At 36.8% G+C, this 72,089-nt stretch overlaps 1 long non-coding RNA gene across 1 annotated transcript; it reads right to left on the bottom strand.

Moving 5' to 3' along the window:
• Positions 1-35,909: 35,909 nt before the first annotated feature.
• Positions 35,910-47,884, bottom strand: LOC143434314 (uncharacterized). Its single transcript, XR_013103724.1, has 4 exons — positions 47,745-47,884; positions 46,339-46,415; positions 42,991-43,023; positions 35,910-37,091 (listed from the first exon to the last, which is right to left on the bottom strand). It is a non-coding gene; the product is annotated as an uncharacterized LOC143434314 (long non-coding RNA).
• Positions 47,885-72,089: the final 24,205 nt, after the last annotated feature.

Genomic DNA, 72,089 nt, shown 5'->3' with positions numbered 1-72,089 from the left:
GACTATGATGAGCTTATAGATAAAAAAAAAAGATAGAAACTTCAATTGTTATCATTTTAGTTTGCTTTCAATAGCTATAATAAAACACTGGCAAAAAGCAAGATGGGGGGAGAGAAAGAATTTATTTTAACTTACAGGTTAGGTAGTCTATCATCAAAAAAAAAAAAAAAAAAGCTAAGGTAAAACACAGAGGTTGGAACTAAAGCAGAGACCAGAGGAATGGTGCCTACTGGTTTACTGGTTTGCTTACACTGGGTTACTCAGCTACCTTTCTTATACAGCCCATCTCACCTGTGGAGGAATAGAATTGCCCACAGTGGGAAACCAAAATAATTCCCCACAGATATCCCCACAGATCAGTCTGATGGAGTCAGTTCCTCAGTTGACCCTAGTCCCAGGTGACTCTAGATTATGTTCAGTTGACAAAATTAACAATTAAAAGCAACAATAAAAACATTCTATGGAAGGAAGATATGTATTTCAAAGGAATATGAAGGAAAAGGAGCCAGTCATAAGGAGCAAAATATTTATGAAGACACAGAAAACCTAACAGGAAAAAATATATATAAGGGAGTATTTCAAAGAGAGAGAGAGAGAGTTTCCAAGGAATATAAATTATAAAAGTTGAAGACTGACATGATCCGGAAAGTTCTGTCTTGGAGGTCATCTATGATCCATGAGAGAACAGAGTCTTCGATGTAGAAGTCACCATGTCAGGTCACAGCATGCCAATAAAGGGGAGAACGACCAGAATGACTAATGCATGATCTCTGTTCTCTCAAGGAGTGGCTGACTTTTTTAAAGCAGCAAAAAGAGTTGGAAGAAAAAGATAAGCATTTTTTTTTCATTTTTGTATTGGTTTTAAAGATGTCAAAAATACAAACACATCTTGAAGCTGCCAATTGAAAAGGAGAGGCTAACAGTATCGAGCAGCAGGCCCCATAGCTGAAGGCTGGTAAGCTCAAAGAATGGATAGCAGAAGATGGGTGAGAAACCAGAAGGAAATGTGGCAGAAATAATTGACGGTCAACCCAAGTTCTCTTTAAAGTAGAAGGTCATATTGCTCAGGGAGAGGCATGGGGATGAAGCTTGAATAAGAATGTTTGAAGGTCTATTTCAGGGACTGTGGTCAGTGGGTTGCCTTCAATAGGGAAAGAAGCCACCAGATCCAATTCTGCAGTTGTACCTCATATGGTGATTGCATTCCCTACAGTAAATGGTTGTTAAATGTGAGCTGATCTGTTGTTCAGAATTTGTACATAACTCCAGGTAACTTCCAGCTAGCTTGCAACTTTCCAGTATGGATTCTGGAACATCAGAAGTCTAATTAAAACCTTACATTTGTTATCACACTGGACAAATTTTATTATTAAGAAAACAGATGCATTCTTTAAAATTACATTCTGGGATGGTGGAAGACTCCGACTCAAGTTTTGTTTTGGTTTTTGTTTTTGTTTTGTTTCTGATTGTTTTTTTTTTGTTTCTTTAAGATATAATTAATAAAGATAAGAAAAGAACTCTTAATCTAAATTTTAGGCTAGAACAAGGAAGTAAGCTTCAGACATGAAAATGACCTTGGGCTAGGACAGGGAAGTAGGCTCAGTACTTTGGTCATCCTGATAAACCCTTAGAAACAGTGATCACAGGAGTGTTCATGTAATTGGGTTTAATGCCTTCTTCTTCTTTGACTGTGTTTATTGTATTGCTTGTTCCTTGACTATTTCCATCTATTGTATTGCTAGACCCTCAACCTAGAAATGACCTTAATACATGCATGTAATTAAAATGGTATAAAAGCATAAAGGAGCAGAGAGGATGGAATAGGGGGGTCTAGGGAGGGGAAATGGGGCAAGGGGATGATATCTGTATTGTAAATAAATAAAGTATCCAAGAAAAACATAAAGTATAAAAACAACAAAAAAAAAGACATCGACAATATGGTCACTTACATTGTCCCCGTGATTACGTCTCTCAATTAACAGATGTACCATTAGGAATCCTTGTGTCTATATTACCACGATAGGTGCTTTTATGCAACTGGGTCTAAATAATAAAACATAAAAAGCAAAAAAAAAAAAAGAGAGAGAGAAAGAATAGAACTCTTTTTTTTTTCGAGTCTGTAACATTTCTTCAACATAAACAAAAGGACTAATGGTGACTATGACCCCTTAATTAAAATACCACAGAGGGGAATCATCATCACCTTTAAACAGAGTTTTTTATAAACAATCCAGGTCAAAATATTTTCACTATGAGCGTCTGTATAATGTTTAATAGCGTGGGCTCCAGGACTCTCTCAGACCTGTCTGTTTCTCTAGACTCCTTATAGTGTAAAGCTTGCCTTAGCCTTAATTATTATTGAAATGATTTTTAAATGGTGAAAACATCAAAACTTTCTATTTCTTCCAAGTTCCTACTTGAGGAATGCTAGTGAAAAATTAATCTAAAGAGAATAAGCGTAACTTTCAGGGGGAAAAAATTATCCCATCATTTCCACCCAGCTCTTTGTTGGTTTGAGTGTCAGTTCCATTAGGATTACGAAGGAAAATGAAAGCATTGGGAGCCTAATGTAAACTGTGTGTACATGGACTAGCTTATCCCTTTGAGTCAATATCAGGCTCAGCTCAAAGGATGCAAGCAACACAGCATTCTAAAGTTTATGAGGAAATCATTCTTTAATTTGTTCAGAATTCAAATGAAAGCTGTGGTTTGAAGCCACTGAAGCAGAATGACATGTGAAGGTTAGAAGGGATTAATTTCATAAATTTCTTGAGTTGGTTGATAGGACCATCTGGCAGTTTGAGAGATAACCATTAAAGTCTCTACAAGAAAAGTTGTTCCTGCAAGAATATAATGACTGGATATTAGAGCAGCAGGGGAATGAAAACTATTGCATAGTTTATCGTTGCAAGCAAATGCTGGGACCTTAAGTCAGGTGGAGTTTATACTTATACCAAAACAAACAAACAAACAAGCTGATGTGTGCATCAGAGCTATGGGAGACTCTGGATGCAGCTTCACTTGATCCTTCTAGAAAGTGTCGAACGTCCTGGGGGAGGAAGTTGGCACCCAGAGAAGTTTGGTGAAGTAATGCATATTACAAAGTATAAGCCATATTCATGGAATTTCAACTCAGATGTTTCTTACTCAAGCACTCTATGCCAGCACAAACCATGACCTTCCACAGACATCTGTACAACATTGCAGGTAGGCTGAGAGTCAATGCAATTAACCACCCAGATGTTTTGGACAAGTGAGAGCTAGTGATTGGCCCACATCTTTACAATTATTTCTCTTAAATGTGTAGTACATCCCAATTAAGTGTCATTATCATTACTGTTTTATGGAAGAAGAAAATGTGTTGTACTTCAAAGTCATTTGATTTGCAGGCAGGGGAAATATTCTTTACGTTTGAAAGCATTCCTGAATCCTCTGAGGTACAAAATAAACCACATAGGCAAAACATGCAACTGTCTGGCAAAACATGCAAAATCCAGCTGCTCCAGTTGAAACTGTGAATGTGGACAAGAATTCTTACAAAGTTACCAGATCTTTCCCTCCTATCTAAAATCTGCTAACATGAAGTGTATTTAATATAGAACACTACTCAACCAGTCTTCTCAAGCCAAAATGCCCAGTATTTAAGTTTTTGCTACAGCATATTTAGAAAGAATTAACAGAATAACAAAAATACTGAATTCTAGAATTTATTTCTTTTGTAAATAATGTTTCACCTGCAAAATGTGGATTTATTAATATCTGTTATAAACTGTTTATAGCACAGGGCAGTTATAAGAAGAATTATTATGGGTATCCTAACTTGGTAATAATATTATCCATAACTTGGATAAATAATTATCCATGGTAATTATTTCTAATCCAATACTTTATTTAAAAGGCACAGTGGAAAAGCTCTGTGATGGCTTTGGTGAGTTCTGTAGCCATAATGGATTCTCTGTTCCTCTTTTAAAGCAATTCTACCTTTCCCCCAAGATATCAACCATGTTCCAGCGCATATGTGAACTGCCAGCAAAAATTGGGGAGATTAATTACCTTAGTGATATAGGATAACACAAATCTGTACCTACCTATGTAAGCTTATATTTTTCAAAATCTATATTAATGAAGGTTCTCAAATACTTCAACCCACCGTCCAAAGGTAGGGGAGAAAAGATGGTAAATAGGACAGGGGTTGTGGACCTGTTTAGACGTAGTTCTTTGGGGGCAATTTCAATCTCCGTTGTCAGAATATCATCAGTCAATTTCACTAGTGTCAGGATACCAAATACGAACCAGCAGCAGTGGCATGATCCAGAAGAAACAGCAAGTCCTCTGCTAAACCAGCATGAGTCAGCAGGAGTAAACAGAAGCAGCCAAGACACCAACAAAAGCAGGACGTCTCTTGCCTCAGCAAAATGCCACATCAGTCTGCATCACATGACACAACCAAAACTTTCTACTTCCACTTCTTACTTACATTACTCCTCTTTTTTCACACACTCTCCTTTATACACTCATCTCAGCATCTTACCTTGCCTACTCTAACATCTCATCCTCTTTCTCCTATAGCTCACTTACAGAAATATCTGCTTTTCTTTATCTACTCTTGTGAGTGACGCAAAATGGTGATGCCGTATGCTGTATGGTGTATGTGGAACTAAACGTAGGGAATTAGAATAGTTTCTACTTCTATTACTTTGGTAAAACATTAACCAAGATCAACACTGAGGGAAGAAAGTATTTATTTGCCTTATACATTATATTCCATCACCAAGGGAAGCCAAAAAGCAAGAAGTCAAGACAGGAGCTTAAAGCAGAAACCAACGGAAGCCCACTTCTCCTGGCTTCTTCAATCACATTATTTTCATTATTCATTCATTTATTATTCATTTTAGATTAAAATAGAATTGCATCACTTTCCTTCTTACCTTCCCACTCTCTAGCCTTGCGTTTTTATATACAGCACAGGACTATCTGTCCAATGATGACACTACCCACAATGGGCAGAACTCTCCCAAATCAATCAGCAATCAAGAAAGTACCTCTATAGCAATCCCCACCGACCAGTCTGATGGACCCAATTCCTCAGTTAGGATTCTCTCTTCACACCTATAGACAAGCTGAAAAAATGCAAATAAAATAGAAATCATACCCTACAAGCTAGGATTGTACAGGCTTAGTGATTCCACATAGGTCACCAAAGGAGCAAACAGGCTACAGGGACATCTGAACCACACCATTCTTTCCCAATGCCCTTGAGCCATCCACTTGAACTTCTCTTTAAGTCTACCAGGCTTTTCCTACACTCAAAATCCATGCCAGAATTCCTCATTTTCATCTCTACTCAACAAGAACCTTGTCCTGGCTAACACAGTTCTGTCATGGTTTATGCTATGGAGTTGAATGATCAGCTATTGAATGATTCTAATAATCCCTCCAAATTATTTCCACACTGTCTTTCCAAAGTTGCCACCACTTCATAATCCATTCCTCTGTTACACTCAGATTTTTGAAACCTCCAAACTGCACCTTGAACTCTAAACACATATTCTTTTTTCCCCCTGCTGTACTGACTACTTGAGTTTTCTCAAGCTATGTGCAATCTCAAAGAATAGCAAGAGTTGTGCTTTTCCCGGTAACTTTTTATCCAATGAATGTGACATAAAGAGAAACAGAGAGCTAGAGATGACACAGAGATGGTGATAAAAATTGATCCCAAAATATATGTATAATTTACATGATGGGGCATTGAGTGGAGACAAACAAATGGATACTTAAAGAAACACATGACCTCTGCCCAGGAATGTATTAAATGGAAGTAGAAAGAACTTTTATTTTTAACAGAACTTATAATATGACCTCTATAGAATCTATTTGACAATGCTACCCTTTGTTTTTGCATTTTCCAAAGAAAGTACATAAAAAAGAAACAAAGATAAGTAGATGTGACAATATTTAATGGAAAAATCACTTATTTTAAACATCTTCATCCAACTGCTGGAAGGCTTGATGTTTGCCGTTTCTCTATGCGGAATGAAGCAGTGTTATCAATGTATGCCTCTAAGGTAACTCAAATTTTAATACATGTTTCTTTTACATGGTTCTCATTTTCCTTTTCAAAGTTGCCTATAGAAGTTTTGATAACTGGTTTTATTCAGTGCTGAGATCACAGGAGCATTGCCCCATCATATTACTTCACGGTGTCTAATCTTGTTATGGATCCCCATAGTTAATATGACTGTAGACTTGGAACCACATGATCGAGCTGCAAATCATCCCTACCTACCCAGGATTAAATGCGCTTACCTCAAAAGTGGGTTTCTGATTAATCGGCCCAGTGTTTCCGGGTGTTATCAAAAGTCCCTTTTCATCAGATTTCCAAACATTTAAACACATTATATTCAGAAAGTTACAATCCTCACGTCAGATAGGCAACAGAATAAGAAACTACCACACTCTACAATTACAGTTCAATACTTTTGAAGTTTTTATGTTGGCTTCTCTTCCTCTTTGCATCTACATACTCCCTTATCCCCATATGTGTTTACAGCACAAATCTGTATCTGTGTAATGTCTTCCTCTACCTCACTATAAAACTGCATGTTAGTGAACAATCCCAGTGTGTGAAGGTGATCATTGTAAGATGGACCAGAGCTGAAAATATTCATGTTAAGTCTCGCATATGTAAAAAGAAAGCAGCTCCTTATTGTTTAAAAGAAAATCTAAATCACTTCTGGAGTGTAATTCACTTTATAATATCTTAATAAAACTGAAAGTCACGTATTGTTTCTGAACCTAATACAGGACAAAATTGAGGATTCTGGTTTGTTTGTTCCTTATTTAACCATAGGTATCATAAAGCTTTCACTTTTCATTATAACTTACTGCACCTAAAATAGGTAAAAACTAATATATTCTAAAACCAAGTGATGTTCAAACCCTTGGACCGGTATTCTTTTGCCTAGGAGAAGATGGGTTGCACATTGGGAAAGTGCAGAACACCACTATGGTGGACCTTCACAAATCTGTTGTTATGCTGCTAAACAAGGTGTGAGCGAATTTCCAGTGTAAAACATAGGCTTGGAATCTATGCTTTGTATAAAACAAATCAACTGTCATTATTTTTGTGAGTCACAGCATTTCAATATTTTCTAATTAGATGTAATTACTATTGTTACTCACAGTAGGATAGCATAGAAGCATTTCAAAATGAGGTCCCACATACATATAAGAAACCAAAAAAGACAAAACTGTATGCATTAATAATAAATAATACAGGTTTTCCCCTTAAAGAGGCACTTAGCTATACTTGGGGGGTGCTGTGACAAAATGCAATATGTTATTTTTTTTTGACAATATTCCTTTACAATAACTAGAACAAAGGCCAAGGCCAGAAATACTTTCTGTGTAGCAAGCAGGATTTTCATGTCAATGTTTGTGCATTTCAATGAAGGCAATTTAGCTGAAGAGAATACATTGTCTTTCACATATTACATTGAATAAATGCACCTTCTGACCAAACACTTATCATCCACTCTTTTTATCTTTATCTTGTGGCCAGCTGAGATCAGACCATCTAATAGGAAATTTTCAGGATTAAAAACGGTATTGTTTTGTTTGCAATTTGGCAACAGATAAAGAGCCTTTATAGAAACAAAAGTGAACACAAAATCTTCCAATTATTTATAGGTATAAGTTATAATTGCAAATAGCATATTATAAAATCTTCAGTGAGCATTTTTCCTATGTAGTTTTGCAAAACCCATTGTTACACAGACAACTGGTAAAGTTAAGCTCAAACCACACAGGTTGAATGAGTTATTTTAAGGTCATATAGTCTATTTTTCACCTAAGTTATTTTTGAAAAAAGCATCTGCTTTCTACTTAAGATGTCCATGTTGAGCAGATCAAATGACTAAGTGTTCCTTTTAATTCCTATTCACCTCACTCATGCAACAAATAGCAACAGCAAAAAGTAAAGGAAAATATACTTTTACTACTAAAATTATTGGCTTTTTAATGCTAAATTATATGCTAGTTCAATCTATAAGACATGAAATTGAAATTTTTCAAATACACTTGAAAATTCTAATTTATTGACAGCACAAGGGACTTCTGTAAATTTCCACTTCCAAGCTATGGCTGCCAAACTCAGATAAACTCTGGACAGGCAACAGAGATGAGCCAGATTACCAGAGTTTCCCTAATTGGCAGTTCATAACTTCCAGCTGCTCTCAGCAAAACCTAACACCCATTGAAATGTTGACATTTTTCTGCCTCATTAAAATCTTCTGCGATATTCTGTGTGAATATATTGTTCAATTAGCCATTATTTCTGAAGATATGTTAGGAGGTGATAAATAATTAGAACATTGAGTATAATTTCCCATGTCAAAGCCAACAAATTGGCACTGTAGCCATCTATATACGTAGAGGGTATTGGACCTGTTATCTTGGTAGGCAGGTGTCCTTCACAGGATAATATGCTTTATACCTTGAAATGTAATTTTATTGTTTTAAGATTCTAGTGAACTCATTTTGAATATTTGAATTACAAGTGCATTTTAAGACTATTCCATAATAAAATAGAAGAATCATCTTAAAACACCCCTTATGAAAATCTAGTCTATTAGATACAGTTTGCTATAATTGGGCATAAAATTTACAAAGAAAATATACAATTGAACCTTTGATAAGAAATAGTTCCCACCCATTCTGCAGAGAATGAGCTCAGACCTGTGGGTTTCCGCTATATGAAGTCACTGTATAGACTTTCACCAAAAAAAAAAAAAAAAAAAAAAAAAAAAAAAAAAAAAAAGTCTCCCTATGAAGTTACTTCTATATTTGGAGGTTACACCACTAATTTAAATTGAGAGTCTCCAAACAAGAAATGAGAATGCTATTCATATAATCACAACCTGTTTTTCTGCATTAAAACAAATATTTAACTACATGTCAAAATTAATAAAGTCAACATAAATTGCATTTTGCACAGAAGTGCCTGTTTTCATTTGCCATAAACCCACAGACCAACACATGGCACATACAATACAGAGGTGGAATATATTCAAATTATTTGGGGTTTGTATATGTTTACTATTGTGATTTACTGATGAGTAAAACCTTTCCATTCCTATAATGTAATAGAACAAATGTGCCATAGTGAACTCTACCTTTCCTAGTGTTTGAGGCCACTATAAGCATTCTCTACAGCCATGGCGGTGCACACACTCACTCCCATCCACATTCTTTCATTACATCACCATCCAATGTCATTTTCAAACTCATATGCAATTTGTTTCTTCTACATTTTTCACCAGGTTCTTGGGAGTTTATAATACAACCCTCCATGTGAGAATTTAATGTAGAACTCTGAAGACTCTGCAAACATAGGCATAGTTAACAAAACACAAAAGACATTATTAAAAATCTTAATAGCTAAGCGTGTCCTTCCATAAGCTCATGTAACTTAAATGTCAAATGATCTGTGTGGGGATGTCTAATCTTTTTTATTTTAGTAGCAATTTGAAATAAGGTGTAATTTTTTGTTTATTTCTGAGATTGGATTTTAATTACATTTGTCTCTTTTTCTCCCTCCAAACCCTCCCATATATAACTCTCTCTAACCTTTTGACATTGTGACATGACATTTTAATTTCCAAGTGTGTTAGGTCATTTTCTTAGCTATTCCATAACGCTTGCAGCCTATGAGATGCAGTTTGGACATCCATGCAAGTGGGTAGCCAGGACATTATTTTCCTCAAAATTGTATAATACAGTGTAACCAACATGCAATATATAAATTTTGCTCAATTTTTTATATAAAATTAAGCCATTCCAAACTGAAGAATACTTATCCTTACTCTATCCTAAGACCAATTAGTTTCCTATGCTCATATTTAGATGGGTACTTTTATTTACATATATATATGTGTGTGTGTGTGTGTGTGTGTGTGTGTGCCACAGCATGCATGTGGAAGTCAGTTCTCTCCTATATTCATGCAGGTTCTAGTAATTAAAGTCATGTTATAGGTTTGTCAGCACATACCTTTGCCCACTAAATCCATCTTGTGTGCCCTGAGATGTCTTTAAATAAGGTTAATTTTTATTCCCCATCTTCGTGATTTCTGGTCTTAAGTCAATTTGTGTGAGGGGTTTTGTGTGTATACACATATGCATGTATGTACATAATTATATTTTACATAAAAAATGTAAAATGAATCAGATACATAAATAAAACATTGGGTTATTGACATAATGTCAAATTTTCCTAAAAGGGCATTCCATGTGATTCATTTCTGCTATTAAGCAATGCATGACAGTAGTACAATACTACTAAAAGAAGTGTCAAGCTCTGGAGCTGGCTAGGTAAGTAATAGCACATAATGAGCAAGTGTTGGGGCATGAATTTAAATCCAAGAATCTGTATCCAAGGTTGGATGTGACGGTGTGTGCCTGTGTTTTGTGAGGGAGAGACAGGAGAATTGCTTAGTCACCAGCTTGCTTCAGGTACAGTGAGAAGCACTGTGTGAAGGAAATAAAGTAGAGAATCGGGACACCAAAAGTTGTTCTCTGGCTTCTGCACATGATTTTGGACACACCTGGCTGCACACATGTGTATCAGGAATCCAAAGGGTAGAAATTCTGAGCTATCCTTGTGAGAAAGCTCTCTCACCAGGCATCCTATGCTACAACCCTTGGCGCTACAACCCAACATGGAGGCCGATCTGCTTTTTATGTTTTGGAATGAGGTAACCATATCATGGGAGACCCTATGTATTCTATAAATATCTTATTTGGTGACATAAAAATGTATGTTATAGATTCAATAGCGTATAATTGATACATATAAGCTTGTGCTTATTCAAATGGCACAAATTTGAGGAGTGATGGTTCAGTACTAGAGCACCTACCTAGAATGTCCAACACCCGGATGTCTGTTCATAGCACTGCCTAAAAATAAGTGTGACTGCAATTTGGCGTGCTCTGGCAAATGCATATGCTCTGAAAGCATCAGGTAATCATGATGCTAACTATGTATGGTACCTTCAAGTCTCTCTGTTATTATCATGCATGTCTCCTACCTCTCCAAGAACCCCTCTCCAGGCAACCAATTGATCTCCTTTATGTTCTAAGAATTAGTTTCATTATCTAAAGTGTTATTAAGTGGATTCATACAGTTCACACTCTCTGTGAAAGGGATGCATGACTCCTTGCACCCAACATAATTATTCTTTAATTAAACTACTGGGTTGTACTTTTTAAACTTTATTCTTTTTATTGTTGCATTCACATTGCATCAAACATTTATTCCCTCGTGATGGGTGCTTGGGATGTTTCCAGTTTTAACTCATACAAATAAAGCTGCTGTGAACACACAAGTCCAACTTTGTATACAAAACTTCCCTCCTATCTCTAAGATAAATATTTAGGAACACAATGCTGAGGTCATTTTGTAAGTGTATGCTTTGCTTTTGAAGAAATAGCCAAAACTTTTCCAAAGTGGTTCAGCACTTTGCATTCTACCATGATATACTGATCATTTTTGTTTTAACATGATACAAACTGGAGTCATTTGGGAAAAAAAAGAACCTCAACTGAGAAAATGCCTCTGTAAGATTGGTCTGTGGTGTGTTTTCTTGCCTGATGATAGATGTGAGAGAGCCCAGTGCCATCTCTGGGCTGGTGGTCCTGGGTTCTATAAGAAAGCAGTCTGAGCAAGACAGGGGAAGTAAGATAATAAGCAGCACTCTTCTATGGCCTCTGCTTCAGCTCCCGCCTCCAGGTTCCTGCCTTAAGTTTCTACCCTCACCTCCTTCTGTGGTGGACTGTAAAGTGAAACAAACAAGTTGAAATAAACCATCTCCTCTCCCAGGTTGCTTTTGATTTTGCTACTTTACCACAGCAATAAAAAACCCCAACTCAGATACAGAAACATACAGAAGTATCACCTCCTCTGTGCCCGGGCCAGCATTTAAAATAGACTTTATTAATGACTCTACAGGATACTTCATTGTTTTCAAGTATATTTCCAAACTCAAAAAAAGAACTATTGATATTGAACAATTTTTAAAGTACTAGTATGGTATCCATCTGTATATCTTATTTGGTAAAGAATCTATTCAAATCTTTTGATTATTGTTAAATTTTATGGATTGTCTTCTGGGTCATAAGAGCTCTGCTTAAAGATAAGATACAAATGTGTTTTTAAAATGTATTTTTCCAGTATATATTCAACTTACTATAGGCTCCCTTCAGCTGAAACCTATGAGCTTCCCACACTAAAGCCTTTACTCTGACCTCTTCAACTGAAAGATTTTCCCAGTGTGCTTCTTTTAATTTTGCCTGGCATATTACTAAACAATGCAGTCATTGGCTGTAAACAATTATATCCCAGAGTCAAATTCTCAAGTAAAAACAAAGATAAGACTTTCCACCTTCATACATTTTATCATTTCCAGTGTTCTTCTATCTTCTGTGCAGATCCAGATGTGTATCTGGTACCTCTTTCCCTTTGCCCCAAGCACCTCCATTATTGTTTCTTGCAGAACAAGTCTGCTAGTGATAAATTCTTCCACCACTTCTTATTTCTGAAGGAAGTTTTATTTCATCTGCTTTTGTTACTGTTGTTGCTGGGTTTTTTTTTTCCCAAAATATGTTTTCAGGGGATGTCACACTCTAGATTGGACATGGTTTTGTTCTTTTTAGCAGTATAAAAAACCTCCACGTTTTACAGTTGCCATTGTTGATGAGAAAAGTCTGATCTCTCTCTTATATGTTTTTCCCTGTGTTTTAAAGATGTTTTCTCATTACCAACTATAAACAATTTCCCTCAGGTTTTTCATAGTACTGTTTTGTTTGTACGTGTGTGAGAAAGTGAATGTGTGTCATTTTCATCAAATCTGAAAAAAACCTAGTCTATTTTTTTTCAAAAATCACTTGTATATAAATGAAACTTTGGTTTGGAGCAACTTTTGGTCCACAGAGGCTTGCCCCTACTCCCGTAGAAAAATCAGCCTGCTCTGCTATGTGTAATACTTAAAACAGTTCCATACCGGAGCACACTGAACCCAGGGCATAGCCTGTATGGAACCTAGTCTGAGGAACTACCCAAAACTATGCTTCCCTAAAAAAATTGAAGACCTTATTCACACAAGCCCCATGTCCTCTAGGCCCACTGAGCAGGCCCTTCTGTGGAACTCACGTTTAGGCAGCTGCTTCAGGGCACCTCATTTATGTCAAGCTAGCTGCAACTCTAGTCCCTGATGAGAGGCACCTGTCACACACTGTTTCTCCCCAGTTAGTGCACAAAAGCACTGGATATTGCCTTCCAGGATCATATGCATGCAGTGCCTCTACTCAGGACAAAAAAGCCGTCTAACCAGTTGTTGTTAGGTCTGATATTGTTGCATCATACACAAACTTGAGGACTTATAGTCACCTATCCAAATAACACATGCTAATTGTCCAAAATTCAAACATGTATGCATCTTCAGAGTATTAAGAATTGTTCACATGTTAGAGGCTTCTAGTCTTATATAGATTACACATGGTTTAACAGTATGTGTGTGTATACCCAGACCACTATATCTTTTTTTTAACTTTGCTTTGTAACACTTAAAACAACTGCATATTGGAATATTCATGATTGATCATCAAAACATATGTAATGACTTCTCATTCAGTACCAGCTTTTTAAAAGTTTTAAGCCTCCCTGTACAAAACCTCTTTGTGAGCTTCCAGATATTTATTGATATAATGTATATTATTATTACTATTACTAAAAAAAGTGGGAAACTTCTGTTTTAAAAAAACAGTTTGATCATGAGTTATGGACACATTTTCTTGCTAGCTGTACCTACTAAATTGTCCATTAGTGTTTATACATAACTTATAACATTCATTCTAGACTTCAATATTATATTATTTTTAGAGTTTTATCACTCAGGGTGGATAAAATGTGATTCATTACTATGTGGATTTTTTAACTATTAAATTAAAAGATACACTTTAAATACTGGTTATTTAACCTTGTGATTCATTAGTTTCCTGGTTTTCCTTCCTTCTTTGAATATTAATGTTTTATACATCTATAACTCATTTATATTTTCAATACTAAAACAAGTGTCCATGTTATAAATATGCCCAAGTTCCTTAACTACTAAAACTCTGATTTATTCATTTTGAAATACCATTGATACTTCAGAAACCTAATTTTACTGGGAGAGCCACCCATGTCCTAATATTAAACACTTGCATTTTATATAACTTCATGTGTGCTACTAGGCTTCTGTGAGCCTCAAACTCATCTGGAATTTATAAAATAACACCTTACTGCCTGAATTGATATGTGAAACTGAATACAATTTAATGACAGACCCTTTCACAAAGCATTGCATACAGTAGGAGCACAATATATATTAGTTACTCCCCCCAGACCACCTACTCTGTAGTTATGCATTTTTAACTTCACGAGTATTTCTGGTTAACATCTCTGCACTGACTATAGTAAGTTTTCAGTGGAGATATTTTAAAGATGGCTTTAACTGAATGTAGCAATGCATGGATGTGATGTCAATTGTCTAATAGACTGAAATGAGAGAATTACATTACAAGTTCAAAGCCAACTGAAGCTACAAAGTAATTTTCAGAACAACCTGGCCTACAGAGAACTCAGTTCCACAACAGATGGGTAAATTAAACAAGATGAAATTTTGTCCACTTTCTGCTCTGCTATTGAATTCCCTCTTTATTGTTGATATGTTCTTGGTCAGTCACACTGCATAGAAATTAATGTTTAGATGCTGTCAACTGGTTTTGTGTGTGTACATGTGATGACCAATCTGTATACGTCTAAGAGTTCAAGAAAGCCACATTCTACCTTGCAGCCTTGAGTTAGAGGGTTACAAAGGCCTGCCTTACCAAACATTTCCTTCTTGGTCTGTCAGAAATGTCAAGTTTTCCTCTCACTCTTTCAGGAGCCTGTACAGGTCCTGCACATTTTAACTAGGCTGATACTGACTTTTGACTCAGAAGGGTAACATTACCAAAGGTTAGTCTATCAAGTTATACTACGAGTTTTATTACCGTTTAAAAAAATTCACAGTCTGAAGGGAGTGGGTCTTAAGACAGGCAAGATTTGATTGCCAGCCAAAAAGCTAAAATACATGGCATAATATTAAAATATTGGGGGAAGATATGCAGTCGAGGACAGGGGTAAAATTTTTGTCTTAACAACAATGGAAAACCTTGAACACAAACACGAAGTATCTATTTTGGTGTTTTCATCCATGACAAATGTCAAGTCCAAGTATTGTATACCTGAGGCAGTTGCTGCTGCATAGACACAGTGAAGCTGCTCTGTCTAGGATAGGACAGGATCTGGATTATCTCTGGGAGAGACATGACCTGGATTATCCTTTCAATGGGTTTCTACTATGCTCATATTGTTGTATAAAAACAAACAAGTCATTTTTCAAAAGTCATAGAACCAGCCAATTCTCAAATGGTTTCAGAATATATGTGCAAATACATAAGAAGAATAGATTCTCATCATAAGTCCAGAGAGGAAAAGCATAGGCAAAATATAGTACAACACCAGATCTATTACTGTGCAAAGACTAGTAAAAACTTATTTTTATACTAAGTTCAGAGCAACTCACTCTCATATGTGATTATCAAATATTTAGAGAACCCTGAATAAGTAAGTATTCAGCACAGGAGTGCTCTCTTTCACTGGAGAATAGACAATAAAGAGAGATGGCACAGACTCACATTATACCTTCAACCACAATACCCTGACATGGCTAATCTATTTGTCCCACCTGTAACGGCAGCCAGTTATACAATAAGAAATGTCTTCATCACCAAGGACTTTGAGCTTTTCATAATCTCTTTTTACCAACCTGTTCAACATATTCCAACTAACTGTTCAACTGCCAACTGTACATACACAATTATCAGTCTGATACACTTAACTGTTACTGTATTTAATTTGGAAAAGAATTTGCACAACTTACAGTTATTTTCCTGTGTACATAAACTCTAATAATTCACTTATTCTATATCTTCTTATGATTCAAATTAATAAAATAGAAACAGATTAGGAGCCAAAGAAAAGCGATGAAAGTTCAGTAAGACATCTCAGGATTTGTTAATAAATAAATAATTACGGTGTACAGTTTAACACTAAACATTTTGAAATTCTTGCTGGAATCAATATATGGAACTAATGTTTATAGCATAGCCACCAAGAAAGCAAAGGTAGAGAATTACCTAACAAGATATACTGACTTCCCTCAGCACCTGGTTGGTCCTGACTAGTTCTGTGCCTCCATTTCTAGGTAAACTAGGATAACTGTAGCTCTACCCTCCTGTGATCTCTATGAGGTTGATGAAATATATGTTTAGGATAATAGACATGTGTTAGACCTGCCAGAGAGAAAGCTCTGCAATACAACACATACCTGCCACATACAAGGTCTTGAAATAAATGCCCAGTATCACAAAAGGTATAACATAATGCACAGAAAATAAGTGTGTTTGACTCCTGCTAAGATCTGTATTAACATTAGCTGTCATAATCAACAGCATCAGTATTTACTGAGTTCTCACAAAGCATGTCTCAGATAGAAGGACAAAAGCCTCAAAGGTCACGGCGTCTGTCTCCAAGGACACTCAGTCTCACTGGAATAGAAACCCCTCCGAGAAAACAATGAAGGCACACAGGCGCTTTAGCTTGTAATTCTGATTGCCTGTTCTATGAAAGCTTGGAAATGCTAAAACTCAGTTTGCTGCAATAGAATTCTTAGAAGGGCAGGCATACAATACAAGCCTTGAGGAATAAGTGGGATTTCAGAAATTGCTGTAGGGTTACCCTTGGACATGTGGTCCACAGATGTGTTTTGTTTGGCTTATATGTTATATTTTCAACATTTTAATTAGTTACAACATTTAAAATTAAATCACCATCCCTCCAGCTTTGGCCATTTAATTACCTGCCTGGTTCCTGTCACGAGTTGAGTTTGTAACTCCTAATGTATGGACTGATAGTCCATTCTCATTGTCACTGGTAACTATGAGCTTTGGTAAATATATTAGAATGATTTATTTTCCACTTTCAGTTTTCCCTAGTTCTGCCTTGCTGCATGCTAACAAGAGGTCATAAAAATATGTTCCACAGTAGTCCTTTGCAGAAACTGATGCCTAACCAACTCAATTTGGACTGGATTCAAGAAAAGTTATTTTTAAAAAGTGTTATTTCGTCTATTTCCCTGTCTCTATTGTTACAATTTTATTGCAGTGTTAGAATTTAATGAAGTATATTTTATAGGCAGAGAAAGAATACTATGGTGGAATGCATTGGGGAAAGTTAGCACAAATAATTACCAAACCTGGCAACAAAACAAACCTTTCCAAAGAGATTAACTCTGTATTCAGCCACTGTTAAAGCTGAAAGACTGCCAGTATGCGTGTGGAAAATGATAAGACAAATACCAAAGCTTTTATTTGGGGGTGGGGGTGGGGGTGTCTAGCAGCTATTGTCATTATGTCCCAGTCATTCCTTCTTGAGAGTGGGCTTCCAAGCCCTAAGTATTTGAGGACCACAACACACAACCCTGGTCAGAAGAGGTGATCAGAAATTACTAAGTCACATCCTTAGCCTGGAGGACACCACATACCAATCTGGGCCATGTGGTAGCTACAGTGGAGTATAGACATGGCCCTGGGAAGCTGACTTTGCCTTGAAAAGGGGTAAGGTAACACCTGATTCCATAGGAAGGCAAGAATGGCTCTTTTGAAATTTTTAAATATCTGGCAAGGAAGAGACTACATTAGGTGAGGACCACCTGATCTAGCTAATAGTAACTAACCAGGTAGGGGGTGTTTCTAAGCAGGTGGGAGGCACACTGACCAGAGCAGGAAAATCAGATGTAGACCCTGTGAGACTCCCTCAGCATTGGCAGGGAATGGAACTTCCGGGCTTACAATACAGAGATATGTCAACCTACTTAGCCTGATATTTAAAATCAAATGTGTAATAGAATAATTATCTCATTGTTTTCATATCCTAAACATATTTCAACCAAGCGATGATCATTTCAAATACATATATCTTAGTTGCCAACGTAAAATGCTGCACTGTGTCCTGTCTACTTTTTAGAATACAGTCACCTCAGACCATGCTTTTCTATGCCACATTTTTGAAAAATAAATCTCCAAAGACCCTGTTTGTTATATCCAGACATACAAGTGCTATGGCCCAAACATCTTTGATGTTTTCTCTGTTCATTATTTTATGATTCTTCATAGCATTTCTTTCCACAGCACCTTGGATTCACACCCTTAAATCACCTTTTCACAACCTACAAACGTGACACACTTATCGTGGCTATCTGGAGTTTGACACACCTAGCCCATGTCTATAAAACCCCAGAAGAAGGGGCAGATGAAAAGGAATACAGAGTCAGGAGAGGCACCTGCTGCCAAGCATGACTACCTGAGTTGATCTCCAGGGACACACATATTGGGAAGAGAAAAACAATTCCCATAAGTTGTCCTCTGACCTCCCGATGTGTGTACCCCTCCCCCCACACAATAAATATATAGATTGTAGTAAACAGCAACAGAAACATAATAAAAGGAATATAGCACCAAGTAAAGTAGATAATAATGCAATTTATAAATCACTTCCCTGGAGTCAAGGATTCATCCTGCATCAATCTGCATACTGGTCCTTTCCCAGTTGGACCAGATGCCCAAGAACTTTTAAAAGTTAATTAAGAACATGGAGTTTTCATGACAAAAGGATACCAAGAAAACAAACATAATATTTTTGAAATGACAAAAAAGATGGGCTTATGGAAATTAAAAAAAAAAATGTGCTAAGTTTTTCACTTGATCTAGGAGAGACTTCTGTCCTGTCTTAGTTATTTCAAACATATGCATTATAGTATAGCATACATTTCTCAAAATGAGTTATTATCCTAAATGCCATCAGTAAGACACTGGCCTCTTTCACATCTTTCACAGTTTCATAGCGTGTTTAAGTTTATACTTTTATTTAAGAATGTTATCAAATTTCTACACTTTAAAAGTCTGTTTCTTGGAAGTGGAACCCATATGAAACTTCTGAATTGTAACAGGCAATAAGAATGCTCTCCTCTCTAAAACAAGGATTCTGGGTTCTGTATAACCGTTGCCTGAGTATGTGTATTGGATGTCATTCTTTATACAATTCTCATTCAGCAACACTGGTCCTTAGGGGGAAATTCTTCAGAACACAGTCTGACGTCTCCACAAAAGTCACAGTTTGTTCACCCATGATCAGGACAACAAGCCTTTCTTGAAATGACTCTCTTGAAAATTCAAAATACAAATTTAGCAATTAGAGAAATGATTTTTGATTTTCCCAGTAGAACACTTAAATAGATTAAAAGGCAGACAAATGTCCTAAATGGAGGATATTTTAAATGATGATGGAAGTTGACCACACATCCACCATTAAGTTTAGTGGATTCTTTTTCAAATCAGAAAACATCTAAAGCCACCTAAAATATCGTCCTTTTGAATTAAAGATTATTGTACAGAATGGGTTTCACGCTTTGCTTGATTATATCTTTTCAAAATTTATTATCATGTCAGCCTCAATAAAAAGAATTTATCAGTTTTTAATCACGGAAGCATTAACATCTCTTTCTTTTGTCACAAAAGCAGGCAAGAGTATTTTATTATTACCTTTATCAATCTTTCTTCTTTAATATTCCCTTATTTACCATCATTTATTTATTACTATTACTAAGCAAATAATTTAGAGTGACCCATCTCATTTACTGACAATATTGAGGAACCTAGGAAATGCAGCCTCATGCTGACCCTAAGATTAAATGACAGAGGCAGTCTTGTTTTATCTTGTCTTGTGTTGAGACAGGGCCTCTCCATATATCCCTGGCTGCCCTTGAACTCACCAAGCTAGCTTTGAACTCACAATGATCCACCTGCCTCTGCTTTCTGAGTACTAGGATTAAAGGTGTACACCAACACGCCAGGCAGCAGAACCATTCTTCATTCATACTATAACAGCTAAAATGGTTTGTCTAAAACAAAGCTTGTGTGAACGTAGCTTTTCCTATTTTCATGCATCCAAATGTTGAGAAAATAACCTTAATCTTCAAGTTTTTATTTAGCATGCTCAGTAGAAATAAAAGAAATCGATGCACTTTATAAATGTGTGTGTTTCCGTGTGTGCTTCTAGTTGGTTTATGTCAATAATTAGAGCAATAATTTAATAATATACCCTAGAAGCAATTGAAATGTGCTACAGTTTTCATTTCTTGTTTTGGTTTGTTTGTTTGTTTGTTTGTTTGTTTTAGACAGGGTTTCTCTGTGTAGCCTTGACTGTCTTGGAACTGGTGCTGCAGAGCAGGCGGGCCTCGAATTCAAAGAGCTGCGTGCCTCTGCCTTCCGAGTGCTGGGATTAAAGGTGTGTGCCACTACCACCAAGCACTGTTTTCACTTTGTATACGCATAAATGAGCAAAATAATTTTCTGAGAATACGAATCGTATTTTAGTATTTCAAGACAGTTTGCCAAAGGGCATTCTTTCAAAATTATAAATAAATATGTTCTTAATGTTTCTTATTATATTAACATTTAAAAGTTATAGATTTAAACAAGTCATAGTAGCTTCTAGATTAAGAGAAACACATAAGAGGATGGTCTTAAAGAGAATAAAGTGGACTCCAAGAGTACTGTATTCCTCTAATACAAATATCAATGGTGTAAAAAATGGCATAAAATTAAATTAGCTATTAAAAGGGTATTGGGAAAAATTTCAGTCAACCATTCTGATGGCATTTTGGACTGCTTTAAGAGAAAGATCCTTTTCAGAATACACATTGCATAAAACACCCAGACAAATTAAATTACTGCAAAATAAATAAGCTAAAAAATAGAATATGAAGAAATCTAAACATAGGATAACATTGCCTTCATAAAGGCCTGTGGAAAGTTAGATTCCTTGAAGATAAAAAAAAAAAAAAAAAAAAAAAAAGCAACAGCACCCACAAGAACAACAGAAACTACTTTTAAAATCAAGAAGTAAAAGGTAGTGTTAACCCCAAGAATCACTAGAAGAAAAGACAGAATTCACCATTGTCCACCCAAGACTAGCCAGCCTGCTATCTCACCCTAAGTCTGGATTTGACAGAGCAGCCCCTGGTAGCTTCTTGATGTCCATTTTATAGCACAGATAAGGTGTTCTCATTGGGTACAGTTGACTGTCATACCTTGTTATAACCAGACCTCCCCAGAGTTCCCAGGATCTAAACCACCAACCAGAGTACACATGGAGGGACCCATGACTCCAGCTGCATATGTATCAGAGGATGGCCTTATCTGACATGAATGGGAGGAGAGGCCCTTGGTCCTTTGAAGGTTCAATGCCCCAGTCTAAGGGAATACCAGGGTGGTGAGGCAGGAGAAGGTGGGTGGGTTGGGGAGCATCCATATACAAGCAGGGGAAAGTAGGATGGAATAGGGGGGTTGCAAAGAGGAAACCTGGAAAGGAGATAACATTTGAAATGTAAATAAATAAAATATCCAATAAAAATAAATAAACATTTAAAAAAGATACAATGAAAGGGAAGGAACAAGATAAGGATATATACATCATGTGAATGGGGTTGTAAGTTTAGTGTAGGTTTAAAAATGTGTTTTATAGTTTACATGAGATCTAAGAAACAGAGACTTTCATTCTCTCCCTACCTATTCAATATAGTACTGGAAGTCCTAGCTAGAGCAATTAGACAACAAAAGGAAGTCAAAGGGATACAATCAGGAAAGAAAGAAGTCAAAATTTCACTATTTGCAGATGATATGATAGTATACTTAAGTGAACCCAAAACTTCCACCAGAGAACTCCTAAACCTGATAAACAACTTCAGCAAAGTAGCTGGATATAAAATCAACTCAAACAAATCAGTAGCCTTCCTCTATTCGAAAGATAAACAGGCTGAGAAAGAAATTAGGGAAATGACACCCTTCACAATAGTCACAAATAATACAAAATACCTTGGTGTGAATCTAACCAAGCAAGTGAAAGATCTGTATGAGGGGACTTTCATTCTGAATTACAAATAAGAAATCTAACTTGCAAGGGCTTAACATAGGCCAAACAGGACTTCTTAACTAACTACCTTTAACTGCAAACAGAAACCTTAACCTGTAACATACAGTCTTCCTGCTTTGGCTTTAAATTAACTTAAAAGGTATGTTGTTCCTGTTGTGGGTCTCACAGTAGCCCTCCTTGTTTATTTTGCAGCTTACATTCTTGCATGAAAATTTTTATTATAGTCACTTGAAAATACTTAACAAAGCATCAGTGTGCTTCCAAAGCTTTGCTGCTTTCTAGATAGCAGGGAGTGTTCCCTGCCATCTTCCACTTTAAGGCAAGATCTCATCCTCTGAGTACCCCTGTTGCTTTGCTCTGAAGATAATTACATAAATTTGCAAACTGGGGCTAAAGCTAGGCAGCATCAAGCCAAAAGATAGCCTTGAGTCTACTTCAGGTGGTGTCAAAAGATAATGTGCCTGAGATTAAAGTGGGATGCTGAAAGGCTGACCTGCCTTCTAAAATTTGTCATTACCATTGCTCTTTACCCCGGCTCTGCATTTTATGGTGTTGTCTGCATTCTATAGCATGTGAGTCATAGAACTAGACTCTGACTGAGCCATTACCCAGGAATAATAATAATCCTTATAAGTATATTCTGGAGATATGAAAAATGTTCAAAGACAATGCTACAAAAGGAGTAATAGCATAATATTCCTATTAAATTTTCTATTTTAAACTTAAATTTTCAATATCTACTATTTATATTTAATATATATGTGTTAAATATTTAAAGAAGATGCAGTTTCCTGTAAACATCTATGGAACAGTGTATTTGAAGAAAAAAGCTTAAAAGTAGGTAAATTTGTCATATGAACTAAAAGCTTCTATAACGGACTTCTTGACTGAATATTCTATACCAAGAATCTGTATCCAAGAAAATAATTTCAATGTAACTTCCAATTAACCAGAAGTATCTATCATGGCATTAATGACAACAGAATAAGATAAGGATGATATAAATATAAAGAAGAATAGCAGCTACATCAAGTCTTCCACTCATGTCGTACAATATAATTCATCACCTAAAATAATAATTTACAAACAATTGAAATGTGGAAATTAAATAATATAATGTGGACTACTAGAAGGTCGGGATATAAAATTACTTTCACGCTAGACTATCAAAGAAAAAACTAAAATATGTACTTTTAAAACGAAGAAAATAGAGCGTTAATGGTAACTATACATGAATCTGAATAATTTAAAATAATTTTTCTGAAATTTCCTGGAAATTGTGGGAAAGGGCAGCCATATTATTTACTTTTCTGCTGCTGTGAGAAAATGCCATGACCAACTTACAGAGAGGAAGGCTTTGGGGACCTAGGGTTCCTTAGGTGTGGAGCCCTTCAGACCAATAAGCAGCAGGCATAAGAATGGGAACAAAGAGCTAAGATTTCACATCTTGACACAGCACAAAGCAGGCAGAGCAAACTGGAAATGGTAACAATGCTTAACCCCTCACAGTCCGTCTCTACTGATCTACTTCCTGGAGCGAGACCATCCCTCCTAGACTTCCCTAAACTGCCAACTGGGAATCAAGCCCTCAGTTGGCCAAGGCTTACCACAGGGAACTTAAAAAATAAGATTCTCCGATCCTCTCAGAGATCTTTTGCCCTGTTACAAAAGTTTTTCATAAATTGAACAAACATATGTCAACAGTCCTATTAGCCTTAAATGTTCTCTCATCGTGCTGTTATGGCCAGTGACAGCTCCCTGTCGGAATATTTAATACTGGTAAGCCACTGGTTATGTAAAAACCATCTCTTCTGCTTAATTACTTCACTGTGCTTCAGTCTAGCTGCATTCCTTACTACCTTATAGCTGCTATATACTGTCTTCTCTGGAGTTTTCAAGGGCCCAATTTATGGTCCTAGCACAGTCTTTCTTGGTCATGTATGTACACATCAATTCTCTCCTGTCTCCTGGTCCAATATACCTTGGCATCAGCCTGCCCTTTGTTCCTGCTTTAGGCTCCCCAGCAAAACAGTGTGGGTTTCCTAGGAGCTGTCGACCTTTCTCTCACTGCCCTAGCAGGAGTGATCTTGGCCCATAGGACATGTAGACAGTTCATGTTCTATTGAGCAGAAGACTGCAGGTTCTGGAAGAAAACTCATCCACAAAGGACTGCTTTACAGCCAGGTTTTCAATTAACATAGGCTTATTTGCATAAACTCAAAAGAGCCTGTGTTGTCTGAGAACTGCAGAATTACTTTTGTATCACCAGCAAATGTTTACCTTCTTTGCTTTACAGAGGGTGTGTCCATCTTCATAATGACCTTGAAAGATGAGCAAGATCTTACAGGCTGGAACTTGCCAACAAAAGTCCACCAAAATTTGACACAGTACAGAATAATCTATCTTCTTCCCACATTTTTTTACAATTCACAGATTAAAATCATATGCATCCTCCTCCTAGATGGTGATGTCTGAAGCACATACAAACTCAGAACAGTAAATCTGGTCAGTCAGCATGGGCTTGCCACCCATAGTTATCATTGGTGGTGAGAACATTTTACATTCTGTCTCCTAGCATTTGACAAGGGACAACATCATATATTCTGTTTCATGACCTATGATGGCCAGGTTTACTTATGATGTGACATATGCACTTAGACAGCTTCTTTGCAGAAAACCATAGTGTCCTTCATTTATGCACCTGACACAAGTCACTCAGGGCTTGGCTAAACCAACCAACTTTATGTTTTGTTCTATCTTTCATATTTCTGTTTTTGCTGTGCCAACTAGCTTCTTCCTCTTGAGTAGCTGAAAGTAGAAGGAACATCAACAAATTTTACTGAAATAATACAGGCTTCCTTTTTCTTTCTACGTTCTTGCGGTGTCACAACCCACCTGTGGCAAACCTTGCCTGTCCTTCAATTCCACATTGTGCTCATACTCCAAGCAATAAATGGATTTGATGATGTCTAAACAGTTATGCATGGGTGTCTTTAACCACTTACCACTAATTACTATGGAATCCACTATATTTGCATATTTAACCTAGCCTTCAGTGATTTCTCCAATGCCACAGTCTACTATCAAATACTTTTTCAAGGTCATCTACACACAGTAGAGATTAATAAGGCATCAAACAAGAGCACCATACATCTAGAAGCAGGGAAGTTCGTCAATATGATTATAATACATATTGGAAGAGCTGAAATCTCATCATTACCTGTGGCTAAAACAAGGAACTAACATTAAATATGTCAAAAACAGAAACTATCCAAAAGCACCAGAGATGGAACAGGATACACCAAGACCAAGTTCTCAGCAGAAAGGAGATTTATTTGTTCCAGTAGGACAAAGAACAGGGAATGAGTAAGAGACAAGGACAAGAGACAGGATGAGAGAGAGGAAAAGGGAGCAAGGAAGACTGGGAAGGGATAGTCGCCCTGGAGGGACAAAGGACTGTTTCGACTGCCTCTGGATAGAGATGAGACAGACCCATAGGCAAGTGGCAGTTTATAAAAGGAAAGGGGGGACCCTGTTTTAGGGTGAGTTGGTTTGTTTTGATTGGATGTGTTAATTTGCATAGCCAAGGGAGAGCCTTTGACTGCTGGACTTCAATACTTTGATAGCTGGACCTTGGTAATCAGCCTCAGGAGGCAGAAGTGGCCAAATAATTGAATAGACCTTAGTGGATAGCTTGAGGGATGTAATCTAGTGGTTTCTAGCATAAGGGAGAAGGAAAGGTAAAGGATAAAACTTATGGGTGCCATGTTTGCCATACTAGGGCCTGCTAGAGCCCTTCAGTATCAATCAATATTTTTAAATAGTATTCAAAACTATATTCATTGAGGCTTTATTTCTGCTTTAACTAAGCAGCCTAGTTTGACTCCAGTGGTACTTTTCAATGCACTGAGAGTCTGGTTTCAGAGAAAGAAATTCACAGTAAATTTCAGGGTGTTATCAACTCAGTGTTTCATCACGCTCTTCCCAGGCCTCTCTCACAAGAATTCCCATGTCTATAAAATCAAGCATAATGAATAGAAATCTTAGTCACTTGTATCACACTTATATATTCATTGTCAAATAAAATTATTTTTAAACTAATTTCAACTGACTCGATTTATAGTCATCACTGCTTGTCAGTAAGTGATAACATTTGGCTTTCACAGGTTCATGAAAATTACAGTTGTTAAATTTCAGAGCAAGGGTTTAACACTGGAATAAAGATTAGAATTAGAGAAGAGAATGTTTATGCTGAAGTGGACCTCTCATGTCATTGTAGGACTTTAAGGCCTTTTTGAGGGAGAATAGGTTAAAGAATAGAAGGTGAAGGCTTGCTTCTCAGATTTGGAAGACTTTAAGACCAGGACTAAGTGGTAATTATGTAGTAGATAAGGAAGGAAGAGACCAGCATCCAAGACCCACTGGCCCATGCTCAGCATCCTGCTCAGATACAGAAGTCTATTATGGCACATTGTCTTCCAATCTTTGGATGCTCATTGTAAGTACCACACTTTCTTTCTGAAAGGTAAAAGTCATTCTGTTGAACCCCTTCTCCAGAAACAAAACAAAACTACAAAAGTGCACTTGACTCTTCCATGTAATTGTATTATTTTCTTTTGAAGCAAAGTCCCTTCCAAAGCAATCTGGATAAACCATACTTCACTTAAGCATATGTTCTCTAAGCAGTTTTATTCCATTATCTGAAAATTTAGTACCATTCTTCAGTCCAAAATGGGATCAGAATACATTTTCACTATAGAACAGTCAAAACATAAAATGGCTTGTAGTAGATCCTACTGGGTAAATAAAATAACAAAACCAAATTCTTTTTTAAAGGGGCAGTGCAATAGTATTTTAACATGTACTTCTGACTCAAAATACTAATACCTTACTAAGTTCATTTACTTGAAGTTTGAATGCCTTATTTAGAGGCCAGCATATTACTTGGCTTTAGTTGGGGGTTGTTATTAACATTGTAGTCAAACTCATGAATAAGAGAGAGAAATCTGGCTAGCAGGAAAGGAACTATGGTGGGACCACTTGCCTGGCAGAACTCAGTGGTGTTCTGAGGATATGTCAGATGAAAGCATTGAGAGCTACATCAAACACTCTTCCATCAACTCCCCTGGATTGTGGGAGTGAATTTGAACGAGGAGGGCAATTCTGTCTATTTGGGCTACAAATGTGCATCTTTTTCTCTTCCACAATCCTTTCTACTCAGCTTCTGAAATTGCATATAATAACAATCCATTTTTCCTTAGTTTTTTTCTTGAGATTCAACACAGTCTGTTTCTTGAAGTAAGTACATACTCCTCTGGCTTTGTTCAAGGCACAGAGTTACATGTATTCCCAACAAGAAGCCAATGATCAAAACACAAAATGGAGGCTGGTGAGGTCGCTCAGTAGGAAAAGGTACTGGAAGTGCAAGATTGAAGATGTAAATTTACTTCCCACAGCCTAAGTAAATGTGGATGAAGGAAACAGATACAAAAAAAAAAAAAAAAAAAAAAACAACCCACTTTACTCCATACATGTCTAATGGTCCACATATGTACACACACTCAGTAAGAATAATAATTTTTACGAACATTTGATGGGGTCTTTTTCTTCTAAAAGGTCACATTACATCTGAGTTCAATAGCATAAAAATAATTATGACTTTAGACCAATACAGAGTCAACTAACCTGGACCCTTGAGGACTCCCAGAGACTGAACCACCAAACAATAATAAACATGGACTGGACCTAGGCCTTCCACATATATGTAGCAGATTTGCAACTTGATCTTCATGTAGGTCCCCCAACAACTGAAGCAGGGGCTATCCCTGACTTTGTTGCCTGCCTATGGATTCTGTTGCCCTAACTGGGCCACCTTATCTGGCCTCAGTGGGAGAAGATATGCCTACTCCAGCAGTGACTTGATGTGCCAGGGTGGAGAATACCCAGGGTAGGGAGCTCCTTCTCAGAATAGAGGGGGAGGGGGAATAGGATAAGGAGCTGGGGGGAGACTGGGGCTGATATGAGGATGTAAAGTGAATAAATAAATAAGTAATTCTGACTTTAACTTGATCCTGTATATTAGAAAAATTACAGTGAGAATGTACATTTAGAATAATATATACTCATGTAGAAAAGAGAAACACAGGAGAAAGAGAGAGAGAGAGGGGAGACTGAACACATGATGGAGTTCCTTATGTAAGTCTTCTCTGGCCTCCATGTAAATTAAGGACTAATATCTGCTAACCCTGGAATGGTTTAGATCCCACTTACCATGTTAAAACCTCTTCTTTGCGAAAACAATATTCAAAATGCCTGGGTTGTCAGTGACTGCTTCAACAACTTTGAAGTCATTTTGATAAGCACAGCTTCTGTCATTAGTGGGGCATGCTGACAAATTATCAATGACATATTTACGCTAGCATTGGCATCCCCTGACAGCCAAGATGTTGGAAAACATACTTGAGCAACAACTTGTATAGAAAGCAAAGGTTTGCCATCTGGTTGTTTGAGTTGCATGCTGGAGAGAGTTCTTTTGTTTGAACTAGGAAAGATTGAGATTTCTGCCTCATCCAGCAAAGCTCACAAAATTAAAAGTTCCACTACATGTTACTGTAATACTTCCCCTGTGTGGGAAGCTATGTTACTTCCTAAGAAGAAGCATTATGAACCTACTTGGAGAACGGTCAGGCCCAGTCTCCAGAGTCCTTGTACATTATATCCAAAGTTTATTCCCTAAGGATTTCCTAATTTCAGACAGGCTGTATGTGATATCTTAGTCATCTCAAGTTGCCATAACAAACATCAAATGCCAGTGTCTTAGCGACAAAACATTTATTTTTTTTAAGAGATCAGAAGGATAGAATTCTGAGATCAAGAAGCCAGTAGATTGTCTTGTGAGAGATCCATCCCTTTCTGGTTAGGCGAGCATGATGGTGGTTGGGGGTGTTCTCTGTTAAGTCTCATAATCACATCAAGAGACTATACAATCATGACCTAAACTTCCTCTTAAAGTCCGCTTTCTAAGTATAATCTTATTTGAGATTGTCATTTCAAAATTGGAACATTGGGGAGATGCTAACAGTCAATTCACAGAACACAAAGCCAATGGACAAATTATCATGTACTGTAGAAGTCTTTAATGTACTGCTTTCTACCTATTCATATATGAAATATGGCATTGTATCATAATACTATAGAATGTATTCATATATATAAAATATATATATAGGAATACAGACTATATTTGTATATAACATATATATATAAATATATGTATATTATAAATATTTATATATTTATATGTAAATACTATAGAATGTATTCATATATAAAATATGGCATTGTATCATAATACTATAGAATGTTAATTTAGGAAATTTAGTATCTAGTTAATAATAAAAATATATAAGTTATCAGCATTTCAGAGTTTTACAGTTTTCATCTTCTTTTTTCTAAAGGATATAGTTTTGTATCCTTTAGAAAGTCACTTACTTAACTTCAAGCTCTGACTCAATGTTATCATCTAAAAATGATTATAATAACAAAACCTATCCTTACAACGTTAGGTAGCTAAAATGGGATTAGCTGGCTTGGAAGATGGACTCACCCTCATGCTTTCCTGGTAGCCCTGGAAAGGGCAGTGTTACAATTGACCTCTATGAGATTTAAAGGGTCGTTTTCATTATTTACCTACCAGAACTTGAAGGGAAGCCTATATTGCTGAAATCACTACATACTTCAGATCCAGGAATTGAAGGAAAGGAGCTAGAAGTTACCAGGAAAGCCTCCTACATGCAAAAAGAACAATAAGTAGTTATACCCAGCTAAGAAGTGTGTGAATGACAACAGGCACCAAGCCATAAACATCTCTCCAATAGCATAATAGTGGCACTTGTATCTTAGTGTTAACAGTGAGAGATGGTGAATTGGAGAGAGAGTGGGAAGAATGTGGAAGAAGTTTTGGGGTTAGTGGGGCAGGATGGTGAGGGGAAATGAGTAAAAATAATATAAATACAATAGTCATTTATGTAATTATCAAAATTAAAAAATTCAACTAAAACATTACTGTATGGAGAAAAAGTGGATGTATCAGGGTCTTGATGAGTCCCGTGAATGATCTTTGTTTCTCAGCTGGCCAAAAGAATAGTAGTTCTACCAAATGTCTAAGCAGAGACCAGATTTTCTGATCTGCCCCCAGAGATCAGAACATCCCATGCCATTTTTTTTCTTTCTTAAGAGTTAATCCACCTAGGCCTGCCAAACACATTTAAGAGAACAATATTTAGAAAATCTGATTCACCTGAAAACGTGCTAAGCTAATAGAGGAAGAACTATTTTATTAATGAGGTCAATATACATCTCTAGTCACCCCTTCTCTGGCGCAATTTGAAAACCATCCCATTGGCCTGCCTGATTTTCTGAGTTCTAACTCAAAAAGTGTAACTTTTCTTGATTTTAATATTTTTCCTACCCCAGCCAAAATCTAAAGTAGCACTCTAGAAATCCATCCTCCTTCTCTGAAGCCCACCCACTTTCTGTGACCCAGCTGTTCGACGACCTCCGGTGAAGACCTCCGGTGCTGAGCCCGTCTGTTGTCTCCGTCTCTTATCAAACAGCGTTGCTCAGTCTTCTTTAGTTGTCATCTTCCTCCTGGAAGCTGCCCAGATTTACAGCTTCCCTGTCATCCACCTCTGAAAACTCTAATGAATTAGTCTCTAATCTTCCTACTGAGTGTGTTTGAAATTCATTTATTAATGAGACAAAGAACCCACACAAAAGATAATTCCAGTCCCCTTGGGTGACAACAGAGTTGTTTTGAGAAGTAAGTAAAATAAATGTATAAAAAACACTGGAAACAATTTCCTGGCTTTTAATAACATGTTTTTGTTGGATTTTATCCACATATCAACTTTCTATTTGCACAGAGCCATTTTGCAGAAACAGTGCTGTTCCTCTGATGACCCCTCTATCCTCAAGATTGTAAGCTCCCAGAGAATTAAGGCTTGTGTCTTTTTTTGTTCTTTAACTCCATGGCAATCATCCATGGGACCTGGGACCTGCCACACCACAGATTCTGCTACAGACACTCCTCAGCCCACGTGGCCGTACAACCATGAACTGAGATCACTATGAAACTAAGCACAGTTTCTTTTCTAAGAAATTAAACTGTGTCACATGATGAGAAGCAGAAGATCAGTAGATGCCGAAGAGTGGTATCAGGAGAGGGCACAGAAAGATTTGGAGTATGGGTTTCAGACTGGGGATATAAGGAAAGTATGAAGAGAGAAAACCACAAGAAGAACCAAGACATTCTGGTATAGAAAACAGAGCAGCCCATTAGAAGTGAAAGGGGCTGCACTGTAAGAAAGCAAGAGAGCCCAAGATTAGCTTTCCCATCCTACCTGCCACGCCTTGGCATTTTACTTTATTTAATATTTCATATGTCAAACATTCTCATCCCCAATCTTCCCAATAAACACTCTAATTACTAGGTTCATTATAAAAGATTTCTAACAAAATGTAGTAACAACGGTTTTTATTTTCTATTTTTGATGCTCTGACTCCTGGGATCCTGCCAATCAGAAAAGATTGTGCATCCCTTGGCTACCTCCAGGTAGTAAATGACTTGCCTGGGGCACGCCTTTCATGCACACACTAAGCAATCCAGATCCCATAATGTGAACCACTTTTTATGTAACCCATTCTCTGAACCACTATCCAGTGACCCTAATCACCTCCAAGAAAAATAATTGCTCTGAGCACACTATGCCAGGAATAGATGTACACATTTGTGTCTGTCCATAATGACAGAATGAACTGGATAACAATAGATTCACAAGGTTTAGCTGTTTCAGTGAAAGCAGTTTGTCATATAATTTTACCTACATTGGTAACTGGCCAAGGCAAATGCTCTTTGACCACAGTCTTAACCACTAACATTAACTTCTATATCACAGTACAAAGTATATGCGTATACATAGCTAAAGGGATGAATACAAGTTAAAGGGGTTTCAATAGAGTTCAGTGTCTTTCAGAGTGAACTGGGAAAGAGTATGTACTGATAAAATAATGAGCCAGACATGTGTTAGAAGGGAGCTGCTGCTGGAACTCTTGGAGTCAGGGTTTGAAAGCAAAACTATTGCAGCTCTCTATAAAAAGCTGAACCAGGTAGAAAGCAGGAAATAGCAATTCTGATTCAGGCCCACATCCAGATAAGAAAACAAGAGGACAAGTGAGTGGCCAGTCTAGTAGTCTGTGTAAATAGTAGGAACTAATCCATGGCAAAGCTCCAGGGACACTCAGGGAGTCTTCCACTTATTGGTCCTTGATGCATACACCAGGCATCAGATGACAGGTTTATAGAACCAGGCCATTTCAGTCTCAGGTGTCCAACATGTTGTAGGGGCCAGGTGAGGTACTTACTTCTTTCTTGCTCTAACGTATCCAATAAGTTCTTAGCCCGTTTTCTCTGGTATTATTTTAATAGACCCATGTGTGTCCCTCAAAGTGAAATCAAAAGCTGCTTGTAAAATAGAGTGTCCTGCTATAAGGCATAGCCTGGAAAAACTACTGTTCTAAACAATATAGCATAATTTAAAGTAGGACATTGTCTAATATCATAAGTAATACAACCAAGACAGGTTCTACAGTCCAAAACCTAGCGCAAGTATTTAAACTATTTAATTTTAAAGGTCTTTGCCTAGCTTGTAGCTCTGCTTCCTGCAAGAACTCTAAAGATTCCAGTTGGAGTTGGACAGATGACTCCGTGGATAAAGTGATTGTTGTGCAAATATAAAGTCCCAAGTTCGGATCCCCAGCACCCATGTAAATGCAATTTACCTTTAATCCCAGTGCTGAGAAACAGAGAAGAAAATATGGAAGCCTTTCTAGTTAGCTAGTCTAGACAATAAGTGAACAACAGGTTCAACGAGAGAACCTGAGTTTAAAAAAAAAAAAAGAGGAGTTAGTTGAGAAAGGCATCCAGAGTCAACCTCTAGCCTCCACATGTGCAGACAGGTGAATATTCACCTGCATAAACACATTTACATCACAAGTCAAGACTTTAGCTCATCTGTGTACTCATTCCTTCTCTCTGCCCATTCATCTATCCTGTTTCCCCATAAGACCCTGCATGGCAGAAATGTCTCCTCTTCTAGGGGGAGATATATATATAAAATAAAACTATCTTCATAATAATTTCTACATCTGTGTGTATTATACACCTAACTGAAATGAATGGTGCATACCATGTGCCAAACATGTGATGATATCATGAAGGTAAAAGTGGTGAGTGCCTTAGATTCAGATTGAAGACATCAGAATATCAATAAATTATTTCCAATTTTGAGAATCAGGAAGTGCCTCTGGGGAGATGTGTCATTTCAAACGTGTGCTAAATGGCGTGCAAAATGTGAACAAAAAGTACAAGAAGTGTGGGAGGAAAGTTAGTAAAGGGAACAGACCTAAGCATAGGTTGAGACCAGTTGGATTACAGAAAGATGGAAGATAAAAACCTGAAGAGGCCAAGCCTAGAGGGAGTGTCAAAGCTGGCTCCATAATCATGCTTCTTTGAAATATTCAGTCAGTGTCTTACTTGTAATAATTAGAGTAGTCATGGGTTCATACAAACATGCTAACTTCCAAACAACGCAAAGCAAATCCTCTGGTTGCCATTGACTTGCTCATATGTTGGAAAAAGAAGTTTGTTGTAATCAACAAAAAATGGAAAAGGAGTTGGATATCTGAAGACTGCTTTGGTATCAGACAGAGAGATGCAGAGTTTGGAGTTTGCCCAGCTGGTTTCTTGTCTTGCTTTGGGGGTTACAGTTAAGTGACTGGGTGAATCTCAGAAGAGACTTTGAACTTTGGACTTTTGACATTGTTGAGACTGCTATAGACTATGGGGACTTTGAAAGTTGAACTAAATGTATTTTTTATTATGCTGTGTGTAGGTATGGCCCTCATAGATGCATCTGTTCGAAGAAGCCTATGGGGACCAAGGAGTAGAATGTTGTGGTTTGTATATGCTTGGCCAAAGGAGTGGCACTCTTAGGAGGTGTGGCCTTGTTAGAGTAGGTGTGTAACTGTGGGTATGGGCTTAATACCTCATCCTAGCTGCCTGGAAGTCAGTATTCTGTAAGCAGCCTTCAGAAGAAGATGTAGAACTCTCAGCTCCTTCTGCACCATGCCTGCTTTGATGTTGCCATGTTTCTGCCTTGATGATAATGGACGGAACCTCTAAACCTGTAAGCCAACCCCAATTAAATGTAGGACATTATAAGACTTGCCTTGGTCATTGTATTAGCCAGGGTTCTCTAGAGTCACAGAACTTATGGGTAGTCTCTACACAGTAAGGGAATTTGTTGATGACTTGTTATAGTCCAACTCCCCAACAATGGTCAGCAGCAGCTGTGATGAAAGTCCAAGAATCTAGCAGTTTCTCAGTCCCACAAGGCAAGGAGGCGAAAAAGAGTGAGCCCTCCTTCTTCCAAAGTCCTTATGTAGGTCTCCAGCAGAAGGTGTGGCCCAGATTAAAGGAAGTCATTAAAGGTGTACCAACACACCTGGATCTTAGACTTGCCTTAGTCTCCTGGAATTGAAAGCATGTAGTACCTTGCCTGGGCCTAAGCTTTTCATAGCCACTATGCCTCAAGATCAGGATCACAGGTAGCCTTCCAAATCTGGATTGTACTTTCATTCCACATATGGTCAAGTTGACAACTAGGAATAGCCACCACAGTTATGGTGGCTGTTCACAGCAGTAAAACTCTAACTAAGACATATGTATTAACTACTTTTCTGTTCCTTTGATAAAAAAAACACCTTGCAAAGGAAATTTGTATAATAAACGGTTGGTGTGAGCTTATAACTCCAGGGGGAAAAGAGTCCATCATTGCCAAGCAGTGGCATGGCAGCAGGAACAACTGAGTGCTCATGACTCAATTAGCAAGAAGGAAACAGAGACCAAACTGGGAATGGCATGTTGTTGAAACCTCAAAGCCTACCCTTAGTGACATACTTCTTCTAGTAAATCTATATCTCCTAAGCCTCTTGTCTTAGGGTTTTACTGCTGTGAACAGACACCATGACCAAGGCAACTTATAAGGACAACATTTAATTAGGGGTGGCTTACATGTTCAAAGGTTAAGTTCATTATCATCAAGGCAGGAACATGTCAGCTTCCAGTCAGGCATGGCACAGGAGGATCTGAGGCTTCTACATTTTCATCTGAAGGTCGCTAGAAGACTGACTTCCAGGCAGCTAGGATGAGGGTCTTAAAGTATAAGCCCACAGTGACACATTTTTTCCAACAAGGCTACACCTACTCCAACAAGGCTCTACCTATTTCTAATAGTGCCACTCCCCAAGCCAAGCATATTCAAACCACCTCTCCAAACAGCATGACCAATTGGGGACCAAATAGTCAAATACTGGCTTTGGAAATATTTCATTCAAACCACCACACCATGTGTCAATCCTGTGATGAAAGCCAGTGACAGGCAGGAGAGGACATTAATACAGGTAACATAATGACAATGGATCAGCTTCTGAAGGCACTCAATTTGACATCCCTATCAACATTTCCAGAATAAACATTTTCCTCACTATGTGGCAAATGTAATAGACCTTAAGGTGGCATTTTCAAGAATTAATACTACACATGCTGTGTGAAAACATTATTCTCAGAGGCATTTTTTTTCAGATGTTTCTAATACAACATCTTCAAAGAAATCATTCTAAGATGAAATCATAAAGTTTAACAATGTATGATTCCAGAAATAATATATGGGAAATGGATTTACAAGTGAAAAGTAGGAGGAGGTAACAGAGACAGGGGTATAGCCAGTGTTTCTGTTCCATTAAATTTTAAATTACTTCAATTACATTCTTTCACCAGGGCGTAATGGGGAATCTGTTAATAGATGTTTGTGAGACATTTTGAGAGAAAGTAAAACAAAAGCACACAGTCAACATAGTCATAAAGTAAAAGAGAAAACCTAACTGCTATCTCATGAGGTCTCACTCAGAAAGGTTTGTGAAAGTAATTTATTGTCATATGCCAAATCAAGGGGACAATTTAACAACAGAGTCAAGACTTTCAAGATAGACTTTTCCCCTGAATTCAAAGACCTAGTAGGAAAATAGTAATTATAATTTGGATATATTTTTAATTGCAGTCACGTGAGTTTTATTGGGTGGCTGGCATAATCTTTGAAAGGCCTGGTCCTTTCAGAATAGGAAGAAAGTGGGAAATTCAAATCACTTGCTCCTTGGATGCTCTTTGTATATATAAGCGATGAAGAGCTAAAAGCACCTGCTACACAATAAATATTGATTTTTAGACTACTAAGCATTTAAGCACATCCAATCAAAGGCATTTTGCTTAACCCCCAAAAGATTTAACAGGTTGGACACACAGAAGGATGGTACCTATGGGGACACAATAGGCAGAGAACCTTCTGGTCATCAAACACAACTGTTTCATTCCTTTATTCAACTCTCATCAGCCTAAAGATGGAGAAGATTCATCAATGATATTTGCCCAAGGATTGACCTGGCATATAATACTGACAAATGTGCCTACTGGTTCAATAGTATTATGAATTTTATAACGGTAATGAAACACTTCCTGATTGTATTTGAGGCCCCTCCACAGGAGTATGTAATCCAGGTTTTAAACAGATGGCTAAAGAAATCATGGCCATGATGGGGAACTTCCTGTCTACTAAGATGTGCCTCATGCTGTGGTCCCTGGAGTACTGCCCCCACACTGCTCGGGGAAGAGAAAATGTAGTCCATAACGGTGCTTCACAATCACTGTGTTCCTTTGCTGGACTGGAAGGAGAAACAGCTGGATCTGGAACAAATGTTGCAGTTCCCAGACTCTTGGAACTTCTGTTCTTACCTCTGGGAGTCTGAGCAAGGGTCCATGGTTCCCACTTCCCCCTAGAGCATTCATGCACTGGACAGGAAAGGAAAAAAGAGAGCATGGGATAGGGTGGAATCCAGCTAGATTCACAGTGAGTATGGAATTTAGGCACAGCCGTTAAGATGAAGGCCTTCTCCTCCCACCTCAACTCCATCTCCCACCCCATAATTAACGATTATCTGATCGTTAATGAAAAGATGATCCTTGTTTGTTCATACTGCTTTATTCGATGGTAGACATGAAGGCATATACTTTACTCAGGATGAATCAGGGATTAAATAGCTTTTGCAGGAAGGGATGCCCAGGAAGGGAAGCTCATTGGCCGAAAGCTCATGAGCTATGTAGGTACCAAATTAGTATGGAGAACTCCAGGTTTTTATACTAAGTGACTGGTTGCCATGAACCTCAGTGGGGTGTCATGGTTATGTGTTCCAGAACAGTTAGAAAAATGGGTAGGGAGTAGCTCTACTCCTGAAGATGTCAAGTTTCTGAGACTTCCAGGGTCTGTGCTCACTCAACCTTACCAGTTTTTATGCCTCTCTGGTAACAAGGTCCCACATGCCCTACAGCTTCCTGTTGTTGTTTTAAATAAATGGGTATTTTCTCAAACTGCAATCTAAATATTTAGGTTTAAACCCATGAATTAGAGTTGACTTCATCCCAGACCAGGGAAGCTTTGCAACATTTAATGGATATAGTGATTCACAATGGGTCACACTGCTCAGAAGAAGTGGTTATTGACTGTTCTGCTCCAAACAGGACATTATGTGGCAGCTCACTCCAGAGACTCAGAGAACATCATAGTAGAGGGTATGAAAAGAATGTAACAACTAGACAATGGGAAGAAATGCTGAGAAGCACTGTCTTCTGAACATAATGTTGCTGTTGCACACATCAACTAAGGGCTGTGGTTTCCACATAAGGCTTGAACAAGACAAGCCCTCAGCATTCCAATATGGGGGGCTGGGAATGACATACCCAACTCCTAGCTAAAGAGCTTTTGACAGTTAATGGTTCCTATGAGAGGAAAATCAGTTTTCTGATTTAATTTAGCCACAAAGAAGTTTCTCATGATTCATAACTCCATCACCACACACATTCAAGCAATCCTAATTAAACTCAATGAATTAAAGAAATAAAAAGACATCGAAAGTCATAGAAAAATATGTTGAAAAGTAATATTCCATGAGAAGCATTAGTGGGATAAGATAAGAAAATATAATGGGGTAAAATGGCTCAGAATTCATCTTATGCACAGGGCATAATGAACAGACAGCAATGGTTAGCTAGCAATGCTCTTACCTAAATATTATGTAATAATACATGGTACAGACAATTGGTGCCACAATAATTCTACTTACAGGCCACAAATTCAGTCAGGAGTATACGTGAATACATTGAACTCAGTTTTAGAAGAGTGTCTGAAGGTATAATTCAGTAGTCCCTGATCTATGATTTGAGTGAAACATTTGGGAAAATGGAGGTAATATTCCAACAGGGGCAAGGAACAAAGTCTGATGAGTGGGAGGCACTTGTCCTCCTCACAGAAGTTCCTTTTGACTTATTGGTACTGGGAGTGAGTTTGTTGGTATTGTTGCTTATTTTTGGATACAAAGTTCTGGAAAGTTATCTAGGAGATGCCAAGAGTGTTCTGCATGTAGAAGAACATCTGTATGCAAGACTGATTGCCTGAGTTCAATTCCAGGTCCCCCTTTTAGAACAAAAGAATGAACACTTGAAAGTTGTCCTCTCACATCCACACATGTGCATACTCCCAGATACACCACATACACACAAACACCAAAAAAATAAATAATGAAAATTAGCTTTAAGAAAGAAGACATTTACAAATAAATACATGGGGGCTAATGAGAATATAGCACATGCAATATGTAAAATTAAACTTTTAGGGGCTGAAGAGATGGATCAGTGGCTAAAACCACTTGCTGCCCCGACAGAGGACATGAGTGTGCATCCTAGCACCCACATGGTGGCTCACAACTACAGCTGCAGTAGACTAGATGTACTCTTCTGATGTTTCTGGGCACCAGGTACAAATGTGATGCACATACAAACATGTAGGCAAGATAGTCATACAAATAAAATAAAAATTCTTTAAGTAGATTGTAGCAGAATATTTTCCCCACCACATTTTCAATAAAGCTCAGTGATTGGGCAGTATGAAAGGTAGGTGGAGTGAGGAGTTGGGAGCAGAGAAGGAAAGGAAGGGGAGGAGAAGAGGAGGAGGTGATCGACCATGGGTAACCATGAATGGGTTGAAAGCTGTCCTGGGTAGTAACTTCTATCAAAAAGTGAGATATTGTGTAACAACTCTAATTGTGTGGGCATCTTGTTAATTGAGCATTTCTAAATATATAAATCCTTTAGATAATCATTAAGTTTTAAGAGTCTTCTTTCTACCGGGTACTGCGAGGATGGTAGGTATTATCAGGGGCTCAGCCAAGCTTTGCAGGGGCAGCGTGGTGGGTTGGCAGAGTCAGCCACCGCGTTGGTGTCTCATGGGTGCCAGGGCCAGTGTTGTTAGATAGCCAGAGCCGCAGTCCAGAGCCAGAGCAGCGGGAAAATGGTGACTTCCTGGGAACAAGCCAGACCAAGCACCGAATTATAAATATCCCCTGTTACAGTAGATCAGTGTGGGACCGTGAAAGGATGGCTTGGTTTCTGGTAGAGCATTGGCTGGAAATAGCCGGAGACCCAACAGATGTCCATGCCTGTGAGGGACAGCATATATCTCGCCATGCCCCCAGACTCCAGGCTCCTGACACGTGGCAAAGATCTCCATTGATCCATGCCTTTCTGTCATGTAGGGCAATGCCCCTACCAGCCCCTCCACAGGTAGAGGGCATGACTACAGGCCTCAGCCTCAATAGATCTCCATATTAGTGAGTACCCGAAGGCCAGAGGGCATAGCCAATTAAGCATTCCTTCTTAGGCCCTCCTTCCTCCTCCTCCCTCCCTATTTAACTCAGGTCTGCCAGGAGTGTTTTTTTTTTTTTGGGGGGGGGGGGTTGCAGCAAGAGTCATCTACCATCCACCATGACAATAAGGCTTGTAAAACCATCAACTTCTTTGTGTCTTTGAGGCCCCACCATGGGGAACCTTGGAGAATGCCTTTAACTACTGCCACTCTGCTGCTGCCTAATCTCCTGCTGAGGACTTCTTCTGCATTCCTGGTTCCTGCCGCTGAGCCCTGCCAACTCAAGCAAGCTAGTCAACCCAGTGACCCAGCCAAGAGAATGCAGGTAACAAAGAGTCTCTTTCCCTGGGCACTGTCAGGGTCTTCTCCTCCACTCATTGCATCTCAGTTTTGCTGTGGCTCTCAGCGGTGTCTGCGAGCCCAGGATAGAGATCAGAGGCCCTGTCCCCGTGGGAACTTCAGGCTGAGATTGCTCCACACCTGGACGGAGCCCAGAGCAGCTCCTCAGCCCAGCGTTTGCCCCATGCCACGTGGAGGGAACTCAGCCCAACAGGACTCACACCCGCACCCACGCGAGAACTATCATCCCCACAGATTAGTTATTACTTTTCCTCCCAGTGGTGACAAGTGTCCCTGCTATATTTAGTTCTGTTCTTCTCATGATACTTTGTGACCACACAAACATCTGGAGAGTGTTGCTGTTTAGTTGTACAAGTCTTTGAGTAAGTCAGATTATATCCCAAATTCTAGCCTAATCATTAGTAGTCAGAAGACTTTCACCAAATCATGGTCCACTATGTGTCATCCCAATTAATAAAATCTGAAGGGTGAACACAACTCAAAGGACAATCATCAGTATCCAAGTAGATAATACACATGAAACAACTGATATTTGGTAAATATATTTAAAAACCAGATGATTCCTTTTTGGTCAAGCTTGAAGGCAGGATTTAGCCACTAAAAGTAAATAAATAGACAAAAAGGAAAATATGGAAAAAGGAAAAAAACATAATGCCAAACAACTCTTTTTACCACTTTTAGGATGGATGAAAACCATATTTCCACCAACAGGTCTAAGTAGCAATATACTGTGGAACATAGGAAACCATTAGGCCAAAATATCAGGTTCCTAAAGAAATGATGAAAAAGTAAGACTATCCAAGGAGAAAACAGAACTCAGGCTGTGAATGGTCCTGTGGATACGGAACTACTCCTGAATGTTGATGTCTTAGGTTTTACTGCTGTGAAGAGACAACATAACCAAGTCAACTCTTGTAAGGACAACATTTAACTGGGGCTGACTTACAGGTTCAGAGGTTCAGTCTACCACCATTAAGGCAGGAGCATGGCAGTGTCCAGGTAGGAATGGTGTAGGAGGAGCAGAGAGTTCTACATCTTCATCTGAAGGCTGCTAGTAGAAGACATGCTTCCAGGCAGCTAGGATGAAGGTTTTAAAGACCACACCCACAGTGACACACCTACTCCAACAAGGCCTTACCCTCTAATAGTGCCAAACCCGGGGCTGAGCTTATGCAAACCATCACAGCTGTCATTTTATATCATCTCTCTCCACCTAAAACATACCTCTACATAACGTGTTGCAATACTGGCAACAGCATCCTTCCTCCCTTCTCATTAGGGAGGATGCATTGAACAAGACCCAGAAAGATTTACACTGCGGTTCTGTCTCGGAGAACTCTAGCTTGGTGATTTATTTCATTATGAAATTCAAAACGAGGACCAGACATCCTTTATTATCATGTAATATGAATCTATTTCATTAACTAATTTAAAATCATGCATAATTCATCACATGCATTGTTCACTTGTGGTTCAGCATTTATTTCTCTAGATGTTGTTCCTGTATTCGCTTTGCTGTGCTCTTTTTAATGCATTAAATGATGAAGACATATATTTCTTTATTGATGGGTAGAGGAGGGCTCTTCTGTCTTTGACAAAATGGGCCCCTAATTTCTCAGAGTAGCATAAAAACTTCTAAACCTTTCATATACATTGCCATTTTAAACTTCTAATAATCATATTTTACTGACCTAATAACAATGTTTAATTTATTTTAAAAGCAGGGAATGCATAATATCAAAAGGCTGATTTGCTCATGCAAAATACAGTAATATGTTTAAATCTGGAACTTAAATCTGGCTTCTAACATCTGAATTTTCTGATGATGAACATGAAAATACTAGTGTATATACTTTAAGCTATAAAATTATTAAATCATTTTTAAATGTTATCACTATGACAATAACGGCATTAATGACAGCATTTTAAAATGTAGGTCATACTGTTGACAGGGTCTGATAAGGCCAACAAAACAGGAGATAAATGCCATTGAAAAGATAGGTTTTTTGTTTGTTTTGTAGGTTGGTTGATTATTTTAGTTTATATATAAAAAAAGAGGAGCCAAATTCTTTAGGGTAACTCTTGTATTTGATTGAAATCTACTAACAAAGCCCTTCTCTTCTACCAACCGAAGTGCTAGGAATGTAATTAGCACCTAACTAGCACAGAGACTTCTCTATTTTGTTGTAACCTGCCTTCTTCACATTTCTCCAGTAGACTTGATGTAGGACTTTTGTTACTGTTTTGAAACTATGAGACTATTGTGGGATTATTACCACATTGAAAGATGGCAGTTGGAGTGTTCTAAATTCATGTTCCCCAGGCCATGGTCATTTATATATTTCACTCTAGAATAACTACTTTTATTCCTAATTTAGAAGGTAGAACTGTGCTTTTCCATCCATGGGACATAAGCCTTTATTATAGCATTCAGGGAAAGGAGTGAGGAGGCATGATAAACAGCCTACAAACTGGATTCTTTGATTAATAGCTTCAGAGCCTGGAACATGACAACCATTAGCTTTTTTTTTTTTTTTTTTTTTTTTTTTGGTTTGGTTTGGTTTGGATTTTTGTTTTGGGGTTTGGTTTTTTGTTGTTTTTATTTTTGTTTTCTTTGTTTGTTTGCTTGCTTACCTTTTATTTTACTAATTCCTGGAATAGATAAACCTGGAAAAGAGCATTGAAAAGATAAGTTATTTCCTGTCATGTGAAGCTCAGATAAAATATACTAAATCTTAAATCCTGTTAGCTATTAACAAGATGATCTTAGAAAAGCCAATTATAGGGTTCACTTAAAAAGTACACTCAGATAGTTTACTTGATCTCTGGGGTCTACAGGGAGTTAGAAATTTTCTGAAGAGGTCCATTTATTCAATTGTTCTATTCAGGAATTTCTCATTGTTAGCTAAGGCTTCCAAAGACTTTTGGCTCCCTAGGCTCTAAGTTATTGTTGTGCTGTTTCCATAATAGCATCAATCTGTGTACCTACCAATCATCTGACCACTTCACATCCACTGTAATAACTTTACAGAGTCATTAAGCATGCTTGACAAAGAAAATGACATACTCTGCTTGGAGGGTCATTTATTAAATACCACTAAATGCAACATCAAAGGAATTTTAACTCTACAGAATAAGTCTGCCCTTCATTCCAATTTAATTACAAATTCTCAATTTACAGGTCTCTAGTACCACAATAATATTCAACAAGGACATCAAAAGCAAAGAGATATTAAATTATTATTTAATATCTAAATTGACACATTGTTAAGTGTTAAATGGATTATACAAAGACAATAAACATGGATGAGTTCAACACCAGACAAGCAGTAACATGTGAGATCATGAGTGGTGAGACAGGGAACCCACACATCAATTCACCATGACATGAGCACTGGCTTTGGGGATGCTTGTCTCCATGTATCACCTATGCCTTCAGAGGACAATAGCATTTGAAAGTCATCCTTCAATCTGCTTACTCCAATAATGTCTTTCCAGATATCCACAGGCAAAGTGAATATCAATATTGACACAGCCTTTGTGCGAATAAAATGAATAAAATGGCTCCCTGTAGGCTCATATGCTTTACTATTTTGTCCCCAGTTGGTGAAACAATTTTTGGATTAGGAGTGGGTGGACTTTGAGATTTCAAAAGACTCCTGACATTCCCAACCTCCCTATTCCCACCCTCTTCTCCATCTTTCTCTCCCTCTTCCTCTTCCTTTCCCTCTGCTCTCTGGTCTCATGGTTGTGTCCAGATATGAACTCTCAGATAATGCTCCAGCACCATTCCCGCCTTCCTGTTTGCCATGGTCTCTGCTGTAGTGGTCACAGGATAGGAACTCCATCCCTCTGAAACTATAAGTCTCAAATGAACTCTTTCATACATTTCCTTGGCCACTGTGCATGTGTGTGTGTGTGTGTGTGTGTGTGTGTGTGTGTGTGTATTTATGTATGTATTTTTGTATGAATGTATGTATGTATGTATGTATGTATGTATGTATGTATGTAATTTTATAGCAATAGAAAAGAAAACAAGGCAGCCTTCTATCAGAAACTATGGCAATGGTAAATTTTACAATCTGAATTTACTCTAATCCCCCAAAACTATCTGGAAACTTCATAAACTAACCAAGAATTCAACATATTACTGAGAACATAACTAAACAGAAGGGAAATTTTATGAAATCAAAGGTAAGAAAATTTCATGTTAAACTGATTATATAAGTTTGAATAGTTCATTCTATATTATCTTGTGCTCAATTCAGGTATTACAGAAGTGAAACCTTGGAGGTGATACTGCAATTGAAGGCTCTAGGAGGGCTTTATACCTAAAAATAATCAGATAGTTAGCATTAGGCCAAGACTCAAAAACAAGGCATAGAGATGATTTATTTACATAAGAATGAAACTTCACAATATATGTGCTAACTATAGAGCATCATAAAGGCACCATAGAGAGTCATAAAAGTCTTATATGCATAGTAAAGTCTTGGTGCACAGCTTCAAAAATACAAGAGAGGAGACAGTGGGGTGACTGTGGTCAAAATATACTGCAGAAATGTATGAAAATGTCACAATGACTCTCCCTTAGCATGTATGATTAATATATGCTAATAAAGGCTTAAATATATTTGAGGACTTCAAGAAAAAAACATTAAGACAAACATAGGATAATTATAACTTTGAAGGAGAGAAAAGCTTACCTGAAAGAACAGGATCTGAAACTAGCACTGAAAATGGGAAAGATTTTTACACTCAAAGGAAAAGAACAAGAGTCTTAAAGAAGAAATGAATGCCATAGAAGGAAGGAAGCAAAACACTTAATTGCTGGTTTGACGATGGGAAGATGGGCCCTGGACTAGACTCTCACTAGCAAGCTCTATACTTTTCAATATAAACTTCTTTACAGCAGTTGTGGAGGAATGGCTCAGTTATAACCTCTAAACATTCCCATGATTGTTGTGATTATTCATGAGTATTACATGCCTTCGGGAAATAGAATATTGATGGATGCATTTGTACTCTCAGATGCAAAGGTAAAATCCCCCAAGCCTGCCCAGCTGTGAGCAACCTAGATAAGAAATGAAGCTGTGCAGGTATTTTAATATTAACGCAAAAAGCAGGAAAAATAAGCTTGCAAACTAGCCAAGTTCTCTTTGGATTTTTGCACATTAAAGCCTTAAATAAAGTACAGCTATTTCCGGATATCATAAGAACTTAAAAGATGTGTTCAAATACTTCTTGAATTTCTGGAAAATGAAAAAAAGGTGATTTTTCTTTGGGACAACAGGTTAGAATAATTAGAACATTAATTTACAATTCCTACAAAAAATATCTTGCAGATCTTATACTAATAATAGTCGACATTTAAATCTTGCTTACTATAAGCCAAATACTGTTTTAAACAACCTAACATATATTTATCAAAATAACTGTGTGTTCAGATAAGATTTAAGACCCCCAAGCAAACAAACAAATTTATAAGAACACTCACAAAAGAACCAAGGATAATCTATCTGCTGGGATCTGGGGAAAAATATTGTGAAAATCAGTATTACAGGTTTCACACAATGGACATTACAAATCCAATGCTAGTAAACATTAGTACTGCTCTTCTAGGGTTCTATGAGAATACCAAAGAATGCTTGCTAATATTTTTAAATGAGGAGATTCAGTATTAAAGTTAGAATGTATGTATGTATGTATGTATGTATGTATGTATGTATGTATGTGAATGTCTCAGGTTTCCTTTCTTTCTTTCTTTTTTCCTTTCTTCATTTCTTCCTTCCTTTCTTTCTTTCTTCCTTCCTTTCTTCCTTACTTTCTTCTTTTCTCTTTCTTTCTTTCTTTCTTTCTTTCTTTCTTTCTTTCTTTCTTTCTTTCTTTCTTTCTTTCTTCCATCCTTTCCTTTATGAAGAGTAGGGCATCAGGAGGTCTAGAAATTGGGTGCCATCATCTTAAAGATCAGTCAGATCTTACCTAGCAGATGGTGTTCCCTTCAGATGGTCTATGTCCTTTGTTCTTCAGTTCATGGTCATCCCCACCCATGTATTTTCCTGCTCAAGAGAATAAAAGTTTTTGAAAGTGTGATATAGAAAGCATATGTTAAAAGCTACATAGAGATTACACAGAAGAATGTCTGGGACCATTGCTACATCAAAACAATTTCCCTTGGAATTTCGACTTAGTTATAAGAAAGTTGGGGTTCACACAATGTGGACAACCAGCTAAGAGTTGAACATGTAGTTTTATATTTATTTTCTTTACATTTATAATGTTTTCATGAAAGAACCAGAGATGATCTATGTCAATCCCTCTGTTACAAATATTAATTCTTGAATTTGGCAGCATTATAGAAATCTTTAGAGTTTCCATCACTAAAAACTCTTGATTTCTTCATATACCACTAGCTCTCAACAATCAATAATATTCTGGATGTCTACATATAGACATACACAAACAATATGTGTGTGCATGTTCAAGAGTAAAGAGAAAATATGATTCACCTAAAATTAAATAAAAGGATTGAGGTGGCAGATAATTAGTTCTAATAATTAAATACAAATTATGAAAATTAGACCATTTGTTTAAAAATAAAGCATAGTCTATTCAAGAAAGACATTCAGTCAATATTTTCTACCATAGATAATAACAGGGTACCTCTTTAAGGACACTGTTCGCATTCTGAGGTATGAAGCATTATTATTTTAACATAGAAGTTTGGAGGAAATAAAATTAAGGTCATAATAGCAGCATAAGTTAAAAGAAGAGGAGCAGAATCAGAGAGCTCAGAATAGAGCCCTGAAAAACAACACTAAGAATGAATGCTCCTTAAATTTTGTGCTCTGATATTTTCCTTGATGCACCCTAGTCTTGACCCTGAAGACACTGAATTACTAGGTCTCTAGCACCAAAAAGAGTTGAAATTGAGAGGTCATCAAGCTACTGATCCCAGTCCATTTCACTTTCATGTCAGACATAAAGGAAGCTTGAAACCGTTGGAATGATCCACACTTTTCCTATCTAAAGCTTTAGAGAGTACACAGAAGAGGACATTTAAAAGGTGGGTAGCAGGTCACTGATGAGCACTGAGTTCTTGTGGATATGCATATTTAAGGTTTCAACCAAGTGTGTTAAATCCCACCTGTTATTTTTAAAGTGAGAGTTATGTAGATGAAATAAGACTGAAGAGAGGCTGAGAGCAAACACTTCCCCAGATCATGGCAAGGTGGTAATGTGACACAGTAGTTGGTCATAACAGCAGCATCAGTTAAATGAAGGGAAATTAAATCAGAGAGATCAGAATAGAGCACCAGAGACCACAAAGAATGAAAGTTCTCTATCTCACACACCCCTGCCAGAAGGAAAAGACTGGAGACACTGACCTGCAAGCACATGACAGACAGCCTAGGGGCTCCAAGCCTTCACTGAATTTTCCAAGGGCCATCATCATTTAACCCTGTTGGATTTGGAGTCTGATTTTTCTTGCACATAATTCTAGAACAGACTGTTATATGCTCTGAAGTTTTTCAGATCAGCAGAACATGACTCATTCCTCTCTTGAGTCATCCACTCACCTATCAAGGCTCAGTGAGCTGATCATTTTGAATGTGCTGTTTTTGTTTGTTTCTTCCAGGCTATGGCCAGATGGAAATTTACAGCACAGAGTAAAATACATAATGTGAACTCCTGGTTTTATCAAAGCCACTAACCACAGTCATCTTTGTCAGGCACCTGACTTAATTGGGAACTATTTCAGTAATTGTGATGTAATTCTTCTAAAATACTCTTTAGTTTAATTATGGTATGAAGTTAACATAATTGAAATACTTAGCCTGTAAAAGATGGCTGAATAGTGACTCAGTAGCTGCATTATCTTAATGTGAAGAAATTTTCCACTAACACTCTCTGCTACAAGAAGGCTTATTGTAAGTAATCCACTGTTCCTTAGACACAATGATAGAAAGATGAACACATTTTATGCAAAGAATTAATGTTACTAAGCAATCTTTTTAAGTTCTATATAGTGAAATAAAAGATTGTACTGAGAATCCCTAAAACATCTAAAAATATATGTCTTGGGTATTTGGTATCTTCACCTAAATAGTCTGACATTCTACTTCTTGGAGAAAACTGAGGACAACAGCAGTAGTCTACATTGTTTTGGGAGTCTTTGGACTACCTTTAGCAACAATTTGAAAGTTTCTCATGTTTGCCTATGTGACTTCGGTTAGTCTATGTCTCATGTATCTGTGTATAATGGTATAAGTTTATTGTATAACAAGGCATAGTAGTCTGTAGTACACAATGTGTGTGTATGTGTGTGTGTGTGTATGTGTGTGTGTGTGTGTGTGTGTGTGAGAGAGAGAGAGAGAGAGAGAGAGAGAGTATAGTCTAGCATACAACATAGTCTAATGTATAGTATATATTATGCTATATTGTAGTTAAAAGTATAGTGCAATATGTATAGCTTATTACAGTATACACTCCAAGATAATGTATAGGATAGCACATCAAATAATATAGTGTAGTATATTGTAGACTTTGTAGCATGCTATATTATAGTATTCTATACTGTATAGTATAGTATGGAATGCTCACAATACTCACAATGTTCATAATATTGTGTGGTATACTATAATATAGTACACAATAGAGTAGAATAAATACAGTATAAAGTATAATTCCTGGTATAGAATATTATGCTGTACTTGGTAAACTATAGAATACTATATATAGTACAGTATATGGTGTTGTATAGTATATATAGTACAGTATATGGTGTTGTATAGTATATATAGTACAGTATGTTGTGTTGTATAGTATATATAGTACAGTATATGGTGTTGTATAGTATATATAGTACAGTATGTTGTGTTGTATAGTATATATAGTACAGTATATGGTGTTGTATAGTATATATAGTACAGTATGTTGTGTTGTATAGTATATATAGTACAGTATATGGTGTTGTATAGTATATATAGTACAGTATGTTGTGTTGTATAGTATATATAGTACAGTATGTTGTGTTGTATAGTATATATAGTACAGTATGTTGTGTTGTATAGTATATATAGTACAGTATATGGTGTTGTATAGTATATATAGTACAGTATGTTGTGTTGTATAGTATATATAGTACAGTATGTTGTGTTGTATAGTATATATAGTACAGTATATGGTGTTGTATAGTATATATAGTACAGTATATGGTGTTGTATAGTATATATAGTACAGTATATGGTGTTGTATAGTATATATAGTACAGTATATGGTGTTGTATAGTATATATAGTACAGTATATGGTGTTGTATAGTATATATAGTACAGTATATGGTGTTGTATAGTATATATAGTACAGTATGTTGTGTTGTATAGTATATATAGTACAGTATATGGTGTTGTATAGTATATATAGTACAGTATATGGTGTTGTATAGTATATATAGTACAGTATATGGTGTTGTATAGTATATATAGTACAGTATATGGTGTTGTATAGTATATATAGTACAGTATATGGTGTTGTATAGTATATATAGTACAGTATATGGTGTTGTATAGTATATATAGTACAGTATGTTGTGTTGTATAGTATATATAGTACAGTATATGGTGTTGTATAGTATATATAGTACAGTATGTTGTGTTGTATAGTATATATAGTACAGTATGTTGTGTTGTATAGTATATATAGTACAGTATGTTGTGTTGTATAGTATATATAGTACAGTATATGGTGTTGTATAGTATATATAGTACAGTATGTTGTGTTGTATAGTATATATAGTACAGTATATGGTGTTGTATAGTATATATAGTACAGTATGTTGTGTTGTATAGTATATATAGTACAGTATGTTGTGTTGTATAGTATATATAGTACAGTATGTTGTGTTGTATAGTATATATAGTACAGTATATGGTGTTGTATAGTATATATAGTACAGTATGTTGTGTTGTATAGTATATATAGTACAGTATATGGTGTTGTATAGTATATATAGTACAGTATGTTGTGTTGTATAGTATATATAGTACAGTATATGGTGTTGTATAGTATATATAGTACAGTATATGGTGTTGTATAGTATATATAGTACAGTATGTTGTGTTGTATAGTATATATAGTACAGTATATGGTGTTGTATAGTATATATAGTACAGTATATGGTGTTGTATAGTATATATAGTACAGTATGTTGTGTTGTATAGTATATATAGTACAGTATATGGTGTTGTATAGTATATATAGTACAGTATGTTGTGTTGTATAGTATATATAGTACAGTATGTTGTGTTGTATAGTATATATAGTACAGTATGTTGTGTTGTATAGTATATATAGTACAGTATATGGTGTTGTATAGTATATATAGTACAGTATGTTGTGTTGTATAGTATGGTATAGTAGTTAGCATAGTACAGTATGGTATAGGTTCTGTTTATTGAACAACAGTTAATGAGTATGAGAAAGAAGGCTATAAACAAAAATCCTTGTACTTATTTCACTGTGTTCACTCTACCATCAATCAGTAATAAGATTGATTTTTCATGAAGAGCTAATCACTCATGATTTTTTCAGTGATAGATTATGTATTAGCTAAAACAAAGGCATCATCCCCAGGACAGGTACCACAAAGACCCCCTAAAACTATATATGATAAGAAATTTTCCCATCTGAGTTGCCACTTTTCTCATTAAGAGTCATAGATTATATCACAAAAACTCAGTCCTATACAAGCAACTACTTGCAAGTAAAGAATGCTACAGTTAGGACAGTTAAGATGAGGGTAACTGCAAAAGAGCAAGCAAGAGTGAGCAAAAGCAAGAGAGAAACAAAAGATATATCAAGTGGTTATCTGATACAAAATGGTCAGTCCTGAAAATGTGTACATATAAATGCCATTATGAGCATTGAGACAGTTGTATTTTTATATATTTAGGAACACACACATACACACACATACATATTGATATCCATATATATATAAAACAAGTGCTTATATAATAACAATTTTAAAATGAGGTGCATTAAAGAGAGCAAAGAGGTATATGTGAGGGTTTGGATGGACAAAAGGGAAGTGACATATGATATAATCTCAAAAAATAGAAAAATATTTTTAAAACAAAGAAATGTGCTTTTCAGTATGTAAACGTTTTCCAACCTACAGATGGGGCTTCCCAAAAGTGAAAATTCAATATTATTCAACCTGCTCTGGGCTCTGTAGGTATTTGGATTCTCCCATACTCAGAGGAATAATTTTTCCTCAGAAAATGAGGACATTCTTGAGAGCAGAGCTATCAGAAATTAGTTCTTGTACATTCAGGGCTTAGTATCTTCAATCACCAGTTTCAGGCTGGTATTATGTATTTGAATTTTTACTACTAGTCTAGCTGTGGCTACAGAAGGATAGCACTTCAGTGGGAAAACTTGATACTACTAAAAAGAATGATGCCAACCAGCTCAAAGCAAAAGGCAATCCATGCCCATGACTTATTGACAAAAATGAGCATTTTTACCCATGCAACAAATTAGAATTAGAAAGACAGATGATTCTAACATCTTAGGGTATATCCTGAGATGTCAGGACTAAGGTGTTTGCAAAGAGTATTCCCTTCTCTGTCACCAGTCTCATATTGTCACTGGTTTCTAGTTACCCTTCACTGCTGAAGTTGTTTCTAGTTCCACCCACCACCCCCATTTAGATTCCATCAACTAGAGACAGAATCAACACATAAGGGAAAATGACTTCAAGTTTCTGAGAACACAGATGAACACAAAGGCATGCACATCACAGCCAGACACTGCTTATCACTCACAGTGCACATATTTTTAAAACACCTAGATTAATTTTTTATTACTCCCATCCTTCCTATTTATAAGTAAAGCTATTGTCTATTCCATTTTATATCTTCAGGGAATTCTAGTCCTAGTTTACTCATGCTCTGCAATTCAAAATGTGGGTCAAGAGCACATTACAAGGCTCTTCAATGAATTATGTACTATATAGCTACAGACATTCCCCTCAGTGATGGCTTCTCTTTACTTTCTTGGCCAAGATTCTCTTGTTGGCTTCCCCCACTTACATCCTAGCAGTAATTACAAAACCTTCTATATCAAACTTAACAAAATCATACAAGTGTGGCAAAAAATATGTCATCTCAGAGAGCTCAGATGAAAGCAATGATTGGGATTACTACAAATCTATTGTACAAACAAATGTATGTAAATTTGTATCTCTGAAAATATATGTAATTATGTTAATAAGGGAGCTACATCATAAATTCTGAAGTCATATTAGAAAGTGTTATCAAATATTTAATGTTTTCTACAAAGATATTTCTTTTCATAAAATTCTATACATCTAACTTTAATATGCTTATTGTTTTAGAAAAGCATAGGTTCACAAAACAAAATGGAGCAAACTGTGGTTTCTCATATACCTTCTACTTTGCATCAGCATAGTCTTTCCATTATTTCTATGGCTCCATGAGAGTAATATATTTATTACAACTGGTTATTCTCTACTGACATGTAATCACTCAGCATCTTTAACTACAAGCAATCTTGCTGTCATGCATTCTATGAACTTAGGGAAATATACAATGGTTCATATTCACCATGACAGCATCATACAGAGTAGTTCTACCAGTTAAGAAAAACTGTTAATTGCCCTCCAGCTATTGATTACCCCCATATTTCCAGTCCTTGGAAATTAATGATCCTTTTATTGCCTCCATAGTTTTGCCTTTTTCAGAGCATCATTTCTTCGGAATCATTCATTATATGGAGTTCTCAAGACAGAGTCTTTCACTTGCTAATGGTCATGTAAGCTTCTTCCCTGCATTTTTTATGGTACATTTATCATTTAATTTATCATTTAACCTTCTGTGCTATGGCATGGGTCAGGTAGGCAGAGAGATGCTAAAGGATGCACTGTCTTCTTTTCACATGTTTCTATAGAAGCCAAGCAAAAATGCATGAGTGAACGTACACGATGAAGAAAAATAATTAACTTTGAGGTAAAGAAGATACTATGTATGCTTCCTAACTCTAAGATCACTCTTAGCTTCCAGCACGGCAGAAGAGGAATGCAGATAAAAATCAGCAAAAAGAAAGGCATATACATAAAGTCCTGGAGGAATGAGACACAGACTTCCACACATCTATCCCAGTGGATTTACATGGAGAAGAGACATGTTTAGAGTTTACTGTGGACATTTTAATAATAACTGATAGCTGTGTGTAAAGAAAATCTAAAATATCTTCTAATTCATTTAAGAACATTACTTCTTTTGGACTGTGACTCTGGCCAGTATTTGAGAAGTGCCATTACGACTGATGCAGTGCGGATGCTGTTCTTCTCTAAAAACTGCATAACACAATACTCTAGCTTGGGATGGTAGACCCCCAGGGACCTCACTTTTTGCAAGGGCACCAACACCTTCAACAGGAAAATCTTGTACTTCAAACTCATGGAGGAATACATGGGGGCTTAACACCCAAATGAAACTTTTATGACTCACCAACAAATAGTATGACAATGAGAGACGTAACTTATCCAAGATTAGTGCTTATCCACATCATATTATTTATTATCTGATTCAAGTCTGACTCTCAGCAACCCTCATAGTAGAGAATCACTAGGTTTCACTTTCGACCCTGTAAATAGGAAAAAAAAAATGCATACTTCTTGGGTGCTCTCTTTTTCCTCCAACAAGAAAACACATTTCTGCAAAGCACAAAACAAACTTCCTTTATGAATCTAAAGTACACTCCAAGTAAGTCTGAAATTCCTGATGTGAGTAAATTTAAGCGTTGTGGTCCATCACCTGCATAAATATACCCTTACAGCCCTTACAGAGGATCAGGGTAATTCGGTTCATATTAAACTGCTTACATGAAAGCAATCACAGACTTGTAAGCTTAAAGCCTGATATTACAGAAATGAGCTATACGAGGCCAATAGGAAGACAGATGAATAGAGGGACCCTGGGAATTTAAGATACTGCCAAGTGTCATTCATAACAGCCTTATTTTATCTTTGTCTTGTCTAATATTTTATAGCTAAAAATAGCAAAACATATTCCTAGAGTTTCAAACAAGACTGTGATAGCCCAGATAAAATTATCGAAGATAAATATAACTTCCCCAGATAGTGTGTGTCATACTCTCAGAATCCTCAGTACATGGCCAAGACATAAGAAACAGGCTTGATATATTTCTTTAATTTAACTGTTAAAAATTATTTTCAGATAAGAAATTTTGAGAAAATGATAAACATACTATAATTATATGAAGTTTAAACATAATATGCATGCCACCAGAATATTATTCATTTAGGTAAACTTACGTTATGATCTAGAGCTCGTGGTGATTATTATTCCTCAACATGCTATTACTTAATACTACAACTTAAAACATTAGTTAGTATATTATTTCATTGCTACAGATCTTTCACTGATGTACAAAATAATATCTTATATATTATATTTTACAATATAAAATCAAAGTGCAAAATGCATAATTTTAAAAGCCATGTAATCAAGACAATGTATTTTGAAGTCCTACTATAGGGAACATCAGTAAATAGTCTTAAGTGGAGAAATGAGGTTGAATGCATCAACAAAGCCCTTCAGAGTGCTGAAAAGCAAATTTATTTTGCTATGAGAATCTGTTGCTCCATTTGTTTAGGTAGAAGATGCTTTAATGTCCTCTTCCAGTATGGCTGACAACACTTGAGTGCTTGTCTGCAGGCAAAGGAGACATTATTCCATTCCAATGCATCTTTACCAAAGGGCAAGTCTGCTCCAATAACAGTTTGGATGGGATCTAGAGATTTTCCTTTGGAGCTCTGGTTCACTGATCCGATCTACACTGATTTGTGCCGACATGTAAATAGGGCTAGCCACTTAGAAAACTGAATGCCCTGAACTTCCAGATCAATTGAAATGAATTGTGTTGTAGTGAGCTATTGAACCACTTTGGCAGTTGCATATTTTGATTTTCAATAAGGAACATAAAAACGGACAAGAGATGGAAGTCCTGCTTCTGGATCCTAGGCTACACATCAATGACCCCCAAGTCACATTTGCACATTTCACATTACGGATGGCTTCACTCTGTGTCCCTAGCATGTGGGGTTATAAGATTATGGTAGTAAGCCCAAATGATTCATAAAACAGGAGTGACTGGTGTTACTGATGGATACTACTGATAGACAAGAAATTTGTAAGAGCAAACAAGCACTTGGTGATTAAATTTTTAATGATTAATTTTATAGACCAGAAGATATCAAAGTGCCCAATGCTATTAGTTTAAAGTAGAGTCAGCTTAAAGCAAATAAAGAGATTTGATATGAAAATAGACCTTCAGAACCAAGTGCATATACTATATGTTGTGGGTAGGCACTTTTTAAATTTTAACCTATTAAAACCTAAGTATAAGTAAATTTGCCTATAGCCTGACTTTTCAATAAACAATGCACTAGACCAATTCAGTTACTGTTTTAGTAAAAATGCCTAGCATTATATAGCCCAAGTGTGCAAAGCAATCAATATTAATTTGGGAAGTTGAGTGTAAGAACCTTAGAATGTCATATTGTTGCATTAAAACCTCCAGAAGGGATTGCGTGACTTGGTAGTTGTGCAGGTAACAGCAACAGTATAGAGCAGCCAATGGTTTTCTTTTTTAATCTTTTCAGTTGTGCTGAAGTGAGAACACCAGAAGCGTTTACTCAAACTGGCTTCCTACACTATTAAATATCCATAATGTTTGTTGTTAATGAGTTATTTGTCAATGCAGCATTTTAAAGCTTTTATCACATATTCACATCAGTATGGTTTCATAACTGAAAATCTGTCAAGCAACAGTGAATCTAAAACAAACACAGGAACATCTTGAACATCTAACTGCTGCCTCTCTCAGCTTCACCGGGTTCATTCTAGAACGCTAGAAAACCCTTCATGCATTGACTTCCAATAAATATTGGTCAGGATTTCCCTTCCTATGAATTATATTAAATTATCAATTAAATTTTATGCCTTTAGTTTATATACTGTATATATAATCCCACAAATGGCACAAGGCTTCCTGGCCCTAGAGCAATTTGTATGGTTTAAATAAGTCGAATGGATAACTTCAAAGTAAAAGGTCAAAGGAGGTGTTATGATGGAAGTCAGCAAGAAAATATGAGCAATTACAGACTTTGAGAGAAGTAAGAGAAAGGTCAAGTTCAAAGAGGAGTCCAGGGTCTGCTGATCCCTCCTCACCCCAGTCACACATCCTATCATCCCTATGAAGTAATTTTGTTTGCTTAACTAGTGTGTTCCCATTGCTCAATCACTGTGTTCCCATGATGTGTGTGTGTGTGTGTGTGTGTGTGTGTGTGTGTGTGTGTGTGTGTGTGTTGTGTTTTCCATAGCCAAAAATTTACTTCATTAGGACGGAGATATCTCATTTCTCTTCTGTAAACCACTCCAAGAAAAATCCAATGTCTCTTATTGGTGACAACCTACCTTTTATAGGACTTCCCCTGTGTTTTTCCACTTCAAAAATGGGTTTCCCATACCTGAACAGGTCATATTAATCCCAGAAGAAGCTCACTGTGGTTCTTTTCTGATTGTTTGTTTTTCTCCTGGGTTTGGGTTTGCATTTGAAAAATAACACTGCAGGGCCAATGACAAAGGGTTTATTTAAATTGACTTAAAAGCAGCTGCTTGATGTTCACATATGGTTACTGAACAGGGAGAGGAGTGTATCCCGCTTGGTTTGAAGTATTTGGGTAATTTTGCTTCGTCTACCATATGGCACCATACACCCTCCTTCCGGTATTTAAAATCTTTTGGTTCTTTGTTATTTTTTCATTTATACTTGAGGCCAAGCATAGTTATAAAAAGAGAATAAATTACTTTGGAAACTTAATTATCTTCATATGTTGAGGAGCCAAGACATCCATACCCCCTTTTCTTTTGTTTTATCACATGGACTCGCTCGGGGTGCCTCTCTTTATTGCTGCACACAATCACTGCTGTTGATGCTCATAATGAGAATCCTACCTCCTACAGACAGGAAGTGTGTAATCTTGGGACGATTCCCAGATGTGGGGACTCAAATTGGCAGCTAAAGTCGTGCTATGATTCATTTACAATGGCACTTTACATTTAAGGAGGAAGAGACCTGTGCAATTATTAGAGGTAGAACTTTTAAGCGTTGAAGATATTCCCTGATAATTTTGATAATGGAACTTAATGGGGTAAAACAAACATCGTGAGACTTTAATGAAATGTATCTGTTTAGGACTCAAATTGATATCAAACATTTCAAGCTGCACATAAAAACATTATCTTCCAAACACTAGGACAGTCATAGCATTAAAAATAAATAAATACAACCTTCAAAATGTTGTTTTTCTTCTCATTAAATGTCAATTGCTTCAAGAAGAAAAAAGAAATGTACAGAGTTAAAAGACATCTCTTTCAGTGAGACTTTGAGACATAAAATGATCTCTCTTCACTCCCATTCATTTCTAAATAAAGAAACATGTTTAGTCTGTGAAATGGCTTTTAATCGAAGCAGGCTCTCTGTTCCAGCAAGTCCCAAACAACCTATCATTCCATCGGACTCTCTGCTGGCCAAAAGGAGCATCTCCAGAGACTGAGAGAGCTCTTTTGCTTCCTTCTGCCCCTTCCCACAGGGTATATGCAGATGTGAAGGCTAAATCAGAATGGGAGAGTAGGCAACATCAGCCCTTTAAATATCAACTGGAAGCCAGGAACAGTGCATCAGTGGAAAGCAACATTCAAAAGTAAATTCTTTGCTTCCAGAGTATCCTACCAAACTGAGATGGGCAGAGAATACACCACCCCACATCACCGCACCCTGAGAAGTTGTGAAACTATGAGAAGACAGTTCTTATTAAAGAAAAGTAAGTCATACTCATGAAGAGATATGAGACGTCAATCCTTTTCTCTGCTTTTATGCGTCCCAACCTCCATGAAGTAAAGAGCTTTTGTCCAGCAGGAGCTGGTGCTAGCAGGCCTTCTGCCTTAACATAGGCTCAGTAGCAATAGAACCAGCAAAACTCCCGAAACAATGAGCCTAAATAAAAGATTTCCCATTTGAAGTTATTTATCCCGGTTACTTTGTCAGAGTGACAGACTAACTTATTAGATTGCTTGCAACAGTAATTTAGAATTTCTTAAAAGTAGGCGCTACAGACAACCTAGATGTGTAGAAGCAGTGTTATTGACCTCTATTTATACTTTAGTATGTCTGTCACTAAAATGTAAGCTGGCAAATTTCCATTTGGAGAACAGTGAAGGATAATGGTATAATTAATATTAATAGAGCCATTACATCTCCACAAATCATTCACTTATTTAAATGAACTTTCCATTTCATCCCCTCCCTGGGATATTTTTGCATTGATATTATTATAACCTTTAGATCTCTATTTTAACTTCTGAAAGCAATTTACCTCATCAGGTTAATATCAAAGACAAAGCTAAAAAAACTTATTTAAATATAATTTCCATTTTTTTCAAGATTTCAAATTTTTCCTTTGAACAGGCACCCTCCTGCTGTATCACTTGGCTCTTGAGTATGACTTGCTTAATATTCCTTTTATATAGCCCTAATTGGGCAGGGTTTTCATAAAACTAAACTTTTTCTATTGAGAAATAAATAAGTATAAGAAAATCAGATTATAGATCAGATGGCAAGAAGGGTTAATATGCGCTCACAAAAGTGTAATTTCACATGCCTTCCTCAGAATCTTCTATCAAAAAGAAGTTGCAAATGCATGTGTTGGATGTAACACTGGAGCATTTCAGAGTGAAGGCCCAGGGAGGTGACAAGAAGAATGCCCATTACTAAATCAAAACTCTCTTTCTAGATTAAATCTCTCCTTTATTCTATGTAATGATTCCCTAAGTGAACTGAAACTATTTCATAGAACCATATGAATGGTTACATGAATGACATGCTTGTTATTTATGAATGACAGGAACAAAGAGAGTCCAAAGAAAGAAGATGCTATGGTCTTCAAAAATTAAGAGTTTATCTAGAAGTGTAATTTTGCTTCTGATGTCTGTATGTGTGTCCATATTTATATGGGTGAATGTGCATATGTACATGTATGCAAAGTAGGCTGGAAGAAAATCTTAGGTGTCTTTCCTCAGGTGATGTCCACACTCTGCCTCAGTGGTATGATTTACAAGCAGTTGCTTATTCTTCAATTAGTCTACTGAGTAAACTATCTTCCCAGCTAACCCCCATGTTACATTTGGAAATTTGGAAGTAAACAATACTTGTACAAAAAGATCTGTGTCATGTGTCTGTGTGTGTGTGTGTGTGTGTAAGAGAGAAAGAGAGAGAGTAGTACAATGAGCCATAGACACATAACATACCCACACAGATACACACATACACATACATATGCAATAAAACTCAATCTTTTTATATCTAACTTAAAATAATGTTTGATTATTAGGCTTAGAATATCCAAAATACAAAAAAAAAAACCTATCCCAGCTTTGAGTAAAATTTCTTTCAAAGCATGACTAATAATTTTCTAATTTAACAAGTCGCTTAAATGATTAAATTTAGAGTTGCTTTCTGAAACTTTAATACGGGGCGTTGCTAGCAAACAGCAATGAAGTCTCTGACAGAAAAGAAAAGAATTGAAAAATGAACTGGCCTGCTGATGCATTTCTTCTAAGACTTAGGCTTGGCTCTATAAATCTGTTCAAGATGTAAACATACAAGAGCCAGATCATTTCGCAGAGCTGCACATATACTGAAGAACTTGTGTTTTCCAGATAGCATACAAGGTATGTAATTTCAATTGAGAACAGAGTCTGGGGATTTTCCTTCAAAAAATGGGTTTTGTATAATCTGCAAGAGTTAGGTTTGAGTTCAGACTTCACTGCTTATTAGCATAATAGAGGTTATTTCACCTTTCTTGATCTTAGACCTTTACCTTTCAAGATAATTGTGAGGGCCACTTGAGAAAAAGAACAAAAATAAAGTAACCACAGGAGGTAGCTGATACATAGTAAGTATTTGATTTATAACTTCTGATTAAGTCTTGTGGTACCTGCTCTGAAGAGAGATTAAATATTTAACCATTGGTTCTTTACTGTTTTACCCCCCATGTATATAAAAATTCATGACCCTGTGTTATTATTGCTTGTGGCCTCAACTTCAGAGTCTTGGTTAAAGAAGATAATAAACCTAAAGAACTCTGAAATATATTCTAATGTAGCCTTCAGCTTAAGGTCAGTTAAACACTGACCTAATGTCCATAAGGTGATAGGGGAAAAAAATTCCACTAAATTAATGAATGAGTCTATAGAGAGAAACTGATAGATATTTGTTTCTAATTTACACTCAACTGAGCAACGCCTTTGTTAAATTATCTCAATCCTTTCAACAACCTGATAAGCCAAGCTCTGTTTTTATCCTCATTTTCCAGATAAGTAACTATAACTAAAGATTAATTAGCTAGGAGCTAGAAAGTTGGCTCAGCCATTGAAAAGTGCTGCTCTTGTAGACGGCTGGAGTTTATTGTCCAGCACACACATTGGTCAGCTCACAGCCACCTGTAACTCCAGCTGCAGTGGATCTGATGCCCTCTTGTGATCTCCATAGGAACACACAGGTACATATATAAACAAATAGACACAAACATACAAATGAACACTTTTTGGTGTTGTGGTAATGGATAAGCCCTTAAAATATATTTGATTCTGGAAGTATACAATTGAATGTGAAGCTTTACAACTTTCATTAAAAATATCAATTCTAACTGTATGTAAATTATTTAAGTTATATAGATTCAAAGTCTGGACAATTTGGGGGTTGTAGATTGTTATTTATTGTCAATAATTCATAATAAAGTATATAAAATAATAAAAATACCAAGTGAATGATCTGCTGTATGTAGTGTTTGTGCTAATAAAATATGAGTACTGTATACAATTGCAAACAATGTTTCTGACTTCAAAGTGTATGCCAAGTTGGTAGAACATGAAAGCCTATTAGAATTAATTTTCTAAAGTTAAGGTAAATAGACCTCATGTCTTCAGAGACAGAAACTCTTCAATAACAGAAAATATATCAAAACAACACCATGTCCATTCAAACAACTCTGTCTGATGATGGGTACAGAACAAGAAACTCAAAGTTTCTGTTTTCATGTTTTATTTCTGAAAAAAAAAATGCCAAGCAAACATTTATTCATAACAATCTACATTGAAAATGTATTTACCACCAATTCAGGCCTTCCATAGTTTTGCAAATTATCTTTCAAAGATTCTTGGCCCCACCAAATGTGCTTTTATAAGTCAACTACAGATTCATTGACTGTTATGATGTCTATTGGAAAATTTTAGAAACTTTCCAGATAACACAGCACATAAGAAAACTTACATCTAATAATTCTGGTCATTTTCTTTCCATTATCAGTGCCATACTTACTGCTTTGATCTCAGAGTGGACTAGACTTGACAGAAACTGACCTCCAGAAAAGAGCTCTGAAGTTCTAAAATGTATCTTGTCTTCTAATTATTTTCATTTTTTTTTACTTCTGAAAGCATTTTCATTAAGTACACAAAATCGTATTTCTCATGTGAGTTATTAAACTGAGATAGTATATTTTCCTTCATTAACTAGAAATCAAATTATGCAGCATGTTGATCAAAAGGCAGGAGGTGATTGCAGTTTCTTTCGAAAGACTGATTGCTCAGCAGGAACAGGGAGGACAATGACAATGATCACAGTTACAGCTGTGTAAATACCCTTCAGATGCTGGCTTCAGTCTTTAGCAGTTCAAGATGAATGGTAAAAACACGGCTTGAAAGAAATGCTCTATTGTGATAACATTTAGTGAGGACTCTGTACTTGAAAGATAGATAGATAGATAGATAGATAGATAGATAGATAGATAGATAGATAGATATTGATATATAATAATATATACATGTAATAGAATATATATAAAGCCGTTACTATTTCAGTGTCTCTGAACATCTAAAGAAGATAAAATAGGTACATGATGAACTCAATTTACTTTAGGAATACAGTGATTTTTTTTCAGTTTACAGAGTACAATGGATAAAGTATGCCTGTATCATAAAGGTTAATGAAAAGTCTGTGGTGATCATGTATGTGAATGTACACTCAGAGTGATAGAGTACTTACTGCCAACTGTGCAATCAGCAAATCTAACTAGACTCATTGATTACCAATGAAAGATTAGATGATTGACCAAATTGATGAGCTGAAATGTGAAGTAGATTGGTTAACACAGGTCTATGCAATTATTAGTTAAGCGGCCACAACCCTTGAGATGAAGATTAGAGAAATTTCAGATAAGTAGGAAACATGAATAGGCATCACATTCAATCATTTTTCCGTAGCCCCAAGACCCTGGAACTATCCATCACCCAGCCCTGCTTTCCAATTTGATTTTCAAGGTCTGCTAAGGCAGGTCAGTAAGATTCATTAGATTTCTTCTGCTGAAATGAACACAGATGAAATCTTAAAAACAGAGTGGAGATTATTTGAGATGTCTGTTGAACTCTGTAAGTTACCAGCAGGCTCACCTGTCCATCATCAAGTAGGTATTGAATGGCTAGGTGTTACAGAGCAATGCTGTGAACTGAAGGGTAATTGGCTTTAGTATTAACATGATCTGTTACACTCTGGAATCTGTAAGATAGCAATTTTCTTTAATTCCCAACTTCACCCACCTTTTTGCTCCATTCATGGACAAAGACTAAATTAAGTATTCAGAATTTGTAATCTTCTCTGTGGTTTGTGGCAAGTGCTGGGCAAATATTAGTTGTCATCTCAGGACAGAAAAGAGAATTTTGAAGCAACAAAGGATTTAAAATTTTTAAATGGGTAGAAATAAAGCACAATGGCAGACTGCTTGCCTAGAATGCAAACATAATGCCCTGGTCTCAGCCCATCACTCCTCATAAAAATAAAATTGTTTAAAAAGTATAAAGCTGAGGTATAACATAAAACAAATTTTTGAAGACTCACAAATCAAGAAGCATATCAATTAATTGCAAAATTATGATTGCAGTCCCTAGAAAAGACATCATAAGTATACAAATCCATTAGACAACATTCAAATTCTGACACAGTAGTAGAATCTGAAGCATATCAACTGTTCTTGAGTTGATGAATTTGGAATATTTATTTTTTGATTAACTCATTTCTGTTCTTTACAAATTAGCAACATCAATATTACATCATGAGTCTGCACTTACCCGCATGTCAGTGGCTCACTTAAGCATAGACACTGTCGAGTTACCTTCCTTGTGGAGGAAACCAAACATCTGACAAGAAGCAACTTACAGGGAGGAAGAACTTATTTGGCTTATAGTTTGTGTGGATATAGTCCATTGTGGCCATAAAGGCATGGTGACAAGTCACATCTCTGTCTCAATCAGGAAGCAGAGAATATAAAGGAACTAGGACACTAAAACCTCAGGATCTTCCCCTCCTGACTCAGTTCCTCTAATAACTCTCCAACCTCTCAAGGAGACCTGAGGTCCCCTGAGGACCAAATACACACATACATGAGCCTAAAGAGAACATTACAAATCACTCCAAAACATGGCTCTAACACTTTCATTCTTAACTCTACAACAAGGTACTTCCAAAAGAACACCCAATAAAACACTATTTATGAATATTTAATTTTTGTTTCTGATATTAAGACTTTTTCTATAAATTTCACTGAGGATAAACAATTTTGTCAGGCTAATGCTTTTCTCTGAAGTTTTTAAATACACAGATAAGGATACTAATAAGAGAATACACAAAAACATACTTAAATTGTATGCCCATATTTGTACAATATTTCTAGCAGAGGCAAATAAAGAAAAAAGTAAAGATTAAAACTTCCAGATTATTATTTAAAATCAACATAAAATTTAAATCAATAAATTGAAAATTTTTGATGCCAATCTTACTGAATCTCTTAGTCAAAAATACAAGATTGAAAGTCGATCTCTTTTCAACTCCTATAATGCGGTATTGGGCAAGAAGAATTCGAATATTCTCAACTAACATGTTTTCAGCCTTGTGTTTCTATGGTGTGGTTTCTCTATTGCTATTAGAAATCTATTAAGGAATTAGATTGCAGATAAAACATCTTTGTAGTGGTCTAGTGAAAAGCTAAACACAATGTCAGTAAATACTAGATAAATCCAAACACAAACTTTCATGGGATTGATTGAGGGGTTTCCCAGGACATAAAATATCCAATTATGAACAAAATTGATCTCTTGGTAAGGGCACATGTATGCATGCACACACACACACACACACACACACACACAAGAGACAGAGACAGAGAGAGATGCACAGAGAAAAAGACAGAGACACAGAGATTTCCTAAATAGGATACTAAGTAGGACATGCTGTAACTTCATGCAATGGTCTAAGCTAAACATATAAAGAAATTGCTTGATTGGAAGGCCATGAAGTCAGTCCTAAGAAAGCACCATCTGATTCTAGCCAGCTGACTACTAATCTGGAACATTTATGTCTATTGACCCAAAATGGAAATGGCATCTATATTCCTGTGGCTGTTTACTGATGACATGCCAATTCAGCTCACGTGTACTCAAAGAAATCCAGGAAATGGAGACATGAACAGAATGCAAGTGACTCACAAGATAAATGGCCATCTGGTCCTTCTAGCTCCCAGTTCTATTTCTTAACTGGACCTCCCCCTTCCTTGGAGAAGTACAGCTAATATGGATAATGTTGCTAATCACATTTAAGAAGAATGCCAAAACATAATAAAAATAAAACTGGGTAAGAGCAGATATGTATATGGAGCACTTAGGCTTTGTTAGAAATCTAAGCCTATTTCATTAAAATTGACTTACTGAGAGAGACAAAATCCATGTTATTTGCAAGATTTAGATAAAACAAGGCTAATTGAACTTTTGCACCATCAAGGCTCTAATAAAGACAGTATCTATTACTTAATAAAGACAGTATCTATTACTTAAAGCCATGACAGCCCCCTTAAATCAAGACTTCTCAAAAGCTATCCAGAAATATCCAGCAACCCCTGAATACTAAAATACTCAGATAATATGTAAATACTTAAAGGTAAAAGATACAATGAGAAATCGCAATTTGGAGAACATGTGGCCATTCTGCCAGAACAGTGACATATGTCTAAGGGGCTGGCTGTTCTTCCACACTGTGGTGCATGTGGGGCAGGACAGAAAGACAAAGAAAACAAAGAGGAGACATGAAGTGAAAGGGGCTCTCGCTTCAAGATCTCACATCTCTCTTACCAGACAGTTTCAAATTTGTAACACAACTAGAAAAAAATCACCATGAAATTTGCCTAAACAGACAACACTGTTTTCACTTTTTCTGAGAAATAGCTCAAACAGCTAATGTGCCTGTGGCCCTTTTGTCTGGCATTATGAGCACTCCTCTCCCATCTCTATAACGTATAACAATGCATGCCAAAACCTTTTTATATTTGCCCTGATAAAAGGAAATTCTTTAAGCATCAGTTATAAACCAGTTCATAATTTTTAAATTAATTTTAAAGCTTCACTCACTTAAACTTTGCTTAATTGTTGAATCTGGTTTAAACTATATCCTTAGAATAATGTAACTTTAAAGTCCACAAAAATCATATTTGTAGATATTATTCAACCCTTTAGGATCTGGTTCTCTTTACATCTCTCCTTCTTCTTCTGCCCACGCATTCATTTCCCTCTCCCTCTCCCTCTCCCTCTCCCTCTCCCTCTCCCTCTCCCTCTCCCTCTCCCTCTCCCTCTCCCTCTCCCTCTCCCTCTCCCTCTCCCTCTCCCTCTCCCTCTCCCTCTCCCTCTCCCTTTCCTTTTCCCTCCCTCCCTTCTCCCATTCCCTCCCCTCCTCTTCTCTCTCTCTCTCTCTCTCTCTCTCTCTCTCTTTCTCTCTCTCTCCCTCCTTCACTCCCTCCCTCCCTTCTTCCCTCCCTCTCTTCCAAGGCCATTGTTTAAATGTGAGTATTCATTATGTTTTTGTCTTGGATTTAATAAATAAATAAATAAATAAATAAATAAATAAATAAATAAGCTAAATAAATTTTGCAACCAACTCACCCTGAAATTCTTCAGTCCAGCTTACCTCTAGATCTTAGCCATCACTGGGCAGAGGGTAAGTAGGTAAAAGAACTTTCAGGCTAAAGCACTCAATGTCCAGCTGTCCTATGCTGCCACCAACAGATGAGGAGCAGGATGCTGCTGGCATCCAGGAAGCTGATCAATTTGTTGTATGTGGCTTCCCGAATACTCACCTTCCTCCAGTTTGTGGTAACAACAGACACTAAGTTATGAAAATGATTAGAGAACTCACATTTGTAAAACCAAATAGTGCCCCAGGGAGTTAGTAATTGAACAATAAGCATAGGGAATACCCTGGTCAAGAGATAAAAGCTGTTCCCTGTGACCCATGACACAAGCCTTCTATTCTTCATAGAAATATTAATTTCAAAAAACAGTTTGTTTCCTATCAGGAATTCCAGCTGATACTATATTCTTTAAGGAGCTTTACCAGTTCAGCTAGGTTTAACCTAGGTTTATTTAGTAACAAAAGAAAATAAAGACTTAGACAATCATAGGAATTATGTTACTAGAAAGCATTCACTATCACTAAAATTTACCAATTTATCAATGAAAATTGACTCAAGTAAACCAGCCAGGTGGTATGATTAAATTTACCTTTAGTTTAGAATGAATACTAGACAAATAGTCCCTAGAACAAATGATAGTACCTGTGACCCAAGCTAAAATATTGTGTTTGAACAAAGTCAGCCTCAATAGATTTCAACATGGATACAAAATGCCCCTGGCGTACAAGAGATAAAGGAACCTAGTTACTAGAGCCTCTTATCTATTCCATATCTGTAGTAGAACCCTGGGCTTTTCCAGTATCTCACTAATCCGTTATACAACCCCAAGAGAACAACTGCTGTGCTCTCCCAGGGAAGCAGCAGTGGCCCAGCAACCACAGCCTAAAGTAATCACTGGCCATTTTCATGACTCCATCAGCCTTTAAGGAGTTCTAGGATGCTTATAATATCATAAATGACATGCCTCCCCCTGTTTGCCCATGTTTCCTATGACCCAGGTTTCCCACATAAGTGAGCTAGGTTTCCTCTCCCTTCTTCCACTGTTCTCTACCATTCCTCAATGTCATTCTACTTCAGTGGCTCTGACATCTCCCCAGTCATCCTTCATTTGATACATGACAGCCTTCTCCATCTCAAGAACCAGAATTATTGATCATGTCTCTTTCTTTTCAACATAGTCACTAAATTTTTAGACTTGTCTGATCCCTGTTCCTCCTGACACTGGAAGTATGGTGAGCAGGTGGCGTTCATCTTTGCTTTCAAACCTTTCTCATGTATCTTCTACCCTTGAATTCCTCACAGTAAGTGGAGATTTGTTGGGCTAGCTTCTTCAAATGGCTATGGAGCTAGAACTCTCTGAACTGTAAGGCACAAAAAGAACTCTGTGTATGTGATTGAACAGTGAGCTTTCACCCAGATTTACAGAAGACACATCTGATGAAAGATGGGCCTAGAGACAGCAGCCATGAATTACAGGATGCCAGCTCTCCCTGGAGACTTAATCTAGGATAGCAAATGACTGAATGTCAGATCATTCAGGTTCAGCATGAGTAGGAGACAATTTTGATTGAAGAATGTTATAGATTCCATTCACAGTGCACAGCATCCACACCCACACAAATCTCTTCTTGAAAACACAAATCACACAACCTCAATCTCTGTAGAATTTGAAATGAATGTGTACATATATCACCTTTGTCCTGAAAACAGGCAGGTATTATTGAAAGACAATGTATAATAAATTCTGTTTCTCTTATTTTTATTTTCATTGATCTAGAATTTTTACATAGTATGTTTCTCCATTATAACCATTTTTGTGATTGTATATATATTTGCACATAAAGAAAATGAAAGCAAGTAATAAAAACCTTATTACTACACACACACACACACACACACATACACACACACACACACACACACTTTATCTTACAAGGGGCAAATTTAGAATTCATGCCTCCCCTAGGCTGCCTAGCTTGGAAAAAATGGTTGACAGCTTGTGATGAGTTTTCTACCAGCCAGCCCACCTCTGCATTTCATGGTATCCACAGCTGTTCTCATTTTGACCAAGAAATTCCATTTAGACTGAATTTTAGTTGCTTGGCTTACCAATAAATCATAAGCACAGAAGTTAGAAAAGAGCTGAGGCTCCAAAATCAACCACTGACTTAACTTCCAACAGGAGATGCTGATGTTCTAGCTTTGGGGTACCGTTCCCTCCACGGTCTCTCAGCAGTCCTTGGCTGAAGGGACCCTGCTCATTTGTTTTACTTTGTGTCTTCCCTACAGCTTCTCTAGAAAGTGCAAATGAGAGACACCAATATCAATTTCATACCTTTCAGAAAATTCCCCATCACGTGAAATTCCAGAATGTGTACACTTGTGCAGAGAAAAGCCAATTTCCCTTCTGATCTACCACTAAAGTTGACGTGCACGGTTAGTCCACTTGTGAGGGAAAATTGGAGTTTTAGCCCAGCTGACTTTCGAGCCTCATGAGTCTAGCAATTAAATTCTGACAACTTGGCTTCAGCTTTAACTGTTTTCATGTGTTCTTGAGACTCCTGTATCATTCAGTGCATCAGGTGTTACACTCAGTCAAGGGACAGCCTGGCAGATCAACCAATGCTCATAGCCTCTCAAAAATTCTCCCAGTACTGTCCATGATGTGGTTTCAGTTGGATGAAATAAAGCCATGGATGCTATATGCCAAAGGTGCCCATACTTTTAGCCTTTTAAAAACAGATATCATAACAGAAATGTCATGGTACAGTCACAACCTCAGTGCTCTGGTCCTATCTCTGGCATAGCATTTTCTTTAAATAATAAAACCCATGGAATATAGGCATTACCCTATTACAAAAAAAAGATGCCAAAAGAAAGATGGATACAGTAATTACTGAAGCACTATTCCTAAGCTTTCCATTCTCAATGTCTTCATTGCACTCTACTGTTGGTATCTGTTTGAATGTATTAATTCTTACTCTACTTATGTGACAACCATACGGAAAACTATTCTATCTATAAATTTTTTCTCACTAAACTGCACACCAAAAGTTCGCTACATCTCATATTCTAACAGCTTATTCAAAATTGACAGATAAAAGTACATTATCAACAGCAAAATAACACAAAACAAACTTTAAAAGCACTTTCTGAAAGAGATGTGCTATGAGCTTAGTTGAAATTATGAGCACTTTTGACATAAAGAAGAAAATAAAATTTACATTCTGCACTTGTAAGGTCTCTTCCCCAACCCTTGAACAGCTTAGATATTATAATGTATAATGTATAGAATGTTTTGTAGAACTGATGATACTATTTAAAGTATCTTATAGAGGAAAAAAGACCTAATCGAACTAATTCAAAATCATTGAATAAAACAGTATGGTCCAAGCCAACAAGATTGGGTGAGAACTCAATTGTATCTAAGAAAAAGATTCTATTTGAGAAGGTTTCTTATGCTATATACCAACAGGGAGCACTCTTGCATCCTTGCCCAAGGGAAACAAAACAGCAATTTATACAACACTGCATTACTATACATAGGCATTAGTCTAAAGCTATTATATTGGCCAAGTCCTCTTACCCTATGCACACCAACTAGCAGTTGATTATGGTGATGTGCCCACAAGGAACACAAATGTGAGAATCTTACAAATTTCAAATTGTTATTCCTATGTAATCAGTTTTCATAGGATATGGATGCCATTCCTTAGTGTGTGATTTAAAAGATCGGAGTAACCAAACTCATTTATCAGTATGTTCTATATTACTTGGGGAAGGTCTTAGACTATCCTCTTAATAAGTTTTTTAACTGCATGAACCTGAAGAACATGCAACCCAAATATCTGCAGAAATGCCTCAACATACAAAAATCAGTAACTGTATTTTTATGATTTGCATTTTATATTTATGTTTTGATATATAAATAAAATGAAAGAAAAAATACATGATCATCTTTATATGCTAAAATGGCCTTTGACAAAATTCAACACTCCTTTGTGATGGAAGTTGTAGGGAGATTAGGGATACAAGAGTCATGGCTAAATATAATAAAGGTAATTTACAATAACCCTGTAATTAACATCAAAGTAAATGGAGAGATATTCAAAGAAATTTCACTAAAAATACGAGGAAGACAAAGATGTCCACTCTCTTTATATCTACTCAATATAGTACTTGAAGTTTTAGTTACAGCAAAAAGACAACTGAAGGAGATCCAGGAATCTTGATCTCTTTTAGAGACAGAGAACAAGTTGAGAAAAGAAATAAAGGAAACAACGCCTGTCACAAGCCACAAATAATATAAACTATCTTGGTGTAACTCTATCCAAGCAAGTGAAAGACTTGTATAAAAAGAACTTCAAGTCTTTGAAGAAAAAATAGAAGGTATCAGAAGACAGAAAGACTTGCCATTCTCATGCATTGGTAGAATTGATATAGTGAAAATGGCCATCTTACCAAAAGTAGTCTACATATTCAACACATTCCTCAACAAAATTCCAGCACAATACTTTACAGACCTTCAAAGAATCATTTTTCAGCTTAATATGGAAAAAAACAGGATAGCCAAAATGATTCTTTACAATCAACGAAATTCTGAAGTTCTCAAAGTCCCTGATTTCAAGCTCTACTACAGAGTTATAGTCATAAAAACCACATGGCATTGGCATGAAAAACAGACAGGTTAGTAAGTGTAATAGAATCAAAGATCCAGAAATAAACCCACACACCTATGGACACCCATTGCTTTTTTTATTATTGGATATTTTATTTACATTTCAGATGCCATCCCATTTCCCCATTTCCCCTCCCTAGAAAATCCCTATCCCATGCCCCCTTTTCCTTTTTGCTTTTATACAATTTTTTAAATGTTAGTCAAGGCTTTAAAAGTTTGGTAATGCTTAATCAGAAGTGTAACCCAATACCCAACCTAGATATATCAACTATCTTTGACTGGTGGAGACACATGAACATCTGCCTCCATGTCCCCCCCTCTCTTTCTCTTTCTCTCTCTCATCACCTAGCTTCTCCTCTCCTTCTTCTTCTCCTCTCCTTACTCCTTCTCTTCTTTTCGGTACTCCTCCCACTTTAGCTCTTCCTACATATCACCCTTCCTGTTAAAATAAAACTTTTCTCTCAAAATATAATTAGAGCATAATTATGCCAATTTGTACCAGTGAGGTACAAGATAGTCCTAATACCCAGTCCATCATTTTGTTGACTAACCAGAACCTCTGTCATCTCTCCTAACTAAAACACTTAGTTTTGAACCTGGCTTTTTTTCTTGGCTTTAGAATGAATGTCAGCTGAAAACCATCCACTCAAATATTTTCTCTCAAAGTAAATAGCCAGGATTGGCTATGAAACTATAAGTTTTCAACCCTGTCAGAAATCCAGAATGACTGAGTTAACTGAAATTATGGGAAGCACGAAGCATAGCTTCTAAAACTTAGCCAATTTATAGAGACCTCTGAACACCTGGATACTCCCTCTACTACAAAACATTGGAGCATCTGATCTTCAGCCTTCTGGCCCAGGATCATCTGACAGACC

The sequence above is a fragment of the Arvicanthis niloticus genome, chromosome 14, assembly GCF_011762505.2.
Source record: "Arvicanthis niloticus isolate mArvNil1 chromosome 14, mArvNil1.pat.X, whole genome shotgun sequence".
NCBI classification, from domain to species: domain Eukaryota; kingdom Metazoa; phylum Chordata; class Mammalia; order Rodentia; family Muridae; genus Arvicanthis; species Arvicanthis niloticus.
Note: the sequence above shows the minus strand (reverse complement) of the source record. Positions and strands in the feature narration are given on the sequence as shown.